The sequence below is a fragment of the Dioscorea cayenensis genome, chromosome 1, assembly GCF_009730915.1.
Source record: "Dioscorea cayenensis subsp. rotundata cultivar TDr96_F1 chromosome 1, TDr96_F1_v2_PseudoChromosome.rev07_lg8_w22 25.fasta, whole genome shotgun sequence".
Classification (NCBI taxonomy): domain Eukaryota; kingdom Viridiplantae; phylum Streptophyta; class Magnoliopsida; order Dioscoreales; family Dioscoreaceae; genus Dioscorea; species Dioscorea cayenensis.
The window spans coordinates 3,626,853-3,688,079 of record NC_052471.1 but is presented as its reverse complement, the minus strand read 5'-3'; the positions used below and the strand labels follow the sequence as shown (position 1 = coordinate 3,688,079).

The 61,227-nt window shown below is 32.6% G+C and overlaps 5 protein-coding genes and 1 non-coding gene across 7 annotated transcripts; 4 read left to right on the top strand and 2 right to left on the bottom strand.

Annotated features, from left to right (window-relative positions):
- The first annotated feature begins 10,118 nt into the window (after window positions 1-10,118).
- Window positions 10,119-12,094, top strand: LOC120263051 (putative pentatricopeptide repeat-containing protein At3g15130). The gene has a single exon (XM_039270975.1). The coding sequence runs from the start codon at window positions 10,119-10,121 to the stop codon at window positions 11,859-11,861; it is 1,743 nt and encodes a 580-aa protein (XP_039126909.1). The 3' UTR covers window positions 11,862-12,094.
- An 892-nt stretch (window positions 12,095-12,986) lies between these two features.
- LOC120261464 (E3 ubiquitin-protein ligase RING1) lies at window positions 12,987-22,091 on the top strand. 2 transcript variants are annotated; one of them, XR_005536608.1, is made up of 3 exons: window positions 12,987-14,171; window positions 21,746-21,810; window positions 21,895-22,091. XR_005536608.1 is itself a non-coding variant. In XM_039269370.1 (2 exons), exon 1 carries the CDS (start codon window positions 13,047-13,049, stop codon window positions 14,157-14,159), a length of 1,113 nt encoding a protein of 370 aa, XP_039125304.1. In that variant the 5' UTR covers window positions 12,987-13,046; the 3' UTR covers window positions 14,160-14,171; window positions 21,281-21,663. The 2 variants fall into 2 exon arrangements, 1 of the variants encoding a protein (XP_039125304.1); XM_039269370.1 differs by lacking the exons at window positions 21,746-21,810; window positions 21,895-22,091 and adding an exon at window positions 21,281-21,663.
- A 518-nt stretch (window positions 22,092-22,609) lies between these two features.
- On the top strand, window positions 22,610-22,682 carry TRNAF-GAA. Its single transcript has one exon. It is a non-coding gene; the product is annotated as a tRNA-Phe (tRNA).
- A 10,125-nt stretch (window positions 22,683-32,807) lies between these two features.
- On the top strand, window positions 32,808-39,820 carry LOC120263177 (dihydroorotate dehydrogenase (quinone), mitochondrial). The gene is made up of 11 exons (XM_039271069.1): window positions 32,808-33,100; window positions 34,248-34,330; window positions 35,170-35,493; window positions 35,652-35,907; window positions 36,605-36,685; window positions 36,783-36,890; window positions 36,979-37,008; window positions 37,349-37,486; window positions 37,566-37,603; window positions 37,686-37,785; window positions 39,339-39,820. Exons 1-11 carry the CDS (start codon window positions 32,921-32,923, stop codon window positions 39,411-39,413), a joined length of 1,413 nt encoding a protein of 470 aa, XP_039127003.1. The 5' UTR covers window positions 32,808-32,920; the 3' UTR covers window positions 39,414-39,820.
- Window positions 39,821-41,134: 1,314 nt separating this feature from the next.
- Window positions 41,135-42,060, bottom strand: LOC120262589 (GEM-like protein 4). The gene is made up of 3 exons (XM_039270660.1): window positions 41,875-42,060; window positions 41,562-41,773; window positions 41,135-41,445 (listed from the first exon to the last, which is right to left on the bottom strand). Exons 1-3 carry the CDS (start codon window positions 42,005-42,007, stop codon window positions 41,266-41,268), a joined length of 525 nt encoding a protein of 174 aa, XP_039126594.1. The 5' UTR covers window positions 42,008-42,060; the 3' UTR covers window positions 41,135-41,265.
- A 13,678-nt stretch (window positions 42,061-55,738) lies between these two features.
- On the bottom strand, window positions 55,739-57,001 carry LOC120265010 (transcription factor SRM1-like). The gene is made up of 2 exons (XM_039272949.1): window positions 56,670-57,001; window positions 55,739-56,033 (listed from the first exon to the last, which is right to left on the bottom strand). Exons 1-2 carry the CDS (start codon window positions 56,999-57,001, stop codon window positions 55,745-55,747), a joined length of 621 nt encoding a protein of 206 aa, XP_039128883.1. The 3' UTR covers window positions 55,739-55,744.
- Window positions 57,002-61,227: the final 4,226 nt, after the last annotated feature.

The following is a 61,227-nucleotide window of genomic DNA, read 5'->3' as shown; positions in this document are numbered from 1 at the left end:
GTAGCATCCTAAATAGCCCACTGCGAAGTCCATCGCTTGATAGATTTCTCTTTTTGAGGTAGCCTAGTCTTTGCTTTTTAACACTTACAGGGATTGGTTAAGACTCGTGTTGAAGACAAAAACTCTATATGGAGTACAATGCATGGAAACTCTCAATGAGAGTCTCATCATATCTCTTGATGATCATAGAAAGGGTATAAAAACATTGATTTTTATGGTCTTACATGCAACTAATCATGTTTTTATCATGTGGATGTATGCAACTCCATATAAAAAAAGAATCAAATTGGAGAACTCTATTAATACGGTGAAAAAAAGTTTAAAGTTTTTGGGATACTTTAAGAGAAAGGCTAGTGATCATGTGTCTGCATCTTCCTAATAACCTAGTTGATTTGTCATAAGTTCTATTAGATTTACATGGAAGAAGACCATGTCTTATTTCCTCATAGAAGAGCTTATCTTTGTTTTGCTCTTTCTTTTTGTCTATCTATATAACTTTGTTTTCCCCACTTTAGTGAAGTTGTCGTTGTATTTCTTCTCAAACTATTGTAGTCATTCTCTTATAGTCTTATTATATCCCCATACTTTTTATTATTATTTTATTATTATTCTTTCTTACAAATCTAAGTGGTTTATCCACTTTAAAAAAAAATTAAGATTAAAACTTTTTCAAATAAAGACATTCAAAATTTAATTATTTTATTTTATTTTATTTATCCCATTAACCATATTTTAAAAATTAATTATTTAAAAAGTATATTTATTAATTATCTGCTTTCTAAATATTGTGGATGTGTGTTATTAATTCTAAAATAAAATTTTAATTTAAATATTTAATTTTTACTAATAAAAATTGAATCAAAATGAAATAGTGTTGTTTGAATTCCTTGATTTATTTGGTATTTAAAAAAAATATGTTTTAAGTATATGAAAATTCCACCTAATTTTCTATTATTAATATTTTTTAAAACTGATATTGACAAAATTTGTTCGACCAGACTCATCTAGGTGACTTAAAACTCAAATGTGACTTTATAGCAACAGTAGTGTCTTGTTAGGAATAGGTAAGTTTGGTAACTGTTATGTTTACTACATGATAGTTTGGTAAGTGTCTTGTCATAAATAGTATGACTTAAGGGTTAAATCTTGGAGCCTATATAAGGCCCCTTAGTTTGTAAGATGAAAGCATCACTTCCCCCATCATAAGGGAAATCCCTCTCATCCCTCTTAATGCAATAAAAAAACCATTTTGTGAATACATCTCTCTCTTTCTTTTATCTATGCTCTCTACTCTCTAAACTCTTCAAGCAAGCTTGCGCCCTAATTGTTACTTCACTCAGAATGACCCCAGCATCCCGAGTAAGTTGAACGGCATCCCCAACGACCTCTCCATCGTCCCCGAGGCTGGCGTGACGAAGGCGCCTTGGAGGTTCTAGTGGTATCAGAGCTACAGTAACTTTTCTCAACAACAACCTCAAGGTAAATTTATCATGCAGGGGTAAAACCCTTAACAAGGTCTCCAACATGTAGATAGTAAGTTTTATCTTGGTAGTATGACTTTTATTAGATCCATGAACATTTAACTAAAAATCTAAAAAAGAAAATGACTTTTGTACAGATATTTTGAAAAAAAATATTTTGAGCTTAATTGGTAGTATGACTTTTATTTGATCCATGACGAACCTTTAACTAAAAATCTAAAAAAGAAAATGAGTTTTGTACAGATCTTTTGAAAAAATATTTTGAGCTTAAAAATGAATCTTTTATATGAAAAGAGTTAATCTAACTAATATGAGGAGTAAGACAAACTCGAGAACACAAAAAAATACTCGTCTAAAGGATAGGAGGTCCGTTTAGGGGAAACGAGTGTGGAGGTAAGTCTTAACTCTGAAAGTTGAAAAGGATGAACTCTCACATATTAAAAATAATTATAATACAAGTAATATGTATTACAATAATAATGTTTATCCTAATAAACAGCATAATAATATTAAGAAATTTTAATATCTTAAAATGAAAAACCAAATAAAAAATACTCATAAAGAAATAAAAATAATAACTAGAGTATTAACGGTATTAAAGATAGCAATACAAATCATTGAAGAAATAATAGAAGAAATAATATTACCAGAATCATAAAAATAAAAAATGGATGCAAAAATGGATTTAATTATTAAGAAATTAAATAATTTAGAAACACAATTATTAAAATTAGAAACTATCTTATCTAATCTAGACTATGTAAAAACAGTATAAAAGAAAAAGAAAATAGAAAAAATGAAATAGATGACTTATGTAATCAAGTAAAAAATATTCAATTAGGAACAAATCAAAATATTAGAAAACCAATAACGCCATTTAAAACCTGGACTAAAGATGAATTATTAAAACCACCAGAATATAGGTTAAAATTCTCAAGAAATGAAACATCTACTGGAAACAACAGAATACTATAAAATTGAATTAATAAAAATAAGATATTATCCTTTAGAAGAACTAAATCAAAATAACTTAAAAGATAAAATAAAATATCAAAAATATATATAGCTTAATAAAGTAGAAGAATATCTAGCAGAAAAATTAAGAATTACAAATGGATCAGAAGGAGAAAAAGAACAGTTAAAAAATTGGAAAACTAAATTATTACAAGAATTTGATAATATAGAAATTCAATATGTCTAGAGAAAATCAAGAAAATTCAAAAAACAAAACTATAGTAAAAAAACATAGATAACATTAGAAGATTTTCTATCTTAAATCATTTAAAATATACAAATCATATTAATAAACATCATAAAAGACAAGAAGTAACTTATACAATTGAAAAACAACAAAATAAAGCAAGAAATATGAATATAAAACTAATCCTAGGAGAAAAAATATATAAATTTGGAATATTTGAAACAAAAACAGAAATATATGAACATTATGATGAAATAGAAATATGTTGTACAAGTGATGATAAACAAATTATATTAGATTTAATAACAGAAGAATCATATAATAAACTTGTATCATCAGGCTATACATTAATCCATTTAGGCCTACTAATGTTAGGAGTAATAAGATTACACAGAAAAGGATTAGGCACAAAAATTTTATTAAACTTAGTAGATATAAGACAAATTAAAAATATGACAAAAGCAATTATAGAATCCATGGAATTAAATATGAATTGTGATCATCCAGAAATAATTTATATGACCCCAGACTTTTTAGTTCCACTTGAAACATTTTATAAATATATAAAATTAGTAATAAATTCAAAATGCTACACCATGATCTCAAATGCAGCAAATTTAATAATAATAAAAACATTCACAGGACAATTGACAAACAGTTGTAGAATTAACTATATTCTAACACCTAAAAAAGCAAAATCATTTTTAGAAAACCAATGACTAAAAAGAATAGAAGGAAAATTTTATCCATCAGAAGTATTAGAAGAAAGTGAATGGAACATCCAACCTATAGATATCCCAACAACATCAAATCAACCAAGTAATGCAGAATTCTATGAAAATATTAATGGTAGTACAAGCATAAGAATGATAAATTATAAAAATAAAGGCATAAAAATAGAAGAACTTCAAGAATAAAATGGATTTAATATATACGACAGAGCTAGAACTAATTGAAATACAATTAAAACCACTAAGAAAATATTTAGGAAATATAAATATAACTGTAACAGATCAAATAAAACAAAGAAGAGCAATTTGGTTAATATGTGTTAAAGATTATGTAACAATGAAACAATTTTATCAAACAAATTCAGAAATACTAATAGAAACCAAAACAGTAAAATATGATAATCAAGGAAATTGAATATGAAATATAAAATATATACCAAGAAAAGAATTATATCCATTAGAACATCAACAAAGAACAATCAGATTAAATAAATGGAAAAAATCCCTAAAAGAACAATTTTAATCTATTGAAAGTTGTTATACATGAAAGATTTAATAGATTCAACAGATATAACCTTAATAGATACTTTAATAAGTAACTCAATTAAATATACAATAAAAGATAATAGAAGTCTAAAAGAAGAAAAAAAAAAAGCAAGACAATGTATGTGGTTAAAAGGAGTTAAAAGATATATAACTTTAAGAGATCAAATTCATTATCAAGCAGAATCATTAATAGAAGTAAAGATTAAATCAAAAGAAAAAGATGAAAATGGTAAATCTATTTAGAAACCAACAAAAATAAAATATAAAGATTTTCATCAAGATGAATATATAAAAGATCAACATAGATTATGGAATTACATATTAAGATTGAAAAATGAATATGATTCCATAAATATTTGTTATGATTAAAAAATGAGTAAACAAACTTATAATCTAAATATAAATCCTAAATATCTATTAGAACAATATAACCAAGTTGAAAATTTTAAAAAATGTGAACATAAATTTCAACCATTTAAAATAAATTATAAAACAAGATGTGATAAATGCTATAAATTCCACATAACAAGACATAGAGTAACATGCATAAAATGTGAATTATCATTATGTAGAAAATGTGTATTAGACTTATGCAATTTTACTTTTGAAGAACAAAAAATAGAAAAGCCAAACCATAAATTCAGACAAGATAAAGAAATAATTGACCAATTATTAAAAAGAATCAAAACTCTTGAAGAAAAAGTCGATAATTTAAAAAAAAAATATTACAAAACAAGAAAGAACAAAGTAAAGGAAAAGGTATAATTATTCAAGAACAAGAAGAAGGAAATATTTTAGATAAATCATTAGAAATATATGATGACTAAAAAAAGGAAAATAGATAAAGAAAATATTATAGAATTAGAAAAAATGATTAAGGAATTGAAAGAATTTAAAGACAAGATAATATTGAAATATCACATAACCCATTCTAGAAGTAAAATTGTAGATTCATTACAAAATACTATAGATTTAATTACAAAAAGAAAAAGAAGACTTAATGGAGAAAATAATGAAATAAGAGAGAAAAAATTAACAATGCCACAAAAAATTACAAAAATGGAAAAAGAAATAAAAGAAATACAAGATAATATAAAACAATGGGAAACGAATAACTATCAAAAACAATAAGAAACAATAGACTTCCCATTCTTACAACAAGAATTTAATCTCTGTTCATCTCCCACTTTGAATTTAGGAATAGAAGTATCACAACAAACTGAATCTCTATTGTTTTTATCTCTTTGGGAAACATGTAACTGAAATATGTAATTTGAATATTACCCCATAGTTTGTCCATTCGCATTAGAGAAAACTGTGACTGCAAAACCAGCAGATTCATTTGCGTTTTCTTTAATTGTGGGAACTATATAACTAAGTCCCTAAAAAGAAATACAAACAGACAAAGGTTTGTTCATCTGAATAATAAGAGCTGTGGTTACAAAACCAGTAGGTCCATACGCGTCTCTTGTTATGGTGAAAACCTGGTTATCTTTAAACCTTAACGACATGCAAAGCATGTAAATTTATTTAAACTAATAAGATTATTTCTTCCAGAAATGGCATGTAAAAATTTCTATAATCAATCATCCTCCCTTGAACCTCAGTTAAATCTTCCTATATTCGCACCAAACTCCACTATAAAATTCAGAACACAAGCCAACCTAAACTTGTCACAACAAGTTATTCTTGACAATCTTTGGGCTAATAAACATGACCCAAAACCCCTTATCTCTCTATTCCACTCCTTAGCAAAATACTTTCATCAGACAAATGAAAAAAATAAAAAATCCATCTCATTTACCATTACCAGAAACACCCAGTATAAAATTCTCTTTGAAACCTCAAACACTTGACTACATGGTAGAACAAGAAAAGAAAATCAAATCATTGGAAGTTGAAATATCCAAAAGGAATGAAGAAGTCATTATGATCAAGGCTTAACTTCAACAAATTACAAAAGAAGCTAAAGAAATAAAGAAAATCATGATCGAAGAAAGAAAACAAAGAATGGAGAAATTTGAAGTATTTCCAGAACCAATAGAAGAAGTAAAACAGCTTATTTTCAAGAAAGTGATGGCAGCTCAATATGACCAGTTTATCTCTGAGCAAGAAATACTACGACAACTTACAAAAGAAGAAATTCTTCTAGCAGGATTTGCAATAGCCGGAAATGTTCTCAGAGAGTTAGCCCATAAAGATACTAGATGTCAATGTGAAGAAGGTTTTACTGTGGTAAAATGTTCCTTAGATATGGCACAATGGTATGACCAAGAAATCAATGGCGTCCAAATAAAAGTCATCAATCTTTTCAAACATGGATACCTGTCCAGAATTATGCTGACAAGTCCGGAGCAAGCAAATTTTTTAAATGACTATTGGAAGCTGATATATCTTCTACACAAATTCTTCAAAGCTCTTGGACCACAAATTGATGGGTATGTAAATCTAGAATTAAATTCAATCCCTCCTTGTTATGATGAAGGTTATCCCAATGAAGCAAGGCATCATATCAAGATCACTTTCTTTCGCCATCATAAGCCTGAATAAGAAAGGGTAACTCCTATCAGACTTGAAGATATGATCATTCCAGGAGATATTAAAAGACAAATGAAGTTATGGCGAGCATGTGCAATCTTCACTGATTGGAAAATAACTTGTCCTACAATTGCTAATAATCAAAGATGCCAAATGGTGCTAGAAACAAAAATAATGAAGGTATATGTTGACCAGTACATGTTCCCTATGTATTGTCCTTTCCAAATCTTATCTCACAAATGCCGGCCACTGAATTACACATGAAACAAGTATGCTCATGGGCAAGAGAATATCACTTTGGAGATTATTCAAGACTAAGTATCCCAGCAGATATACTGATGCTACCAACTCCAGACGTATCTCCAGAAGGCTTGGATGACATTGCTGAACAAAATCTTTATTTTTATTATGTAAAGGAATCAGTGTTTGTTTTTTTAGTGTGTAATAGGTTTACAATTGTAGCAACAGTAGTTTTACTGTTGAATGTGTCACGTCCCAGCCCTACCGCCGGGCCCGCAGACAGATTGGCCGCATCCAATGGGACTGGGCCCCATTGGGTGCAAGGTCTCAGATTTGACCTGGTCAGAGTCAACCCTAACAAGCAGAATATGAACAGTAATACAAAAGCACAAATAGAATAATGAAGACTGAAATAATACAAATATGGGCTTTAGCAGCCCTACATACAAACAGTCTAGGGACTCAGAATATGTCAACAGAATACAAATCTTACTCACACAAAGAGGATCACTACAAAGATGATATCAGAACAGGAAATATGACTCCAAGATACACCCCGATCCTAAACCTGATGTTCTCCTGCGAAAAAAGGGATTTCACAGAGTGTATGAGCCACAAGGGCCCAGTAGGGTCGTAGAAAAATCCAGATAATGCAGAATAATCATAATAATTTACATACAAATATAATAATCGCCCAGAATACAGAAATAACCAGAAATACGAAAAACACACAGAAAACATACACCTCCCTGGCTAATAACAGAAATCAACAGCACGAGGCTAGATCTTCGACTTTAAAGTCGGAACAGAACAGAACAGAATATCAACAGCCGTAGCCATATCTTCAACAACAGTCGGGGGGTAGTGCTACTACAGAAAACAGGTGCACATGGCTAGGACTTACTCCTCCTAGCTGGGCGAGACAGGAATGGAGATGTACTAAAATTGCAGAAATACGAAATATAGACAGAAAATGTTGAATAAATAATGCAATTAAATAATTAAATACATAAATAAATTTACAAAAATAATGAAATAACTTAAATACATAATAATTGTCAGAAATACGGAATTTGCGGGTGCGAGAGCCTACTTGGCTCCGATACTACGAAGTTGAATTAAACAGACGTCACGACTAGGGTTTGCTAACGGGATCTAACCAGTTAAAAGAAATTACATTTAGATTATACACTAATGACCCTGAAGAGGGTTAATCTAAGAAATTAACCACTCTAATACAAAAAGAGAACAAGCACTCTCTAAGACCAACTTTAACAATCCAGCACAATTGCAAGGCAAAAATGAATAAATGGTACATACTAGCAATTAAATGTTTTCAGGAGCATTAAAGAGTTAAGCTCTTAAAATTAAGCTATGCATATAAAAATTCTACAGGAAAGCTTTGAAATAAACACCAGCACAAATACTTTCCAAGATTAATAATCAACATTAACACGTGATTCAAAATATATAAATCTAAAATTCTAACTTGCCCCATAAGCATTTAAATAAACTCTATTATAAAGCAATACTAAAAATAAACTAAACATTAGCATGGACACCAGGATGTGGACGAATTTTCAATAAAAAATTTTTTCTAAAACATGTAATGCATGCACACACACACACACACACACACACACACACATATATTTATATATATATAACAACAAACCATCATGCATGACCATATGTTTTAAAAAAATATCAAGTAAATTATATCATGGCTACATACTCACAATATCAAGCTTACAAACATGTAAACCTATATCCAAATAATTTAAAACATGAGTGTTAGTTTACATGTCCAGACTTACAAAATGCATATACAAATATCATAATTAAACTATAGGCATCCTTTGGTAGTTGCATGCTTGCAAGGATACACAAGAATACAAGGTGAACAAAAATCAAACATGCTTTCAGGTTGCTATGCATGCTTGCAAAATCATGAGAGATAAATAAAATCATAACAAAAATAAGGTTGCAGGTTCCATCATTCTCAATGTTACAACATGCACACTTAGAGTTTAAACTTAAAATTACAAAGGCATGCTACACAATATAATTCAAAATGACAAAAACACTCCATGACATGAAAGACATGCTCAAATAAATACTCAGACTTAACATGCTAAAAAAGATATTTAAACAAAGCTTTATCAAGACAAGGATTAAGCTTAACACCAAGCTATAAAATATGAACAAACACAACCAAGATTTAAGAACCAAACAATACAAGAAAAGGCTCCAAACAAACATGAAGCATGGTATATCTCCATCAAAAACTCAACAACAAGCAAGAACCTAATAAACCAACAACAACAAAGATCACCTAACTCTACACTTGCCGAAGAGTTGCCGGAGAAAGTTGCTCTCAATCGACAGAACTCTCAACAATAAGTATGGCTTGATGCAGGAGAAGCAACAGAAGAATGAAGTTTTAAAGAGAAAAGCTTGCCTCACCAATCATTCACCTCCAATCATGCAACCAAGCATGATTAACTTTAATCATGCCCAAGAAATCAGGCAATAAAGCCAAGAGCATGTGGGGAAGCATGTCGGCAGTCAAACATTCAACCAACTTAGTCAAAGTTTTATGGTCAAAGTTGAAAACAAATTTTACAAACATTAAAGAATGACATGCTTGTAATAAGTGGGTTTGGTAAGTGTCTTGTTAGGAATAGGTAAATTTGGTAACCGTTATGTTTACTACATGGTAGTTTGATAAGTGTCTTGTCATAAATAATATGACTTAAAGGTTAAGTCTTGGAACCTATATAAGACCCCTTAGTTTGTAAGATGAGTGCATCACTTCCCATCATAAGGGAAATCCCTCTCATCCCTCTTAATGCAATAAAGAAACTCTTCAAGCAAGCTTCCGCCCTAACCGTTACTTCACCCAGGATGACCCCGGCATCCTGAATAAGTTAAACGACATCCCCAATGACCTCTCCATCGTCCCCGAGGCTGGCGTGACAAAGGCGCCTTGGAGGTTCTAGTTTATTGACCCAACGTTGAGTTAGTTGTGTCTGTCCAACTTACTATTTTAATCATTTAATTTTTATTTTTATTTTAGCTCCAAAACAATATTTTATTAGATATTATTTATAACCGTTCAACTTTCTTTTGACCATTGACCCATAACTCAATAGTCTTCTAGGGTCAGAGTTTCAAAAGATTGATTGATTATTAGTCCTTTTTACGGGATTATTAGTTATTTTGGACCTGAAAAATATTATTTTAAGATGCATTCATATATTTGGTAATTTTAAAAAATAAAAGGGTGTTTTGGGTATTTGAACGCTAAAAATTTCATGAAGGAATTTGCGGAAAAACCCCTTACTTTATCATAATCCAAGCTTTCTATTCTTCAAAGCAATGCGCCACCTCCGCCGTCTCCGCGCTCCGCCCACCCTCTCCGACCACGCCGACGCAGAGCACCACTACTCCCAAATCCTCCAGCGATGCGCCCACACCTCAAACCTCCTTCTTGGAAGCTCCATCCACGCCCACATCCTCAAGCTCCCCCTCCTCACCTCCTCCCTCTTCCTCCAAAACCACCTCCTCAACATGTACTTCAAGTCCTCCCCCTCTCCCTCCCTCCCTCTCCAACTGTTCGACGAAATGCCGCACCGAAACATCGTCTCCTGGTCCGCTTCCATCGCTGGCCTTGTTCAGCTCCACTACCCTGACCATGCTCTCCTCCTCTTCGCCCAAATGCGCCGCGCTGGCATCATTCCCAATGAGTTCACTCTCGTCAGTACACTCAACGCCAGCTCCCTCACTGACAACGCCGCCCAATCTTATCGGATATACGCCCATGTCATCAAGCTCGGCTTCCAATCCAATCTCTTCTTGCTCAACGCTTTCCTCACTGCTTTGATCCGGAGCGGAAGGTTTGATGAAGCCGTGGAGTTGTTCGAAAAGTCCAACGAAAAAGACGTGGTTTCTTGGAACTCCATAATCTCTGGGTTCTTGCAGGTTGAAAGCTCGGAACTTTGGGCGTTTTGGTGCAGAATGAATCAAGAGGAAGTGATTCCAGATGAGTTCTCGTTCAGTAGTATTCTCGCAGGATTGGCCAAAGTTTCGATTTTTATGGCGGGAATTCAAGTTCATGGTCAGCTTGTGAAGTCTGGATTTGGAGATGATGTATGTGTGGGCAATGCACTGGCAGACATGTACTTAAAGAATCAAGCACTTGTGGATGCTCTCAAGGTATTCGATGAAATGCCGCAAAGAGATGTAGTTTCTTGGACTGAGATGGCTTCCGGTTGTTTACTCTCCGGACAACCCTCAAAAGCTCTTGATCTTATTAGAAGGATGAAATCTGCAGGGATTATGCCGAACAAGTTCACTCTAGCAACAATGTTCAATGCATGTGCGAATCTGTCATCATTGGAAGAAGGGAAGAAGGGACATGGCTTTAGAATCAAACTCGGTGTCAATGTCGATGAATGTGTTGATAATGCGCTTGTTGATATGTATGCAAAGTGTGGATCAATGGATTGTGCATGGAGGGCATTCCAATTGATGAGAGACCGGTCGGTTATCTCTTGGACGACGATGATCATGGGGTTCGCATTGAATGGCCTTGCTTGTGAAGCTCTCAAGGCTTTCGATGAGATGATTTTGGAGCGCGTTAGGCCAAATCATATAACACTGACTTGTGTTTTATATGCTTGTTGTCAAGGAGGATACATCGATGAAGGATTGAAGTACTTTGAGGCAATGGAGTGCGAGCATTGCATTGCCCCCGGAGAAGATCATTATGTATGCATAGTAGATCTTCTATCGAGAGCAGGGCGAATAGCTGAGGCGGAAGCTTTCATTCGAAGTGCACCTTTCAAGCCTAGCGTTCGAGTGTGGCAAACTCTACTTGGTGCTTGTAGAGTTTACGGTGATATAGATACCGGTGAGCGGGCAGCAAAAGCAGCTCTCGCGCTTGATAAAAATGATCCTTCAACCTATCTTTTGTTGTCGAACATGTTCGCTAATTCGAGCAATTGGGATGGTGTGAGTAGAGTAAGAGAACTCATGGAGAATTGGCAAGTGAAGAAAATACCGGGTTGGAGCTGGATTGAGGTCGCAAAAGATGATAATCATCGTCTAAAGGTTATATAGCCAATTAAGGCAATGTTAATTAGTGTTGGTATTGAAACATCGACTAAGCTTTTAGGTTGAATTGAATCCATCATCTGAAACGAGAAGAAAGACCGGAGAGTTTGAAGATGCCGGGTTTACTTGGAAGAGTTGAATGAGAAGTTCTTCTCCAAATTTTCTACATATGAACTTAAAAATCAATGGGATGATGTCACATTTGTTATAGAAATTGGCTTTTGGATGCATACCTTTGAAACTCAAAAATTTTATAAGTATTGTACATTTCTTATCTCACTAAATGTTTTGTTGAAATACATTTGAATTGGAACACAAACCATTAATTGATCAGAGTTAATAAAATTGATCTCATTTTCAATCTCTTTTTCTTTCCAAGAGCAACTATTATTACAGTGCAACATTTTGTCAAGATGAGTAGGTGGAAAGTTAATTGAAATATGGAACAGAAAAAAAATTTGTTTAGAGAAATTAATATAATGCTTACATTTTTTTTGTGTTTTTAAATAATATGATATTTTTATTTTTATATAATACTCATTATTTATGTATATAAAAAAAATTATTTGGGAAGAGATTGTCCTCTTGTAGAGGGCTCCAGTACACATAAATAGTAACTATAATTAGATGCGTTTTAATTTTTATCTAAAAAGACGGATAATTTTTGTTCACATGTACTAACCACAAATCTCAAAATTATTTATTAGATTATAACAAAACACAAGAAGTAATCGTACAGTAGATTATGAGATAATTCTTTAATTACCAACCAGTTACATACATTATGATATAGTTTAAAAAATTATTTAATTACCACTCTCTGGTTCTAGGGTAATTATTTTTACCTCAAAATAAATAAATAAAAAAATCACACAACCAGCAATTCATTCATACATTCAACATTTAAATTAAAAAATAAATAAAAGCTAAGAAAATATAAAAAAACTATTTTATATCATAAAATATTTCAAAAACTATATATATCTCTATATATATATATATATTTTTAAAAAATCTAAAAAAAAACCAATATATATATATATATATATTTTTTTAAAAAAATCTAAAAAAAAACCAATATATATAAACCAATATATATATATATATATATATCATCAGTCCTAATAAAATCCCTTTCAATATCTCGTCATCGATCTCTCCATCCCTCGATCCATTCCTTCTCCTCCGTCAATGTCCTCCACCGGAGCTCCACCCTCCGCTGGCGCCGGCGCCGCCGCTCAGCAGCGCTATTTCTGCCACCAGTGCGACCGCACCGTCCTCATCACCCCCGACCCTGACACGGACCTCGTTTGCCCTCTCTGCCATGGCGGATTCATCGAAGAATTCGATCTCCCATCAAACCCTAACCCTAATTCGAACCCTAGCCGTTCCTCTACCCGTCCATCTCCATTCCTCGCTCTCTCCTCCGCGATGAGCCCCTTCTTCTCCGCATCCTCCTCCTCCTCCCTCCTCTTCCCTTCGGCTCCGACCGGCTTCGATGTCCACCAGGCTTCCGATCTCACTGATTTTCTCAATTCTGACCGCTTCCCTCCCATCCCCAGCCTCGACGGCACCGAGGCCTTCAATCCCTTGGCCTTCTTGGAGAACTACCTCAACTCCCTCACGGCTGGCGGCGCCAACATCCAGGTCGTCCTTGAGGGCGCCCCTCCTCTCCCCGCTGGCGCTAACCTTGGTGACTACTTCATTGGCCCTGGCCTCGAGCAACTCATTCAACAGCTCGCTGAGAATGATCCTAACCGCTATGGCACTCCGCCTGCTGCTAAGTCCGCTGTCTTGGGGCTTCCAGATATTTTGATCTCTGCGGAGCTCTTGGCATCTGATGATGCCCAGTGTGCTGTTTGCAGGGATACGTTTGAGATTGGGGCGGAGGCCAAGCAGATGCCTTGCAGACACATTTATCATAAGGACTGCATCATGCCATGGCTCGAGTTGCATAACTCCTGTCCGGTGTGCCGGTATGAATTGCCGACGGATGATCCGGATTATGAGCAACGGAGGGGAGTTCAGGCTCCTGCTGCTTTGGGGACTGGTGGTTCTGGCGCTTCTGGCGGTTCTGGCGGGCAGGGGGCTGCTTCTGGTGATGGAAACTCTCCGACCCAGAGGATGGTGGAACGGAGGTTTCGGATCTCGCTACCATGGCCGCTTAGGATGTTAGGATCGCAAGCTGAAGGGAGCAATGCTGGAGGTGGCCCAAACAGTGATGGGGGTGCTAGTGGAGGGAATGCAGGCTCTGGTGGCAGTGGAGATTCTAGGTCCGAGCCAAGGCATGAGGACATGGACTGAGAATATTTTGAGGTATATTTCTTGGCATTGCTTTCCATTTCCATTGCATTCCTTACGCTTCAATAAGAATATCTGGTTTGTATTGTATTTGCTTTTTATCTCGCACCTTGTTTGAATGTTGTTTACTTGTTCAAGAAAACAATGGTTCCTATTATTTCACCCTAATTGCACTGTTATTTCCGTATTCCATATCATCTTATTCCCTTATTCTGCTAATTCTTGAATTTTACTGTTTACTTTGCAAAATATAGCTTTCACGCTAAAATCATCACTTATTTGAATGCTATTTTTATCAACTTGCAATGTTGAAGTCTAGACCTAGAACATATTTAAGCTATTTGCTACCTTGAGGATTTTGATGCGTTATGGTCATGAGGTTCTTCCTTGTATTACCTTTTGGTCTCCAACTATGAAGTGTATTTTCAGGTTGTTTGCCCTAAGTGAGGCAAAACAATAGGTTATGAGCTACATGTGTGAATTAGTGCACATTCTAGCTGATCTTAAATTGTTATGGCTATCTTGGTTCATTCTAAAAACAAATGCTAAAAGTTACTTCTATCACATGTAATAAAAAAACTTTGATTCACTAAACATATTGAATCAAGTTAATTTGATGCAGTACCATATCAAGGAGATGCTGTCGGATAAGTATTTCCCTGGTATATCTCTAATGTAGTAATGGTTCTGAGCTATGCATAATTGCATATTACAAATTGTTTATTGCTTGCAGAAGTTAGCATTGGAAGGTATTTTATCTCCTTGTGATGTCTATTGTTGATTGTTGGTCAATTTGCAAATGATTTGGTTTGTCATCAAAATGTTTGTTGTTTGCAAAAATTAATGTGGGGATGTCTTGTATCTCCTTGAGATGTTTATTGCAGATTGTTGCTTAATTTATATATGATTAGTTTTTTTTTTTAAATCACAGAGTAGGCTAATTACTTTGTAATCTTGTAGGTAGTTTATACCTCTTATAGTTGTGAAGTCTGAAGTGCTTAATCCTGTTGAAGATTGTGAGCCATTAAGCTTAACCTTTTTGGTTTCACTCTTGAGTGCCAGAGTGCATTTGAAGGAGGGCCTGATGGGCATGGGTTAAAAATCTAAAAGAGGGCTTGTTACAAGGACTAGTGGTAGGAGCCCAAGAGTTAGGTGAGGTCTAAATATTGTGGTAATTATTAGGATGACTGAATAGGAAATATTAGGCAGGCTGAATATTGTAATTATAGGAGGATATCATGGTCGGTGTTCTGGCCTAATTGTATGAAATTTGCATGATCTATTGTAGCCTAATGCTAGAAGAGCTTTGCATGCCATGTTATAGCCTAATACAAGAGAATTGCATGCAGGTACTTGGCTATAAATGAAGGGTAGCCATAGGTTAGGGTTTTTTAGCACGAATATAGCTGTTGTAGTTTCATATTTCCTAAGAGCAATAGAGTAGTTAAATTGTTCCTGTTTTGCTGTACAAGTTGCTCTAGACTGAATAGCTTGGATCCTAAGCAATTAGGGATTTATTCCTAATCTTGGCAAGGGGTCTGAACACAATGTTAGTTGCATGAGTTTGTCACCATGGCCTGTATGTATGGACCTCTTGGTGTATGGTTATGTGTGGTCTTAGAATACTTTGGTTTTGAGGAGCCTGATTTCTTCAAGATATTTTCTATTTCATTATTTCATATAGATTGTTATATTCAATGTTGCATTTCTTTCACAATTCTCATCTTATTGGCCATTGCAACTTTTATATTACTATCTTTTTCTTCAACTAATAATAATGGGAAAAGTTTTCTTTTCTTCCAAGTTGCCACGCCTAAAGTTATACCCACTTACCTTATAGGTATGAAACATACATCATGAATGGTAGTAATCTTTTAGAATCATTCCGCGCCTCCTTTTGCTTACCTTATATTGTCCTGTGGTGAAACATAAAACTAAATCATATGATTTCTTGATAGAGCAAATACTTTTAGGATATAATAATGAATCAGTATATGGTCCTATTATAAGTTAGTTAAGCAAATTTCTTGAGCAATTTATGTTGGTTGTTGAAATAATCCTCAAGTCTTCACTCTTCATGTAGCTAGCCATAACTAATTCAATATAATAAGATATATTTTAGCTATTGAACTTTATGAATTTCTCTCCCTTGAAATCTTTTATGAAGCTCTCACTTCTAATGTCTAACATATCTAGAATGCGCATGTTGTGTCCCTTAGTTTTTTTATTGAATTGTTTAGTTTCCATAAAGATCAAATTTTGATATATCAACGCCATCATGAGTACATTTAATTCATCAATCTTTTCTTTTGAAAGTTTGAACCATGTGATATTATGGATTCAATGGAACTGCCTTAGAACTAGAAGAATTCCTATTATATTTCTCTAGCGAAGGTTATGACTAATGGTGAATCATCTCTCTTTTCAAGTGGTCAACTTCTATTAGAATTTAAATATACTTCTTGATTTAACTTTACCTTTTATGTTGTTGTAAACTCTCTTTGCTATGTTGGTGATTCATGATGAGAAAGACTTCATTAAATCCTGTATAATAAATGTTAAAATTTGTGGGCCATTCGCAAACGCTATCTAAAAGGGTACCTTGTCTGGTTAATTGACCAATACTTTGGGCTGCATCCAATTTAATATGTGTACAAGTATTGACAGTTTGAGGTTTATCCCTTGTTCAATTTCCAAAAAATAGCTTTATAAAACTTCTGTTCTTCTTTGCGTTACATACTATCCAGAATTAGCTTGATCCGAAGTGATCATTATAAGCTCCTTGAATATTCTGTACTTGGAATTAGTCTTGCTTCATTTCCTATGTGCTATGAACTCAAAATTCATCAACGATTTGTCAATCATCATATTAATCTTGGAAATATTCTTGCTTCATATTATTAATTGCATCCATTGAACATTAAAGTTTGTCAACCATTAAATGAAAGCGAAGATTTAATGCTGTGGCTAAAAGATCACATGAGTCAAACTACGTCTGTTAGTGCTTAATGCAGTCATTTTTCAAGGTGCATGGATGGGCATCTGACAAAAGTTGGTTGCATACTCTTATATATGGCCTTGGATGTGTTTATGGAGAAAATACATACTTTGGATGCGAAATGCTGTTTTGTCATTGCCTCTCTATCTTTGATTATGAGGAGTATATTTTACTCTGATGAGGCATTCTTTATGATGTGGCAATTAAAAAATACAATAATATTGGATCATTTCTTAATTTAGGAATGAGTTAAAAAATCTCCATTTAGAGGAAGGTCATGCTAGTTCTGTATGGTAATGTTGAAACCCCTTATGCCAATCAACCAAAACATTCTTAATTGCTTATGGCTTAAAGGTTCAAACTCTATATTACTACTTAGGCATATGAAGGTACACCAACAATGACATTGCTCACGAGACTGAATGAGAAAAAAAAAAGGGTTGGTTTTATTTTATAGCCAAAGACTTACATATAGACTTCATATATATAATATCACATGCATATCCTATGCGGTTCTCCTTGATATCTTCCTATAGTTAGAATATTCAACCAACATATTATTATTCCTTGTATGCTTAAATTCTTTGTTTTACCATGTTCAGTCAATCCCTCCTTCAAGTGCACTCTTATCCTCAATAGTGAGATCATGGATCAGGATCTCATTTTAAATTCTTACCATGATATGTTATACTCATGTCTTTCTCGATTTTGAGAGCACCATTGCGACCATTGGTGAGGTTTACGTTCAAGTAATTAGTGGCATATTGAACCTTGTTATGCCTTTGAATGCGACAAAATATGAAGCATTGGTGTGCGCCTCTACAGCCTATTCTCCATCTAGGTTTTTCCAACTCAAATGCAGGGGTTTAAGCTACAACTTTGTTCCGGGCTCTGTGCTAGAATTGGCCCTCAGTGAATTGGGATAGGATCTTAGTGGACTCAACACTCTACTAGAATTAGGCTCGGTAGCCTTACAACCCATGGATATTGTTGTCCATGGCTTCTTCCATCTTGTACTCTATATTCTCATTTAGAGTGCCTTCGGAGGCCATGAACACTTATTGACCTGTGAAGGGCTGTACTTGCAAGGCCTGGATGGCTTGTCTGAGGCAATGTGATTGCTTTTGCATGGCTTCTTGCACGGGTGTTTACATGACTACTTGCGTGGTTTTCATCATGGCTCCACTTCTTAAGTTGTTTCTCTATGGCTTGTACTTCAACTATCCCCAGTTCCTTAATAGAGGATATCTACCTGCCTCATGCCTTTAAGTTGCTGCTTGTTGATCTCGATGGCTATCAGGTGGAAGATCCGTGTAAAAAAGAATTCTGAAGTTGACACCTTTCAACAAAAACAACAATGTTGGAACCATTATTATAGACTGGCCAATCTCTAATAGCTTACCACCCCAAGGTATAAACTGTATACAAGCTTATACCATGAAACAAGATAACTACTTTATTATAGATCGGGAGAATAATCTCTAATTGTTTACATGACTGCTTGCATGGTTTTCATCATGGCTCTGCTTTTAAGTTGTTTCCGTATGACTTGTACTTCAAGCATCTCCAGTTCCTTAATAAAGGATATATGGCCACCTTGTGTCATTAAGTTGTTGTTTGTTGATGTCGATGACTATCAGGTGGAAAAAAAGAATTCCAAGGTTGACACCTTTCAACAAAAACACCAATATTGGAACCATTAATATAGACCGGCCCAATAATCTGCAATTGCTTACATTTCAAGGTGTAAAATCTATAAAAGCTTATACCGTGAAGCAAGATTACTTCTTTATTAGTACATAGAAATATGAAACTATACTAACAATAAGATTGCTCACAAGGCTAAGTTACAAATAACAGAGGACTGCCCTTCTTTTCTAGTCAAAGACTTGCATGTTGATCTCCTGTAATAGTTTGTAATATTGCATGCAAATCTCATGCAATTCTCTTTGATATCTTTCTATCATTTAAATATTCAGTCAACCTATTATTTTTTCTTGCCATACAAATATAGTATGGCAAAAAATAATAATATGCAAAGTGGCAATATAGCATTTTAATAATATCGCAGGACTGGCAATATGGCATCTAAATAAAATGCAAAGTTCATAAATAGAAGTCTAGTTTTCTACCAATTGAGTAGTATTAATCTGGGTAGATAAGATTAGAAGCATGTTGATTTTAGCTTTAGTTATCAACCATTGGATGTGGGTCCATAAGACTAGAAGCACTGTATACTCGTGGTCCAATACTGTTCATCAATACTATTTACAGTATTGGGTGTGGGTCCCATGTGGGAGAAACAGTGGTTTCACTCTTTCAAGATTGCAAAGTAGGGAATTTTCCTCTGTACATGTCTTTTTGACAATCCCTTAAATGGTCAGCATTTGTCGCCTATTAAAAAAAAAAACTTTAGCTTAGTTGAACATAGAGGTAATATTGCTTGCATAAACGAAACAAACAAGAACATTTATAATACTTTGGCCTTCTTGAATCTAAGGTAAATTATATGGAAGAATGACGAGCCTTGAAATGAGCATACATCTCAAAATATTGTGCTAGTAAAATGCCGTAGGAAATGTTGCCTGCCATCCTTGTGATGGTAAACTATATCTTTGTTTGTTACATGTTTACCAATACATGCAATATACAGAGAAATCTGGAAAATTTTGAGACAGTAATGCAAACTCTGAGATATACTATGTCTGCTTTTTTTTTTTGTATGGTTTGACAGATCTGATTTGGTTGTCCATGAAATGGTCGATATTTTGACATTATCTTTGAAAGGAGTAATGTGAAGGAGTTAGGACAGGCAATTCAAACTTCAGACATGGCAGTCCTTTTACTGAATCACTCTATTCAGTTGAAGGTTGCTGTGTGTAGATGCATTTGAATACTAGGGCATGCATATTTGCATCTATTGCGTAGAAGATCATATGTGATTGTTTAACAAACAATGGATCTAAGCATGTTGCTAAGTTTGCATTTGATTTTGATTGAACCGTTTTTTTTTTATGTAGCGTTATTAAGTTTTAACAACCTCATCAAGTTTTTCTTGTTTAGTAACAATGAGTATTTAAATGATGTTTTAGATCTTCTGATTATTTTCTAAAGGAGAGGGAACGCTTGTTTCCTAGAAGTAGAACTGCCAAAATTTGAAAGTAGATAACTTTTATGGACTTCAAGGCAGCTTCTGAAGTCTAAAGTGGGATTTCTTAAAGTTCCACTTCTTTGTTTTGACTTCCTTAAAATTTATGACAAAGTAAGACTTCAGTCAAATTTAATTAAACATGCTAAATTACCATTTTAGAACAAATTCATATGCTCCTTAAAATAGATCATTTGCATATATATAAATATATATACTGCTTACAAAAATTGAAAATTGCTTCATATGTACCCATATTGGTCTATATTTGTTTTAATGTGATTCAACTTGTATATAGATAGCTTTTTTTTTGTCCTTTTCTTCAATTGGCTGCTACCTTGTCAGTGATTCAGGTTGGATTGGGAAGAGATTCAAGAGTAGAGGAGCTGAAAAAAATAAATAAATAAAAGAAAACTTTAGATTTGATGGAAGTGAAACAAAGAAGAATGAGAATTGATGGATATTTTAGATATTTCAGTTGTAGATGCAAACAAAAATAATTTTGCTAATTAATGTACAAGCAAAAGCTTGAGATTTTGTGTATACACATAATTACATTATTTACTAGGTGTACATGTACATGCAACTTTTTATAAGTATATATATGTTTTTTCAATTTTCCCAAATATTTTACATAAATGTAAATCTCCGTTATCTACGTATTCTTTTCATAGATTTGATTTCTTCGTGGATTACTGAGTATTACTATTCACATTATCTGGGTGATCGACATTTTGCAGTTGGTTCTTCTGCTGGCCTTCTGGGAACTGTGATTTACTATGAATTTATTTGACATGTAAATTACTGGTTATGTAACCCCTATGCTTTTCTATTTGTTTTTTCATATTGATTTCTTATAGGCAAGCAAAAAGACACATGTCTTGGTTAAGTTTGGATGTGCTTGTTTGGCTGTTGATTCTGTAATTGTTATTTTTCTTTTTCTTCTTCTTCTGATTATCATTTTTCTCTTTTTTGTAGGGTGAGTTCTGAAGCTGCTTTTTCGACAAACAGTTCCACATTATCTGGTTCTCTGAGTTGCTTAAAATCTATACTTATGGTGAAATCAAGCCCAAAATAATGTCATAGATCATCCCATTATTCGTTTCGTTTTAGTGTCGTCGTTGTTTTGGTATTGTTGATAGTGGAATGAGATGCTAAATCTGTGACCATGATCTGGTCTTCATGCCAGAACCTCACAGAAGCACAATTCATGCAGGCAGTAATGTCTATTTTTGGGATCACTCCGAAGCAATTCCCTTTTCTCTATAGGTTACTTTATATAGTTCCTTTTATTTTGATTACAATGTAAAATGCACAACTCCCTTTTACTAATTGTCCGATCGAAGGGTACTGTTCTTGCATTTGTGTCTGTTTAATATGGCAGATCTTGTTTATGCACTCTTAACAATCCTTGCAATTGAATTGTCAAGAGATCATCTTGCAGGCTGTGTCAATGCAAGTGTTCTTATGAGCTCCAGGCTTCAACTCTATGTCCAGACTTCTCAAAGGTAAAAATATTCACTCTTTTCATCCATGTATTCCAATTTGTATCTTTGCTTGTTCTTGTTTTGATTTTTCATTTATTATAACAGGGAACTTTAAAGGCAGATGTGAGAGTTTGGCTAGATATTTTCTTATATTTAGGTATGCCAAGTATAAAAATCACTATTACAATGCTTAATAGGAAAATTATTCATTTTATGCAGAGGGTAAGTGCAAGCCAAGAAAAACCTTGCTGTGTGGGTTTTGTTTTAGGCTCAACATTTCATTTCTCTAATTTCAGGTTGCTTTTTATTTACATTACACTACATCTCCATTATTGTGTATTATTTTATTCTTTTTCCTCACTTTTCAGAAACTTCTATTTTTGAAGAAAATTTTGAAATATTATAAATTGAGAGAATTTTTTTTTGTGTACCCCTGCATTAAGTATCAAGGGAACACATGGAAGTGCATCTTGCATATATTCACAAAAAAAAATTTTAATTTAAAATAATAATAATAATAATAATAATAATAATAATAAACATGGATTCGTGTGTGTAAAAGGCCAATGCTTTCTCAATATGAGTTGAACATATTTTCACAATAATTTCTTTATTAAATGTATCACAGAAGAAAAATAAAATATGTACATATATGCCTGTAAACTTGCAAAAATTAATTCCGGATGAGATTGCCAATTTCTGTTTGAAGATTTCATTCTTAAATTTGAGGAAAAATTCATTTATAAGTTAGTTATGTGTTGGCGCGTGGAATCTAGTATGCATTAAACTTGAAAATAAGAAGAACTCCATTCTCAACGTTGCGGGGATAGCTCAGTTGGGAGAGCGTCAGACTGAAGATCTGAAGGCCGCGTGTTCGATCCACGCTCACCGCATTTTATTATTTTTCATATTCTGATTCTCATTATTTTTTTTCCAAGCCAGTAGAATTAAAGAGTTACTTTTTAATTAATGATTTCTTCTTAATAATTTTCTAACATCCATTATTTAATTATATTTATTTATTAGAATAATAATTATATTACTTATTTAGGTTTTTAGTTCACAAAGATATAGTTTTTAACTTGACATGAATCCGTATATTAGGGGGTGTTTGTTTGGTAGTATTTAAAACTCCTTGTAGTTGGAATTACAAAATTCCTTGAAGTAAGTTGTTTGGTTAGGTGGATTTAAAAAAGCAACTGGAGTTGCAAATCCTCTTTAGTTGGATTTTGGTGGATTTGGAACTACATCCAAATTGGATGTAGTTCCAAATCCAGTATTTGGATTTTCAATTAAAATTATTTTTTAAAAAACTAGAATTTAGTTAGAATATAAATAAATAAAATTATATAATTAATTAATTTGATAAATGATTTTTTTGGTGGTTATATATATTAATTTAATACACATTATATTAATAAATAATTAATATATGATATTTTATTATGATAAATTAAGTATATATTAATGATATTAATTACTCATAATATTAACTACACTATAATTATATTTTATAAAATATTAAATAAAATATAATTATAGTGTAATTAATATTAATTATTTTAATAAATAATTAATATATTATATTTTATTATAATAAATTAAGTATATATTAATTATATTAATTACTCATAATATTTGAAATTTGAATTCATATTTACATAAAATAAACTATATATTTTATAATTTATATTAATTATTACATCAAACCAGTTTTCCAAATTTCAAATTTACAAATCCCTCCAACCAAACACAAAATTCTGTGATCCACCATTATAAATACATCAAACCAAACACTGGATTTGACTCTCCTGAATTTTCAAATACAAGGATTTGTAAATACAAATCCACTGCATTTTCAACTACATCCAACCAAACGCCCCATTAGTTTGGTTGTGTTTTTAAAATATCAAAGACAATCACTTTGCTTGAATGAAATTATACATTACCACCAATGAACTCTTGGTGGTTGGTATATTGAAGTCGGGTTTTTTTATATGATATTTATGTTTTGTTAAGAAAATTGATTTAAATTTTAGCTCATACAAGATGATAGCACAAATGTATTGAGATAATAATTATATGGTTGTGTACACCCTAACATGTGGTTTGTTAAAATTTCGTCAAAAAAAAAATATACATTATTATCTTTACTACTTAGTTAGAATGCTTAATAAAAAAAATTATTATTTTTTAAATATTGTATTTGATGATATGATTATTGATTATTGTTAAGTATTTTATTGTTCACCTACTACTGTTTTTAAGTTTGTATAGTAAGGGGGGATTATTAGCTCGGTATAGTTCTTACAAATTTTATGGGCATGCATGTGACTGAGTTTTATTACCTTGTCTGGCGGCTAACCGAGTTAATAAGTCCCTCCTAGGGAGTTGATAAGTCGACATAACTGGTGCATTTTTATACTTGTTTGTTTTCTTAATAAACCCTTAGATGGGGGTACTTTGTCGACTGTTATTAAATAAATAAATAAATAATAATTCAAACCATAATCAAAGGAGAGACAAATGATGCATTTGGTCTATAAATTTTTTCTAACACCATGTAAAAAATGATTCATACAATACCTCTGTTTTGATGATGGGAGTGGTTCCATTTCCCATTCCCACCCTTTGTTGTATACCCTCGTTTGGTATGTAGTAAAGGGATGAACAATTTATTTTTTAGATGAGTGGTGTTGTACCATGTCCTGATTTTTTACCTCAGGGCTCTTTAGATTTTAAACATGTATTAGGGGTAGAATAGTCATTTAGCACTAGTGGCATCCTTGCATGTTTGTAGCTTTTGTGTGAAAATCAACCAAAACCGAGAACAATTCAGTTATTTTGACTTTTTTTCTTTTATTCTTTTAATAGGAGGACAAATTAGTCATTTCTCATTTAAAAAGAGAGAGAAGCTAAAAGTTTTACCTCTCTTCCCATCTCCTTCTTCTTTCTTTTCTTTATTCTTCCTTCGTTGGGCCGAACCTTGCTTTTCCCATAGGGTCCATTTGGTAGTTTGCAGAGAAAGATTTTGCATGCAATTACTTTCTCTGCAAAGTAACATTACAATGTTTGGTGTATGCAATGAAAATTGTAATTGAATTGCATCCAAACTTAATTCCTCTATTTGATATGAATGCATTTGCTATGTAAAGTTATATTTATTTTCAATATTAACCTTAGTTATTTTAGTTATAAAAGTAAATTTTTAATAAACTTTAATGATATACTAACTTAGTCCAAATAATAATTAACCTTTTCTTCATAAAGTATTTTTAGAATTTTTTTAAATGTAGTTTTATACTTTTTAATACATTAAAAATAATATATGGCTTTAAACCACCATGTGTTCCTCAACTTTTGTCCATTATACAATTTTGTTTATTTTAATATTGTCATGATTGATATTATCCAACATTGCGTTAGAGATTTTTTTTTTTTTTAAAAAAAAGAGACAAGGAAGAATTTTTATTTGATAAGAGAGTAGTATAGTAATTTAATAATTATCAAACTTTCCCACCCAATGTGGTAATCATTTTCACACCACCCCCATGTGAATCACTATATATGGTCAAAGGAAAGTGATTGCAAGGAGACCAACTATTTTTAAAAAGAGGACCAATCTTCTATGACGTCCATAGATAAAAAATCTATGGATGTCCATTATCAACCGTTGGATTTCGATCAAACGGCTAACATTGATAAACAGTAGTTACTAGAAGATGTAAATTCTTATCTATGGACGTTCATAGAAGATGTAAATTCTTTTAAAAAACCAAACAAGTGAAAATGATTCACTCGCTTTATTTGTAGGGAAAGTTGTTATTTTCACTCATGCTGAACCGGCCTTTAGAATTTTCTGGCAACCCTTTTCCGGCGAATCAAAGCATCCATTCTCTCCTGGCTTACTCTTGAATACGGTAGGAGCTTTGATCCAAGTTTTTATTTTGTATTTTATTCGTATTTCATCGTTTTTAATTTTTTTAAAAATCTATGTCTAACTCTTAGATTATATATGTTGCGTGAACGATTATAGACTCAAATTGAAGCCATTATTCTTGTTATTCATTTTTGTGGATGTTGTAAAGAAATTTCATGATTAGATGATGTAAATCGGGAATGCTACAGTAAAATTGAATAAAGAAAAATGGTTCAAACTATTGAATTGCTCCAATTTTAGATTGTTTTCACACAAAAGCCATTGTGCAAACATGAAAAGATGCCACTAGTGCTAAATGACTATTATACCCTTAATGCCTGTACAAAATCTAAAGAGGCCCGAGGTTAAAAATCATATCTGGGTACAACAAGTGGGACTTCTCTCACAAAAGTAATCCCACACCTCTCAAAATCGATGAGATCCAGCTATCCTTTAAAAAAAAAGACAAATTTACCCTTCAATTAAAACCATGTTTTCACTGCGCTAATGTCATATTTTCTTTGAGCTTAATTAAAAATTATTATCATTTATTTAAAAATAAAAATATGTAATTATACTTTTTAAATAGAAAAATTACTAAAATGAATTTTTTAATTTAAGTGTCTAATAACAAAAATTACTTATTAATAGTTTTTAACATTAAATTAATAAAAATTAACATGAATGATTTAATTTAAATATAACTTATCTTGATTGGAGTGAGTAGTGACTTACGTAAATTATATATGAAAAATATTTAAATATTTACATAATTATAAACATTAAATTATTCAAGTAATTATCTACATCAATATTTAATTATAAATAGTAGATAAAGTAAAAAATTTAATGTAAGTAATTAATTATAATATAATAATTATAATTAATAATTTATTTGAATGTTTAATTATGATAATTAGAGTAGAAGATAATTCACTATTTTATATATTAATTCAATTTATTTATATTAAAGGTATGAAAATTATTTTATCTTATTATTTTTTTACTTTTATAATTTCCAATGTTGATTCCCTCTATCCAAAACACTAATTTTATTCTATTCTTTTATTTTTATTTCTATCTCTGTGTCCTTCCTCATTATTTTTATTTCTATCCCCATGTCCTCCCTCATTTATTTTATTTTTATTTTTATTTCTATTTCGTGATTCAAATGGACTCTTATGTTTATATCTATACACATCCCCCATGAGATAAATCATTTTAAGATATATACATATGTGAGGTCAAGTAATCTAACAATGTTCGTAGATTTAAAATCCAAAAACATTAATATTGTGCTTATGAATAGTAACTGTAAAAAAAAGTAAATCTCAACCATTCAATCTTATTTTTACCAAACCAACAATACAAAAATTATAAATATCAACCTAATACTAATCAACCCTAATGAACCTATTAGGTTTAATTCCCTTTTTAGTCCCTGTACTTTCCAAATTGTGCCCTTTTGGTCCCTCTACTTTAATTTGTATCTTTTAAATCCCTCTGCTCTAAAAAATAAGCCAATGTAATCCTTCACATGACAATTGGGTCATTTGTCGTTTATTTTCTGATGATGTGGCATTTTAAAATAATTTATTGGATGAGGTGGCACAAAGATATATTAAACTAATAAAATGATTGAATAAAAATCAAAACAAATGATTTTTTAAAAATTTTATATGAATTCGGATCTTTCCAACTAGATCCGAATTCCAGAAACTAACTTTATCTTCTTCTCCAATCACCCCATGCTTCCTCCCTTTCATTGCTTTCCAGTGTTGTCTCTCTCCAACCGACCGGTGGCGATTGGGTACACGGTGATGCCATCGTTGGCCAAGAGAAGGCATAATATAGGGGTGTTGTTTTGGTGTGGAGTGGATGATAGGGAGGGGTTGGCTTGTTCTGTGAGCATGGCTTTGCAGGAGAAGGTAGAGGTGTCGGTGCTGAGGTTTGTGCTAACGGAGGAGAGTGAACGAGAGTGGAGTGAGGCCAATGTAGGATTGCCGGAGTGGTGTCATTTTAAGGAGCCAAGAATCATTGGAGATATGATGACTTTTGATTACAGATGTACATTCAATACATTAACTCCTATGAAATTGATCTTTTTGTTAATTTTATGGATTTAAGGTGTTGTCTCACATGTGCTGCTGGAATTCTTTTGTTAATTGTATGAAATTAATGTTGGCTCTATACTACAAAATTGACAATTGGTCCTGGTTCTGTATTACAAAATTTTGCAGTAATACAATACATCTTCTACACTGCAGAATTATAGCACTAAAACATAATATTTGAATAGAAGTTCTGTAGTGATGCAGTATTTCAATAAATTAGTGTAGTAAATTGTTGAACTAAAATGTAACATCTGGAGTAATGCAGTAATAATTCACTTTCAGTAAATCAATACAAGATTTGCAATATAAGAATTCCAACAGTAACACATTTCCAACTTCATTCAAATATAACATCTACATATTACAAAACCATTTCTTCATACATTGAAGTTTTGACCAACTTATACAAAAGCTTTGTTTTGAAACATACTTAATAACTAAAGTTTAATACAAAACCTGGCTATTTTCCATCTTGCAAAATCCAAAAAAAAAAATATTAAATATTAAATGAACATTGGGAAATTGTTTCAAATCTGAGGACTTGTTGCACTTGCAGCCCTTGTCATCTTTTGTTGAGTTAACAATTCTGGGCATTCAAAAGCTGCAGATGGTTGTTGGTTTTCAAGCTGACTATTTTGTGCTTTCTGCTCAGCAACCATTCTGTCCCTTTCTGCCTGGCAATAGAAAGTTACTAGAGAATATAAATTATTACACAGAACACTGATGTGGTAAAAATGGATTCAGTAATATTATTACTATTAGTGCACTGGCAGTGATGATTGAAGAGCCTTGCTCAGTCTCTCTTCCAACAATAACTCCACCATCCTGGTTAGACTACATCATAGAAGAAGCATAGTTCATGTCACTTCATCATTAACATACAATTATTTGCCCATGGAGAAAAATTGTAACTTACCCCTAGTCTATAAATTTTTACATTTGAAGCAACAACTCCAGCAGCAACTCCTATTTGGATCCCTCTTGGTGCAACAACCTCAGTGGAATTAACTTGGACCTGTAACAACATATCATACAAGCGATCATTTAATTTAATTAATACATGATTGAAGACTAAATAATCTAGTCAAATATTAAGATGTTACCTTTGGTAGCTTTTTTGGGTAGTTCACTCTGTTATGACCCTCAACATGGCAAATACCACACTTCATAACCCTGCCTACTCTGGAAATCTTGGTTGTGCTTCTACTTTTTCCTTCTAATGGTTCTCTCTCTCTCTTTCTTTTGCAGGCCTGCCAGACATCCTTTTAGATATTGGTGGTAGGAGTGGTCCTTTGTCACTTTTAGGCCAAAACATTCTTCCTCTTAAAGGGTTAACAGGATATTGGTATGCCCTTAAATATGTGTCCCTATTAAACCATTCAGACATGTAATTGATTGGGTCTGCTCCAGAGAATGCAATTGCAGCCATTGCATGTTGACATGGGATCCCACTTTTATCCCATTTCCCACAAGAACAACTGTGATTGGCTAATCTTACAACATACCCCTCTCTTACATGATTCACCAAATCATCCCAAAAGATCTCATGGCATGCACCCCCATTCCACTCCACCTGCCATTTTGCACTGTTATCCCTTTCTTTTTCAATCTTTTAACTATGTTAGGTCCACAGTCAACTTTCCATTTCAAAGCAAAATCTCGCTTGAGAAATATCCTACTCATCACATATTGTCTCATTTCTTCAAACATAGAAATAACAGGCTTACCTCTGGCTTCTAATAGCACCCCATTGAAAGTTTCACACATTTTATTATCAATATTCTCACATTTAACTGAATCAGTAAATTGAGCTTGACACCAACCTTTGATTGACCACTTGTCTAATAACTCCTCCACAGCAAGCTCCCCTCCCTTCAATTTTCTCATGATCTGTAGTTGCTTGAACACCTCGGGTTGGTTAGTTGCCCTAGCAGTCATCCAAAATTGCAACTGTAGCTCTTTACTTTGGTATTTTTTCCCCCACCTAGCATAGATGTGTCTTGCACACATCCTATGCTCAATTAATGGCAAGAGTGTATTCAATGCGTGGATTAGTCCCTATACAAAATTAGAATAGAAAGCCATGTATTAGAATAGAAAACAATTATGATAAACATGTAACCGAAGCAAAATTAGACTCAATTTATTACAAACCTTTTGCATATCAGACATCACAGCCCATCCAAGCCCATCTCCAATACATAGATCAGACTGTAGTTGTTCAATGAACCATGTCCTGCTTTCTGTTGTTTCTTTCTCTACAACAGCCCATGCTATAGGGAACATTTGATTGTTCCCATCTCTTCCAACTGCAACTAATAGAATTCCTTTCATTAACCCCTTCAGAAAACAACCATCTAACCCAATGAATCTCCTATATCCAGCAAGAAACCCATCTCTAGCAGCTGTAAGACATATATACATTTTTTGGAAAACGGGCATATCATTTGGATTCCTTCTTTGAGAGACCACAAGTACATTATTGGCAGGATCTGACACTTTCAACTCCTCTGCATAATTGTTTAATATCATGAAATCCTCCACAAATTGCTTCTTAATTTTTTTGAGCACAACCCCCTTAGCATTTCTGCATATTTTATTTGTCACAAACACACCTAACTCTCTCCTGATCATTGACCTGAGGTACCTTGGCCTAATAAAAGGCATGCCACTAATTACATCACCAAACCTTTTAGCAATAACCTGGGATGTCACCCTCTTGTTTCTAGTTGTGTTCAAAAGACATGAATGTTGACCCACATAATGTTTTACTACAAACAACTTTCTTCTACTGCACCAAGAGCATAAAATTAGCCATTTACATCCTTTAGCTGAACATTACTGCATCATTCTTTAAAAAAATGAACTCAAACCCTTTTCTAGTAGAAAAAGCAACAAGCTCATTTTTAAACTGTTTTAGGTCTCCAAATCTGAGGTCTAAGTAGAAATCATCCAGTGACATGTTAAAGTTAGGATCATAGTGACTGCTTTTGGAACTATGCCTTTTTGCATGATCAACATCAGAACCTTCACTTGTATCTTCATAGCTGCCAGGATCAGATGACTCAATATAATCACTTTGATAATGAGATGCCTTCCCGCCCTCAACTATAAATTTATTACTGTTTTCCATTTCTCCACATGCTTTACCAAAATTTGCCTCATCACTGTCCTTTCATCATCTTGCATTGACTTCTTGAACTTGATATATTTACTCATAATATCCCTACTTTGCTTTCTTTCTTCATCTATATCTGAGACATAATCTACAAAGGGGACATCCACCAATCTATCCTCCTCCTCCTCATAACCTGAGTCATGGTTGTTGCTGTCATCATGATCATTCTCATTTTCCATACTAGGATCCATTCCCATGGCAGCCTCCTCATTTTCCCTGTTAGGAACTAATTCCATTGCACACTCCTCATTTTCATCATCAAGATCCAAATCCACAATAGCATCATTCTTTCCATTGTTGCCACCAGAGTCCACAGTTGCATCATTATTTTCTCTGTCAGCACCCAACTCCACATATGCAATATCATTTTTCTTATTACCACCCAACTCCAGACCATGCTCAACATAAACATCTACAACACAATGCCTCCTTATATGATTACATAAAGCTATTGTGTCTTGATCATTACAAATATTATTTACTACTTTTCCATCATCCACAAAAACAGAAAAAAAAAATTTCTCAGGGATGTTGTACCCTAAGTCTTGCATATCTCCCAACATGTCCCAATAACATAATTTATCAGGGTCTACTGCAAAGTCAACCTCTGACCCATTTACATATTTTACTTCTCCTGCCCTCAATAATGTCCCTCCATGATGATATTTAATAATACATTCATCCATGATTATGTATATTATACAAATTTATTTAATTACTCTATATCATAAATTCAGTATAATTAAGAAGATAAACAAAGTGCCTAATATTTCATTAGTAACTTTACAAATAGGAATATAAATTCTTGATGCTTGATGCTTCATAGTATATAGGAACAAATACAAATAAAAATATAACAAATCAAGGTGAAGTACATTACATCAAATTTCTGTAAAATGAAAACAACTAGACAATGTAAAATAGAGAAATAGTAAATTAGGGCAAAAGAAAAAACAAAACCCACATGATCATTTTGTGCAAAGTGCTAAGTACTCCTGAACATAAGAAAACCAATAAAAGTACTCATAAGAGAAGAATTGAACACAATTGGAGCAAATAGACACAAACCCACATCATTAACTTTGGACACAAATTTAATAGTTGATTAAGGCATTCTAAGAAGATTAAACACGCATAACATGTTTAATATGCCAGATTATGCTTCATCCCGTAAGGTCTTTGAAAAGGTACCTGCTTGTTGGAAAATGGTGTTGATGACGGAGGTTGTGGGCAAGCTAATGGCCAGATCTTAGCCGATGTAGAGAATAGAGGTCGTAGTCACAACGCTTTGAGATGAAGTCCTCAAAATCACAATGCCGGTCGGTCGGAAAGAGACAGCTCTGAAGAGCAACGAAGGTCGCAGTCACAACGCTTTGAGAAGAAGGTAAAGTTAATTTCTAGAATTCGGATCTAGTTACTAGATCCGAATTCATATAAAATCTTTAAAAAAATCATTTGTTTTAATTTTTATTCAATCATTTTATTAGTTTAATATATTTTTGTGCCACCTCATCCAATAAATTATTTTAAAATGGCACATCATAAAAAAAGGCAAATGACCCGTAGTCACGTGAAAGATTACATTGGCTTATTTTTTAGAGCAGAGGGATTTAAAAGATACAAATTAAAGTAACAGGACCAAAATGGCACAATTTTAAAAGTACATGGACTAAAAAGAAATTAAACCAACCTATTAATAAGTCTATCTTTACAAAAATTCACTGTACTCAACTGTTCTACTAATATCTTTATTTCACGTTTTTCCTTTATAATCCTACATTTCTGGTTTTATATATAAATATATATAGACAAAATTATATTTATATAATGAGAATCTCGTCTTGTTCTCGGCGCTCATTGTGAGCTCTTGGCGGGAAAGGACGCCGCCGCCACGCGAGGGTTTTCTAGGGTTTGGCGTCGATGGCGGCCGGGGTTTGGCGGAGTTCCTTCAGAGATCGTTTGTGCAAGGGGATTGCATCGAGAGTGTCTAATGGACCTTGTAGGTATTCGAGCACTTCCACAGCTTCCGGAGCTGGAGCTGGAGCGGGAGCGGGAGCTGGGGCTGCGGCTAAGGCTAAGATCCCTCCGTCTGGAAAGAAGGTTTGAGCTTGCTCTTCCTCTCATTGGCATTTGATCGAACATTTGCCGTTCGTTCCTTGCCGTTCTGGTTAGTCGCGATTAGGATCGGTTCGTGTTTTTGTTATTTGATGGAAATTTTGTTTCTTTTATTTGAATTCAAGGTTTTTAGGTTGTTTGTGTTGATCTGGTGATTGGGGTTCGTGGATTTGGTGTAAAATAATGATTTTTATGTGGATTTTTTTATTTTTTTTTTTGGGTTGTCAATCTTGCAAATTATGAATCAATTGTCGATTAGAAGCTTGTGGTTCGAATTGCTATTTTAGTTTGGAATTGTAGGGTTTGGTTCTGTTGGCTTGGAGGCGTGGGGAGCACATTCATTGGTTTGTTAACTTGAGAAGAACAGGAAATTCTTGCTAGATTAAGTAAAAAAATTAGTTTTTTTCTTCATGAAAACTTTTTATAAAAACATGGGAACAGCATTTTTCAGCCATGCATCAGACCTGAAAGCAGGAAATATGTCCATTTTTGTAAAATCACACCTGCCTACAGTAGCAAGACAGCTGTAGACTTGTACATCCATTAAAGAAGGATTTGAGGTTATGGTAGACATACCTTTAAGAAGGATGAAATGTGAAAACCATGTCTGGTCATTTTCTGTTTTAGGACAATTATTGTGAACTGTTGTTTTGTGTTTTTTTTTTGTGGCTCAATTCTTAGTTTTTGAGCAATTTGGCTGCTGAAATTGAATCAATAGAATTATAAGTTTCTTTCTTTACACCATGTCATCTTTCTCTCTTTATCTCACTGGCAACATTTTTAACAACATTTATGTGGATGTGCTCCTCTATGTATCTATTTGACACAAACTATATTTGCACAATGAATGTGTTTAAACTGAAATTAGTGTAATAGCTGAAAGAATTGATCCTCCCTTTTCTATAATTGTTTGGTTTCAAATTTATTGCAAAAGATAATAATTTGGAGGAATGTTGTGCTATATTTGTGATGCATCTTTTGCTAAATAGAACTTTCTTGAATGTTTTCTGTCAAAGAAAGTGGTATTCTTTTGCTTGGATGACGTATCGCTTAATATTTATTGTGAGATTTATTCCATAATTATAGATATATTTTTTTGTAATTAGAAGGGATCTCCTAAATATGTTTGTAGGGAAGGTTGCTGACTGGCTCCATGATAGGCTTAGCTATTGCAGGAGGTGCTTATGTGAGCACTGTGGATGAAGGCACCTTTTGGTACACTGTTTTGACTGTTAAGCTTGTTTCTCTTGTTGTGATTTTAAGTGTATCAATCTTATTTTGGCAATTAACTATTACAATTTTGATGACTATTGTTGTGCATTATGGCAAATTTTTAGACTACAGCACTTGGAAGTGTGAAAACAATAGACAGGACTTTTGAAAATTTCTCTCTTGATGTGTGTTTTTCCACTAATAGTATTTGATTTTGCCACTCATATGTTTTATCTTTTAAAGTATACTTGCTTGTTAACTATTCAAATTTATGTTGATATTGGCGAGTTCAAACTAAGCCAGATCTGAAAAACCCTTCTGGATTTCCTTATTGCTTTGTAATATCTAGTGATACGTTGTAGGCTTGTAGCTGGATATGGATTGCTGCTCTGGTAGTAAAAAAATTTCATGCGAAATATGATTTCCCTGGAAGTTTTTATTTCCCCTGTATCATTTTGTGATCGCCAAAGCAATTCGTGAAAATTCATACTTGCTAAAGTTGATCAACTTTCTATTTCATGATTCAATAGAATTCAATTTGAGCTTGGTGCACATTCGAAAAACTTTTCTTATTTGTTCTATGCTAGAAAAGGTTATTAGTTTGAGAAGATGTACTTGTTTTCTTCTATTTTCTTCACACACAGACGCACACACCCGCACGCATGCGTGGCACGCACACGCACACCTTGAATGTTCTGTTAAATTGTTGTTGTATGTCTAGTGTTAACGATATTCTGTTCGAATTTGTGGAAGTTATTTTGGTAGTTCATTAGACATGCATATTCATGTGTCATTTTTCTTTTTGTTCACATTTAAAGTGTTTCTGCCTTTACTTTGGGCAGCGGGTGGTTGTTCAAGGCTACAAGATTAGTGAACCCATTCTTTGCACTACTAGATCCAGAGTTTGCTCATAACTTGGGTGTCTCAGCTGCAGCTCGCGGTTGGGTTCCAAGGGAGAAAAGGCCTGATCCAGCAATACTGGGTCTTGAAGTTTGGGGGAGAAAATTTTCAAATCCTATAGGTCTTGCTGCCGGTTTTGATAAAAATGCTGAGGCAGTTGAAGGCTTGTTAGGTTTAGGATTTGGTTTTGTAGAGGTTGGCTCAGTTACACCTATTCCACAGGAGGGCAATCCTAAACCACGCATCTTCAGATTACGAAATGAGGGGTAAGCTTGTATATTGCTTTCAATTTTTGGCTAGTTGAATTGCGACTTCTACAATTAATTTACAAGGAATAATTTGTATTTACATAAGTAAATAGGCGTAGTTCAAGTCCATCTGCTCATTTATTATTGATAAACAATTGGAATGCTTGGTCTTGCAGTGCTATAATTAATCGTTGTGGGTTCAATAGCGAAGGCATTGTGGTGGTTGCAAAACGTTTGGGTGCTCAACATGGTAAAAGAAAGATGGAAGAAACTTCAAGCTCTTCATCTTTGCCCAAGGATGGGACAAAACAAGGGGGAAAAGCAGGCCCTGGAATTCTTGGAGTCAATATTGGCAAGAACAAGACAAGTGAAGATGCAGCTGCTGATTATGTTCAAGGAGTTCATACTCTATCTCAATATGCAGATTACTTGGTAATTTCCCTCCACTTGGTACATGAATACTTGAATCCACATGCTCCCACACCAGAAAGATTTCTTTAATTAGTATTGTCATCTTTGTGACTGTAGCTTATACTTGTGTTAAGATTCTAGAATATAAGCAATCTAGAGAATACATTTGCTATAATGAGAGACACACCAAAGTTTGGAACAAGTTTAGGAAATGCATGTACTTTGATTAGCAAAAGCAATGGCAATGGATGCTGAGAAAGAACTGATGTGCAAGCCATGGCCATGAGTTAGACAAGCAAGTTGACTGAATGCCATTGTTGATGCTAATGGTTTTAACTTTTAAATACTTGCGCAAAACTCAGAAGCAATACTGGCTTTTTCTATGTTCTTTTGTTCAGCTTTTGCAGGAAAACTGTAAAGGGCAAGAAGCCTGTTATCTGGAAGCATAACTTTGATAAGAGCATTCAAGCTTGACTTGATCTACATTTTTGTGACTGTCACATTATGTAACGTAGCTTGCCTATCTAAAATTTTGCAGTTTGTATGAAAGATGTGAATGGAGGAAGTGAAATTGCTATTATCTTTCAACTTTTTTCTCCACTCCAATCAGACTGCATCGTCACTGTATTCTTGTGCTATCAATACTGTGCTTAAGCTGATAGTATTGTAGATGTCGAAGAACCTTATGTTGAATTTTGTAGTTCATATTATCTTGAAGGTTATCAATATCTCTTCCCCAAATACCCCTGGGCTTCGTAAACTTCAAGGTAGAAAACAATTGAAGGATCTTGTGAAGAAGGTAAGCACTTCAAGCCATTTTGTGGTTTTTTTAGAATATGGCATATGAACTAGTTGCTCACTTATGATGTTCTCTGGTCATTTTGCTTGACTTACAGGTTCAAGCTGCTCGTGATGAGATGCAATGGGCTGAGGAAGGACCACCACCATTGCTTGTAAAGATTGCTCCTGACTTGACAAAACAGGACCTTGAGGATATTGCAGCAGTATATACTTATTCCACTCATTCTCTCTCTCCACCTGCTTCTTACACCCGTAGAATGTCCTTATAATTTTCTTTATTGCTATCTCTAGGTTGCTCTTGCTCTTCGCCTGGATGGGCTGGTAAGTGTCTCTCTTCTTTAGAAGAAATTTGTAGTTTTTTAGGTTACTGAACTGTTGTATTTAAAAATTTTTTTTTTGTCTGTAGTCTTTTTATATCGAAATAAACTCTGTTAAGTAATTTTTGTTCTACAAGAATGATCAGAACTATTGATTTTGTTGGCATTTTCATATTCACTATGCAGTGTATTAAATATCTGGTTTGCATGTGTACTGTGGGAGTGTTTGTTTTAACACAATTTATTTCCTTTGTTATTTGTTGTGTTTTTTGTTGGTGATGTTCTAGATGAAAGTAGCAATAATGAGAATTAACTATGCGTTCTGGTAAAAAATTTGTTCACAGATAATTTCAAATACAACAGTTTCAAGACCAGATCCTGTAAGCAGGAACCCATTAGCTCAAGAAGCAGGTGGTTTAAGTGGAAAACCACTTTTTGATATGTCCACCAATGTTCTTAAGGAGATGTATATTCTCACGAGGGTATTTACTCATCCTGCATAACTGTTTACCTGTTTCTCTATCCTATATAATATTTGCAACCTTCTGCATTTTGATGCAGGGAAGGATCCCCCTTATTGGCTGTGGTGGTGTTAGTAGGTAATTTATCCAGCACTTTATGTACGTTCTTTTTTTGCTGGTACTTAGTAGCTGAAGCTTGCTAATGATATGTCGGGTTCAGTGGCGAAGATGCATACAATAAGATTAGAGCTGGAGCAACATTAGTTCAACTTTATACAGCCTTTGCCTATGGTGGACCAGCCCTTATACCTCAAATGAAGGTATGATCTTAATCAGCTGAATCCTTTTAGATGCTTAATGATAGTGCCGGATGTTCCCTGAATTTATCTCAATGACTCTCGGGAACTTCCTTTATCTCTAAGTGAAGAATAATGTTGTTAGCAGCATAGCATTCCGTGATCACAAACTCTTTGATAAAATGAGTCTCTGATTATAAGACCCTTTTACTTTTGATGTCCCGTTTTATTTGAGAAAATAGATGTTGGAAGGAGATGAGATAGAACTTATACAGAAATCATGTTTGTGGCATGGAAACTTAAAAATGTAGGCTACTATTTGTTTTGACTCCAGCTTACAACAGGCTCTGATTCTAAGCAATATAGTATCTACGCCGTATAAGTAATTGAGGATATTGCCAAAGCATACAATTATTTTTAAGTTACAGGGAAGTCATATGATAAACTTTGATTCCATATGACTACATGTTTTGATAACCATAAAAAATGCCGTTTATGGCTAGTCTTGTTATATTTTCTATCAAAACATCAAGATTAATGGATTGTGTAACCTTTCTTTTTGCCGCATTCTAATATTCCTTGCAAACCAAATGATTCTCAAGTTTTTTTTTTTCAATGTATGCATGTGGTGGGCCTATTAAGTCACCTATAACTACTTGCACAAACAACCAGACACATTTTATTTGTCTGATTGCATATTGAAGCATAAAAGGCGCAGTTCTTGCATGAACCATTCTTGATTCATGCCATATCATGGCTATTCATTTCTTGCTGGTAACTTTTAACTCTTTATGGTCCCCTTGCTTCCCACTTTTCAGCCTTATTAAATACTTGTCTAGTACTTCCTTCACAATCACTTCCACATGTTGCTCTTTATGCATTCACATTTGCTTTTTCCCCTGTACCTGGACCTAGTCATAAAGTCACAGTTTTCTTTAATGTCTAGGTTGTGCTTCTGATCTGTTGTTAGTTTTATATTCTTTGTGCTCCAACCTGAAAGTTTTGAAGCCTTCCTTGTGGTATGCATGTGCATTCATTGATTGATTAACACCCAACTTATTTTCCATGTAAGCTGTTAACCGCCACCATTCATCATAGTTTAGGTAGTAGAAGCCAAGAGCTCATAAATCTTGCTTTTTTGCTTTTTCTGAATGGAACATTGAACGGAGTATCTTGGTGGAAGCTTTAAGATTCTCAGTGCAATAAAATAATGATGCCTGCCACTTACTCTGCTAACTGTTTTCTTTGAAGTGATTGCATGTTGCAACATGTTGGTTAACTCTATCAACTGAATACTAAACCTGATTCTGATTCATGTGTAGATAGGTGGCCTATTTATTCTCATTTATTCTCATCTCACTTGTATTTTAATAACATATATTTGTGTAGTCTCATATGAGTTGTAAAGGTGCACTTTTGCAACCTGTTCTGATTGAGTGCATTCTGTATTTCAACCCTTTTAGCTTCTGCTTATTGTCCAAGCATTCATTAAGTCAACCTTTTACGTAATTTCTGAGTCCTGAAACCTGGAATTTACCAATTTAAAAAAAATGGTTTTCTTATAAATTTTTTCTCAGGCTGAACTGGCAGAATGTTTGGAAAAGGATGGTTTCGCTTCAGTTCAGGAAGCTATCGGCGCAGATTGTAGATAGCCAGCGGCAAATTACTCCAAGGTCATATATTACAAATCGACAAATTTGCCGCATATCTTTATTTATTATCGATCAACTCTCATAAGCATGACGACCATGCTCGGCTTTTCTTCTGATATGAAAGAAGAAGAATACATCAAATTCCTCAAGCACAGCAAGTTGAGCTGATTTCTTTCAAACTTTCTTCTCCATTTTTCTTCCCTCTTTAATGTTTTCACCTATAATACAAATTTTGCTATACTCACATGCTGCGAAATACACAATAAAAATCGTCGGTATCTATTTCGGAATCTTGTAAAATGCTTGAATCATTGTTAGGAGCTAGAGATTTCAGTTTATTTATTGCATATCTAAACTGATGTTGTTGTTTGTGCATCTTGTCTATGGCTGATGTGGATTTGGTAACATCTGGATGTGTAATTTCCATTTTTTGAATGGTTGGAAATGAGACACCTTTCTTGTTCCCCTGATTATTAACACTTATCTTGATTAAGTGATGACTTTGAAATTTTGGATCAGTGTTTGAATTTGTGATCTCATGTGATGTTCATCTTTCAATCTAGGCTTGAAAATTCAAGTGGTTTAGGTGGTTTTATTTGATTGAAGTGGATAACACATGGCAATTGATCTGTTGTTGTTTATTGATTCTTATGATTTTGGTGTGAGATTGGCCCCATTTGATGTATACTTTGACTAATCTTGAGGGTGTTAATGAGACACCTTATTTGACTCTTTTTCTCTCTAGGTTAATCTCAATTGTTTTTTATATATATAATTTTTTTTTTATAGGTGATGTGTCAATGACTCAATGATAATGGAATAATAATAAAAAAAAAATAGCAGTGTTAAATATTTGCATGATTTTATTGGTTTGAGAAAAAAGGAAATAAAAAACAAAATTCAATTATTAATAGCTAATTTAATTTTACTCCTTTTCTCTCTTAATTAATCTCAACCCTGATTTTTATATAATTTTGTTTTGTTAGGTGATGTGTCAATGGAAATGGAATGGAATAAATAATAATAATAAAGACATTGAAGTGTTGAATATTTGGCATGATTTTATGGTTTGAAAAAAAACGAAAAAAAAAAACAAAATTCAATCATTAATAGCTCATTTTATTTTACTATTTTTTTTCTCTTGATTAATCCCAACCTTTTTTTTATATAATTTTCTTTTGTTAGGTGATGTGTCAATGAACATGGAATGTAATGATACTAACAATATATAGAAAAAAAAATTAGTAGTGTTGAATATTTAGCATGATTTTATGGTTTAAAAAAAATCAATTATTAATAACTGATATTAATGTGAAACAGTTAGATGAGTCAGCATTTTAGTATGCAGATGTTGATTGGTATAATTTATGGTATGGGCAATGCACTAGTCCCTTTCTTTAATTTATTATTTCATTTTTGGAGTTGGTTTCCTTCCTCTTTTTAATAATTCCAACTTATATTTTTTCTAACCCTTTATTATTATAGAGAATAATAATTTGCCATTAATTATATAAAGAATATTTTCAGTATATTCCTCTTGTTAATATTACAAAAAAGAACAATCTTTTTTTATTAAATACAATTCAACTTAACCAAAAAAAAAAAAAAATGCAGACAAGAAAATCATAAATAAATAAATAATAAAAAAAACACAACATTTGTATTCTCATTAAAATGGAGTATAAAATTTACATCTCCAAACTTTCATACAATCAGAAAAATAAGAACAAGTATTGAACTTACTCTTCTTTAAAAATAGAGAGTAATTTCAATACAAATCACAAACAAAAAACAAGAACACCTTCATCAACAACAACAAACAAAAAAAAAACAACAACAACAAAAGAAAAAACTATAGACCAACAACAACATCTTGCACTCTCAAATTCTTGGTAGATTTCTGATAACTAACAAAACCCATAAACCAAAACTCAAAATCATCAACAGTTACTATCTGCACATACTTCTGCCCAGGTTTCTCTGAATTCTCACTTGGATTCACTCTCTTAATTCTATTCAATGGAATCAAAACCTGCAGCATTAAAAACCAAAACAAAGCCATTAAATTTCAGTAATTAATATCCTTCAAAAAAAAAAATTTAATTCTGTTAATCAATTAATTGATAGATTGATTGATCAATTAATTACTTTGTAGGGGACTTTAATCAGATTTCCAGTTGGAGAAGTGACAGTGATGGATCTCTCACTGTGAAATGCTATTTTATCAGTTGAGATAAAAAGCATCCCAGAAATTGGACCAGAAGTGGTTGATAAATAACACTGCATGGTCTTCACCAACTTCTCTCTTTTCCCTGTTGAAAAGCTCTTCCTGAATGCTCTTTCTACTTCTCCTACAGCCACTGCAAATTTCATCAACAAAATTAGTTTCAAACTTGACAACATTAAAAGATCATAAACATGAAAAATAAGCATGCACATATATACACACACACACACACACCATGATCTTTGATTGTTTTGCTGAACTTGTTCATCCAAGTAAAGAGTGAATCTTTTCTAGTTTTCTTGAGAAGAGAGGAAGAGGAGTAGGAGATTGGAATGCCAATAACTTGGCCATTGTTTGAGGTTTTCATGGTGTTGTTTAAGTGTGTATGTGTGTAGGTGTGTATTGAAGGGATTGGGGGAGTGTTTTAGGGTGGTGGGAGGGGATGTTTTATAATGGAGAAGGTGGTGGGTGGGAGTGATGTTGAATTCAAAGGAAGGCAAGTGGTTGACTCAGCACCACATCAGCACTAATAAAGACAGCTTTTATTAGCCTGCAAGTTAAGGAAATAAAAACTATATATATTGGATCAAGATAGAATGGTGGTGCCATTTGCTTTTTCTACTTTCTTTTATACTTTTTAGTGGAAATATTTTTTTTGAAGATATGGAATTGACAAGTGTTTCCACCTCTCTGCCATTGGAAATTTTTTTTTCTTTTCAAACATATGACTAAGCGCCACCCATTTAAAGAGTGTCGAGAGAATGTTAAAAAAAATAGATAAGTATAGAAATACATCAATTATAGAGTAAATATACGGAACAATAAAAATTTATTACATACATGCAATTTGATATATTAAAAATCATAATCCCATTATAATAAATTCTTTCTATCATGTAATTTACAGAACAATAAAAATTTGTCACATACGCGCAATATGATATATTAAAAATCATAATCTCATCATAGTAAATTCTTCCTATCATGTAATCTGGAGAGGGAGATAATACATCTCTTCCTCATGTGAGACATGGCATATCGAAACCCAATAGCAAATTAGAATAAATAGTACTTTAATAAACTGTGATTGAATAGTTTTTTTTTTTTTTTGATATATCTTTATAATTTGATGTTGAGCTCCTTCAATTGAGATAGACATATAAATAGCCCAGCATGATGAATCTAGAAAGAAAAAAATTTTGATCGGGAGAGCTTTTGGTAAAGGAATATATATATATATATATATATATATATATATATATTATAGATATTAATTTATAATTCATTTTTATGTAATATATATTTAATAATTTCAATGCAATGCAAAACGTTGATGAGTGTTCTATAAAAGTGATTTTTTTTTTTTTTGAAATAAGTTAGAAAGTATTCTTAGGAATAAGTTTTTTTTAGATTGTTTGAATTTTAATTTAGAGGTAAAGAAGTTATTTCACTCTTTTTTATTTCTTTTTGTCAATCTAAAACTTTTTATACATGTAATGAAAATTCAAATGAATAGCTAGTTAATAAATTGTAATGGATGAAATTGTAACTTATATCCTTAATAATACACGCGGATTCTGTTGAAATGGCTTAATATAATATAACCCATGATTAATCATACTCAAGAGTTAACTATATACATAATTACTTCTGTGAAAAACTCAATTATATATATATATAGTAAAAAACTTTATAGGTGGTATGTAGACATCATAAACTTTTATAGCATTAATAATAACTTTACTGTAATATATGGAGTTGAATTTTGATGTTCTATTTAAACTGGATAGTGGAAAGGTATTGGAGTGGAGAATTGAAGAATTTTTTATCAATATATTTTTATCCATTTTCTTGTCAATTTTATTTGACTAGAAAACATGAGGAAATATATATATATATATATATATATATATATATGAGTACCCATCATTTAAGGACATCTTTAAATTTAAAATTTAGGAACATTGACTGGAGCTATTGGATCATCATCTAACGGCTAAAATCCATTTATAAACAGTGCTAAATAGTGTTATATTATATTATACAATGATCATGAACAATAAATCTGTATAATATCTATATAAATAATAGCCGTTAGATCATCATTCAACGGATGTAAATAAACATCCTTAGTAAACAGTAATATGTGTACCTCTGTAGATGGCTTAAATCCTATATATATATATATATATATAGAGAGAGAGAGAGAGAGAGGACAAATAATATTCTACCAACAAATCACAATCGTCAAAAATTATTTCTACTAACCCCTACAGTGAAAATATAAAAATCTAAGCAACGCACCCAACGCCCGTTCCATCTCTAACTCTCTCTACCATTACTACTATGCCAATAGCGGATATTCTACGAATGTCTGCAGTTGATGTTTCGTCATAATATATATATATATATATAAGTTATATGGACAATTTATTGGTAAAATGTTGGTTGAGGAAGTGAGCAAATGTTTATCTTGGTGCCACCGAATTAATCATTAATTATGATAGAGATGTCATATGGTTGATTATGAAATGAATATGACACAATAAGGTGCCTAATATTTTAGATTTAAAATTATCTTAGTATTTTATAATTATCTTAGCTTTATTAGCTATTTTAGTTTTATTTAATTATCTAGTATTTTGTAATTTTTTTAATTATTTTAGTTTTATTTACTATTTGTGCTTAGTTCAGGCCTCTATAAATACTTGTTTTAGGGTTTGTAAAAAAAGATCAATGAGTTTAATTGAATTTTTTTATTTATTGTGAGTTCTTGTATTAGAACTGCAAATCCACTGCGTCAGGTGGTATCAAAGAGAGGACGTCAACTTGTGGCGATGGTGATGGTCTTCGTGAAGATGATCAGGAGGCTAGAGCCCCTCTGGGGGATGAAGTGTTGCAACGATTGGAGTGACATTTAGAGCAGCGGATGGATCTTAGAGTGTTTTGATGAGCGCCCATGGTGTTCCAATTGACAGACATTGTCATGTCTCAATTCATAGACAATATGTCTATGATGAAGATTCAGAGGAAGAAGACGATTTTGAACCAAATTGGTTCAGACATCATCAACCATATGAAGGCCAAAGAGCGAGAAATAATTATGGCCATGTTGAAAGGGATGGTGGAGATTTCCGGTTAAGGGTGGATATCCCGTCTTTCAACGGAAGCTTGGCCATAGAAGAATTTTTGAATTGGATTGCAGAAATTGATAGATTTTTTTACTACATAAAGATCCCTCAAGAGAAACGGGTGGTAGCATGCCATTTGAAAGGGGGAGCATCTGCATGGTGGGAACGGATTCAATTCAGGAGAGAAAGAGAAGGTAAAGGTCCTGTACGAACTTGGTACAAGATAAAGTATTTATTGAAGAGGGAGTTTTTACCCTAGATTTTGATTAGATCCTGTTTCAACAATACCAATGTTGTCAACAGGGCAGTCTGTCTGTCCATGAATACACTGCGGAATTCATGAGACTAGCTGAAAGAAACAATCTCCTGGAGTCAGAAGGGCAGCAAGTTGTGAGATATTTGGAAGGGTTGAGGCCATCACTCAGAGACAGAATCGGTGTACAAGTTATCCGAACCTTATTTGAGGTGAAAATATAGCCCTTAAGGCAGAGTTAATGCAGCAAGAGCGAAGTTGGAGGAACTATGAAGATTATAAAAAGCGAGGTTGGAGGAACTATGAAGATTATAAAGCTGAAGAGTCCACAAAAGAGTTTGAAGATCGTAGCAATAAAAACAACAACCAATACAGAAGTAACAAGACAACAGAGACTGTAGGTATAGATCAAGAAGGGGAAAGATAAAGAAATCAAGAAAGCAGAAAATCCCTATACGAAACCTACTGTAGGGAAGTGTTTTATGTGTAATAAACCTGAACACAAATCAAATGAATGTCCTTTAAGGAAGACCATGAATATTATAGAGAACAATAAAGAAATTATTTGTGAGCCAGATGGCGATGAGGAAGATGAATTTGAAGCAGATGAAAGACAAATTTATCTTATAAGGCGGATAATGTCAACTCCCAAACATGACGAACAGATTCAAAGCCATTAGTTGATTAACAATAAGGCGTTCAATACTATTATTGATGATGAAAAAGATGAAAAAGTTGATTGGAAAAATGTTGATGAAAGAAAGAATACAAATGAGAAGGATTTCTTGGAGCTTCTTAAAGAATTCAAGCTAAGGATATGGTTATTTTTGAAGAGGAAGGAAAGATTTCAAGGTCAAGAAATTGAAATTTTTGAATGGTGATAATTTGATGAAATATCCAATTACAAGCTTAATTGCCCAGTTTAAAACTCAAGGTTGAGTTTCTCGCGAGTGGGGGTGAATGACACAATATGGTGCCTAATATTTTAGAATTTAAAATTATCTTAATATTTTATAATTATGTTAGCTTTATTAGCTATTTTAGTTTTATTTAATTATCTAATATTTTGTAATTATTTTAATTATTTTAGTTTTATTTACTATTTTGTCCTTAGTTCAGGCATCTATAAATACTTGTTTTAGGGTTTGTAAAAGAGGATCGATGAATTGAATTGAATTTTCTTGTTATTGTGAGTTCTTGGATTATAACTGCATATCCATTGCGTCAGAATAAGTGAGAACTATTGATTTATTTCACTATCAAAACAAAAATAGAAAATAAGGTAACTTTTTTTGGAAATTTTTTTTAATTAAAGAATAACATACAAGTTATTTCCTATCACTTCCAAAACACTTCTCTAAATTATATATATATATATATGAGTTAGACAATCATCCACAGTCAAGTGAGGAATTATAAAATTTTCTCTGATTTCGATTGGTTGTGTTTATTTAGAGAGAAGCGAAAAAAAATGGAATTTCCATTATTTTTTAGACAAATTTTATATAAAATATACAAAAAATGATTTTAGTTTGAGAGACATTTTAATCCTATTTAAAATAAAATTTTATCTATAAAAAAATTTGTTTCATATAAACAAGTAGTGCTTAGAATTTCATATTTATTTGTGAGTATAAAGGCATTTTTTTTTTCAAATAAAGTTTGAAAGGCGATTGGAGAAAAAAGTTTATGTAAAATTAAAGAAGGTCATTACTAAAATAGATTTTGATTTTAAAAAAAATCTATAAAAGCAATTTGTTGAAAACGAAATACTTGACCATGTATGTACTTACAAAAATACTTTTGGTTAAAAAATATCTTAAATGGCAATTTTGTAAAAAAAAATATACATATTAAAACGTTTATTTTAGTCTCTCCAAAATCTAATTATTTTTTAATTATTTTAAGTTTAAGAAGCCAATACAAACAATAGTTTACTCCAAAAAGTATTTATATATGCCATAAAATAAAAATAAAATAGTAAATTGACAATTAACAATTTATATTAAATTAGTAATGAAAAATAAAAAAATAAATTTTCCAATACCATTTCAAAAATAAAGTTTATATTAAGAGTTAGTAAAAGAAAAAAAAAAGAAAAACATATTCTAGTACAATTTCAAATGTAAAATTTATTAAAAAAAAAATTGTTAAATTGTTAAATTTATTCCATTGCTTTCGAACAATGTTATACATTATTATACATTAATCATAAACAGTAAATCTGTACAGTATCTATATAAATAATAGCCGTTGAATCATCATCCATCAACTGTAAATAAACATCCTTACTAAATAGTAATATGTGTAGCTTTGTAGATAACTTAAACCATATATATATAGAAGATAAGTAGCCTATATAGAGAGAGAGAGAGGACAAGTAATATTCTACCAATAAATACCAATAAATCACAATCGTTGAAAATTATTTCTAATAGCACCTATTGTGAAAATATAAAAACCCAAACAACACACCCAACACCAGTTCCATCTCTAACTCTCTCTACCATTGCTACTGTGCTCGATCGCGGACAATCTACGAACATCCGTATATATATATATATATATATAGGGAAAACATCATCTAAGTAAGTCCCTAGATTTGAAATCTAGGGACGTTTTAAATCTAAGCCGTTGGATAATCATCCGATGGTTGATTGATTATATAAACACTGTACACCTTTTTACTGTTCATGATCACTGTACAACACTATAGAACGCGGTTTCTACTGTTTATAGTGATAAGAGCCGTCAGATTTTCATCCGATGGCTACTATGGACATCCCTAGATTTAAAATCTAGGGACGTCCCTAGATGATGGATTCTCATATATATATATATATATATATATATAAGTTAGATGGGCAATTTATTGGTAAAATGTTGGTTGAGGAAGTGAGCAAATATTTATCTTGGTGCCACCGAATTAATCATTAATTATGATAGAGATGTCATATGGTTGATTATGAAATGAATAAGTGAGAACTTTTGATTTATTTCACTATCAACATAAAAAAGAAAATAAGGTAACTTTTTTGAAATTATTATTTTTTATTTAAAGAATAACATACAAGTTATTTCCTATCACTGCCAAAACTCATCTCTAAATTATATATATGAGTCAGACAATCATCCACGGTCAAGTGAGGATTTATAAAATTTTCTCTAATTTCGATTGGTTGTGTTTATTTAGAGATAAGCGAAAAAATGGAATCTCCATTATTTTTTAGACAAATTTTATATAAAATATACAAAAAATGATTTTAGTTTGAGACATTTTAACCTATTAAAAATAAAATTTTATCTATAAAAAAAATTGTTTCATATTAACAAGCAGTGCTTAGAATTTCATATTTATATGTGAGTATAAAGGTATTTTTTGGTCGAATAAAGTTTGAAAGGCAATTGGAGAAAAAAGTTTATGTAAAAGACGGTCATTACTAAAACAGTTTTTGCTTTAAAAAAAATCTATAAAAGCAATTTGGTGAAAACGAAATACTTGACCAAGTATGTACTTACAAAAATACTTTAGGATAAAAAAATATCTTAAAAGGCAATTTTATGAAAAAAAATATACATATTAAAACGTTTATTTTAGTCTCTCCCAAAATATAATTATTTTTTAACTATGTCAATTTTAAGAAGCCAATACAAACAACAATTTACTCTAAAAAGTATTTATGTATGCCATAAATAAAAACAAAATAGTAAATTGACAATTAACAATTTATATTAAATTAGTAATGAAATATAAAAAAATGTTCAAATACCATTTCAAATGTAAAGTTTAGATTAAGTTAGTAATAAAAAATAAAAATAAAAACATATTCCACTACAATTTCAAATGTAAAATTTATTTTAAAAAAATGTTAAATTGTTTAATTTATTCCATTGCTTTAAAGTTCACAATCATTGACAAGTTGTTAATTTTAAAAAAAAAAATGAACAACTTGTCAAATATTGTGAACTTACTTAAGCAGTGATGTCAATTCAAGAAAGGGTCCCAAATAAGATTCATTCATGCATGAAATCAACAAAAATAATTAAAATTTCATTTATTTTAGTATGGTCCACCTAATCCTTCTCTAATCTTCTTCTATTAACTCAATATCTCTTCTTTTGCTGATCTGGATCTGTCCCCCATTTGAAGTGTGATGCACGTCAATTTGTTTTCTTTTTTTCTTTTTTTACAAAAGTGCTATATATGTCTGGAACAAATCACTGACAGTAAGTTGATCATTCAGTCCGAATAAATTCACTCAATGACATAGAGTTTGAACAGTAAGTCCGCACCCATAATCGGAGATCCGTTATCATCTCTGTGTTCAACAGGATTTAAAATCAGGATCTCTTAAATATCTAAGATTTGTTTTTTTTGTGGCTAATACCACTCCGCTATAATGCTTTTTTTTTTTCTCAATTTTTTTCTTTTCTTTTTATTTATTTATTTATTGTGGTGGTGTCATAAGAATTAATTCTAATTATTTGACAGGAAATGGCATGTCAATATGATCTCTTTAATTATTTAGAAATCAAAGCAAATCTAAAGGTTAATCCCACAAATCCATCAACTAACAGTGATTGCATCAAAATTTAATAAAATATGTTTTTTTAATTTCTAAAACTGGAATTTAATCCATATATGCAGAAAAATCACGTACATGCATTTTATTTTTTTCCTGTAAAATATGAAAACTTTAATTGGACCCCATTCTATTTATGCAAAAATCATCACATGTGTTGAAAGATCAATGTCATACATCTATGGAATTATAGAAATTAAGATGATAATGATACAGGGAAAGACCACTGGCTTTAAATCCATCATAAAATTTCAACTACCAATTTATTTTTTAAAAAAAAAAACCTTATGAATCTTTTTCTTAAATTTTTTTTTTAAAACCAAAATAATTATGATTCAAATATTTTTTAAACAATTCCTAAGATACTTTGTCGGCCAACGAATTAACGGTTCAGTTGACTGGTTTTAATATGTATAGAATAAGTGCTCAGGAATGCAAAAGATATTTATGATAGGCATATAAATTTTTGGGTAAATTGCTTTGTTGGCCACCAAAACTTTTGCCTTTTTTTTTTATTTTGGTTATTAAATTATAAAAAATTTAAATTGATTCACTAATAGTAGTATCCAATTGGATCACTCGTGCCAACGGCATTACCCTGATATTAATATGGACTACTACTTCATTTGCCACATGTCATCCTTTACTAATTTGGTAAAATCCTCTCACTCGTATTATTGATGTGGCATTCCACATCAACCACCCACTAGCTTTCACATGATTAATTTAACGTGAAAGGATTCTATGAAACCGAGATACTACATCACCTTATACCCCCATTCAATTAGTTTTTGCCATGTCATTTTTTTTAATAATTCATTCACTCTGTGCTCCGCATCATGACAAATTTTATATTTTTAATTGTTTTGTTTTAAATATCATAACTCTATCTTTAAGCAAAATAAAATTCCTAAATTTTTGACAGAACTCACTAGAGCATTTTTATGGACATCAATTCTCCAATGCTCATCATCTCTCCTCTATCTCTCGCTGCCATGCTCTCTATTGGACTTTTAGAATTTCAAATTTATGGGCACCTTAGGAATGTCAGTGGGGCGGGGTGGGGCGGGGATTCCCCGGTTAAAATTCCCCGCGGGGAAAAATCCCCCACCGCTCACTCCCCCGCGGGGATCCCCGCCCCACGGGGAATCCTCGCCCCGTCCAAAACATAACATGTGGGTTACAACATCGGGGTTATGTTAAAGATAAATAATTAGTTTTTATGAATATTAGAAATTTAAAAAATTAGAAGTTTGAATTTTAATTTTGTAAATATATTATATAATGATTTTATTAAAATAATTTAAGATTTTATTAAATAAATATGCTTTAATGAAATATATAAATTTAAATAGTTAATAAGTTGTATGAAATAATTGTGAGTTCCATAATAATAACTAAAAATATTAACAAATAAATATTTATTGATTATATATATATATATAATATTATGTTAATGTTGAAATAATCTTTAATAAATATATTAAAAATATATAATATATATTTTTGGGGAAATGCAGGGATTCCCCACGGGGTTCCCCGTGGGCGGGGAGACCATTCCCCGCCCCCGCCCCGCCCCGCTAGGCGGGGAGGAATGTTTCCCCGCTCCCCGCCCCGCGGTGGGGATGTTTCGGGGAATCCCCGCCCAGTTGGGGCGGGGCCCCTCGGGGAACAGGGATTCCCCACCCCACTGACATTCCTACTTTCTTATGTTGTTTGCCTCTCTAATGCCCTTCCCCAATGAGTTATTCGGCGTGCTATTTGTTGGAGCCTCCTGGAATCTCATGGCCTGTCACCTCTCTCCAACCCTTTTTCAAACTCCGTAAACATGATTCCATATCCCTAGAGATGCTTCTCATTGTACTCAAAGATGTAGCTCATAGCATAGTTGATAAGAGCAAGCCCTTTCTCCCAACAAACATCGGCTAGAGTCAGCGTGCTCACGACATTAGCAAGGATTGTCTCAACCCGATCGGTCTAGCATCAATTGACATTTGGCCGGCAAGTAACACCTACGGCGTTCAACCCGATGGGTCTTGTAGTCACAAATGTGATCACCGGAGAGTGGCGAGGTGTCGGGATCCAAAGAAGATAAGAACCCTAAAATTTGGGATTTTTATTTGGCTTAAAGATAAAGTTATGTATTTAAAGCATAAAAGAATTAAAAATATAAAATCTATGATGATGTCGAGCAAAGAGTGAATGAATTATTTTAAAAAAATTGGCATGGCAAAAACTAATTGGATGGGGTATAAGGTGACGTGGTATCCCGTTTTCATAGAATCCCTTCCCTTGATCTGACATGCCACATTAATTAGCGGTTGACGTGGAATGCCATGTCAACAACATGAGCGAGAAGGTCTTATCAAGTCAACAAATCAGCAAAATGTGTTAAATGACAAGTGAGTTGATAGTCCATACCAACATTAGGGTAATGCCGTTGATGCGAGGGACCCAATTAGAAAAAAGAAATACTAACATTAGTAAGCCAATTGATTTTTTTCGTAGTTTAGTAACCAAAATAGAAAAACATAAAAGTTTAGTAGCCAACTAAGTGGTTTTGTTATAGCCAACTTGATATTAAAGTTATAACCAGCCTGTTACTGTATCTTTTCAGCCCAGCACTATAGATTTTATTCGTTACCATAGCATCTAGTACTGTAGCAAACCGAGATTTGCCTTATTTTCTTCTTTCTTTTTCTTCTTCTCCATTTTTTTTCTTCTCATTTGGCCAAACTCTTCTTCTCCCTTAGAAATTTTCTGAAGACCCTTTTTCGACGGATCAAAGCATTAATTTTCTTCCTCATTTACTCTTGAATTCGGTAGGAGTTTTGATCCAAGTTTTTATTTCATATTTCTACTTGTATTTCATCGTATTTGATTTTTAAAACCTAAATATAACTATTAGATTATACATGATTTGTGGGTGATTATAGGCTTAGATTAAAACCATTGATCTTGTGATTCATTGTTGTTGAAGATTGTAAAAAAAAATTCCATGTTTAATGTTATAAATTTGAGAGGAAATCCTTTGTTAGGGTCGGATTTACTGTAGCAGGTCTTAATTACTGTATCACATGTGAACTTTAGTTGTTTCTTGACTTCTTTGGTTTAGAGTGAAGCTCAGACATTTAGGAATTCATTAGTAACCTGAAGACCCAGTTTTGAGCCAAACCTAGGGCCGATTTAGGGTTGCTTCTCGTTAGTGTGGCTTAGGGTTTTATTTGTTTAGTTTGCTTCATTTAATGCTTGTTTGTTGTTTGTGTTTGTGCTTTTGCTAGGCGGTGAGATCTCGACTCAAGGCAAGGAGCTGACGGAGGATTAGTGCGTCCGAGAATTTAATTGCCTAAATTGTGAGTGGGCTTTAAGATGCATAATTCTATTAGAATGATAGTTATATATTTTTATTGCTTTAGTTGAAGTTCTCCTTGGTTTTAAAACATTGAATCGATGCTTTGATCTGCTTGGAATGAACTTATTTATTTTAGAAGCATACTTAGAAAATCTTGATGTTCAATTGAAAATACCCAAGGTTATATTTATATTGTGAGTTGAATTGTTTTACGAAGCTTTTGTTATGTATATGTTTTTAGCATTTCTATGTGTGAAAATTACATATATTTTGGTTATTGAATGTTGTCCTGGCTATGAACTCTTTGTTGGGATATGAATGATTGCCTTATTTAGATGGTGATACCCTACTGCCATAGGTGGCCTTCGCAGCTAGTCTTTTGAGGTGGCGCGTATGACCGGCTGACCTTCTTCATCCAATTCAAGAGGAGGTGTAGAACCTTGATTGGATGGTCATCTGAGAGTCAAAGTCACCACACGGTGAATTGATGGGGTCAACGTCAAGGGCATGAGAACCTTGACGGCTTTGAACCTAGCTGTAGCCACAGCAAAAGTTTAGAGAGATTTCTAGACCACTACTTGTTAGGTTACAATGCAAACTTGGTATTGTAAAGAGTTTATGTTTTTCATGCAGATGAGGTTTTGAGAAGTAATCTTTTGCATATCTTTTGTATTGCTATTTTAGACTCTGATGAGGGGGTGAAGCCCGACTTTCGCTCTTAGGAGGGTAGTCTCTTACAAATTTGTTTTGACAACGAGTATTATGTTTTATGGATTTTGATACTCGTATTATATACGTTGTTATTATATATACTGAAATGATCTGATCTATATGTATTATTGTAAAATCTTGGCTTTGTTAATGTTATCAATTATTTTGTATATTCTATCTGGATTATGCTAACCCACTCACTGAGTGACTTAGGTTACTCACTCCTCCTCCTTCTTCCCAGGCTATAGCAGTCAGTAGGGTGACGGTGAAGTGGTGTGTTGGGGATTCGCTAGCTTTCCTTTTGCATCTATTTCCTGTACCTTGCATGTTTTGTTTAGCATGAGTACGTTGTATAAGAATATGGATCCACTAGTGTGTTCGAATGCTATTTGCTTGGATGTTTGTTTGGATACTTCTTAAACTCCTCTAGCTAAGTGTTGTTGTTATTGTTGTTGTTGTTGTTGTTGTTGCTTCCCCTACATATCTTGGAAGTTCCTTATACTGTACTTTTTGTTCAGTGTAGTTGATTCCAGATATTTTGTCAGCCTTCCTGCGACTCGAGTGTAGGGTGGCGGGATATCCCTCCTTGGGTTGTCGCAGCGGTTGTCATGTGCTTAGCCCGCGTGTTAGGGCGTGACAAATTTATTTTATATATATTTTATTTTTTACTTTTAACTTGTTCATAATTCAGAACTTTATTGCTAAAATTTTAGATGATTATAAAGAGATAGGCACAGCCAAAACTGCCTAAAGCAGTAAAAAAGCATGTAGACATGAGTGGGGAAGCTGAGAGCCGAACCCCTCGACCATTATACTGTAGCATCAATTTCTAATAATGTAGAAATATTGCACAATACTATTTGTTCATTGTTCTTTGAGTCTCATGTGGGAGGAGTCATATTTTTCACCCCTCTAAGATTGAAGGGTATGGGAGATTTACCATTGTGAGGTTATGATTGTTGATATATTATCTTGGGCGCATGTCATAGGCAATCATTGTCTTGTATGTTAGCCTACTGCATATTAGAATTTATTAAGGATTTGTTAAGCTACCAGAACTGGAACACTATCGTACATATTTGTCTCCATAATAACACTTTGGGGTATAACATTTGTCTCCTTTGTAAAAATAATAGATATAATGCATGAATGCAATTTATATCGATGCAATTTGGATAAATACATAACTAAAAAACAAAGTTCTAACGTGAGGTACCAAAACATAAACACCAACATGGAGTGTGGATTCAATAGCTAATTCCTCATTCAGTTAATAACAGTGTTTATTCAACTACTTGTGCATTAAGCCAAAATGTGGAGCTCGTGCAACACAAGTGAAAGATACACTTGTTGTTAATTTGGCCTTGAGATTTGTCCTTCATGAGCGAAGCATATCTCCACCGTCCAAGTGTGTGATGCCATGCCATGAATATTTGATCATCTTCAGCACTCCTTCATTAATTAGTTCCATCTGATAATTACTTATACCACTCTCCATGACAGATGGGTAGGGCCTTTGTTTTTGTACGGTGGACTTCACCGATCTAACTGTCATCGCCTTCTCTACTTTTAATTTACTTAGTCATGTCTTTTATTGTATTTTTGTTTTTATAGTTGCTTTGTTTTAGTTTAGTTGATCTTTATTTGTTGGTTTTGATTTTTTTTTTCTTACAAAATTAAAATTTTATTTATTTTTCTCAAAAAAATAAAATAGAATAAAATAAAATATTTATGTGCATGGTTTGCTATTTAAAATACACCAGATAAAAGTATTTATCAGTTGCAATTCACTTGTTCTAGGCAACAATCACAGTTTTGTAAAAAAAATTTTGCATACACCACATTGGATAATATAAAACCATTGAATATATATGTGCCCTGTAATACTAAAGATGGTATATCACTACACCAAATGCTTATATATACACACATGAACCCCACTTTTATTAAGAGATATAAAAATCAAATTAGAAAAATACATATTCATAATGCATGAACCCACTTTTATTAATGAAATTGAGTGGATTCAATAGCTTATTAATTCCTCATGTAGATAATAATACTATTCTTTCAACTACAATAAGCTAAAATGTGGACTACTTGATGCAACAAAAGCAAAAGGCACATCTGTTGTTGTTGTTTGGCTTGAGATTGTTCCTTGATAAGCCAACATATCTCCACCGTCCACGTGTGTGATATCATGAATACTCGATCGTCTTCGGTCCTTCTTCACTGAGTTTTGTCTAGTAAAATACTTTTGTGCATGGCTTGCTACTTGTGTTGGTGTTCTTGTTACCACACAGTTTCTTGAAATGCTACGCCAATCACCTTTTCCATATGCATGCAATCCGTAAAGAAATAACCTGTTTTATTATCCAAAATCAATCAAAATAAATAAATAAATAAACAAACAAAAATTTTATCCTTTACCCTCAATCAATCAAAAGTTTAACATAATAATTCTTTCATAAATAAATTATAGTGCACTATACATGACATCGTACTGTATATATATATATATATATATCACACATATCTGATGTACTTGTTATATACAAGAAATATACACATATCAATTCATATGCCGGTTGATGTATTTGTTATAGACAAGAATTACACATTTGTAAAAAAAATTTGTATAGGTGTAAATTTTTTTTTATATATATAAACTGAATACATGATGAATGCATTAAAAATGGAGAACACATAAACAATAAGATGTGGTTCACAAACCAAACAATCCAAAACCACATATAGAAAATTAAACACCAAAAACATAATAAAACCACATGCAATAGTGAAACACACAAGGGAGGACATACAGCAAACAGATGATGACTCGACCATCCCTAGGGGTAGGAAACCCCTTAACCTACTTCATAATGCATTATATCAAATCATTGGATATGTGTCATGTGGTATTTTTACTATAATGTGACAGATATTCATTGCTCAGTGTGTAAGCAAAAACTACTACTAAGTAAAGCAGAAAAACTCACATATGTTCCTGCCTGCTCCATAGCTTTCCTTTCCTTCTTTCTCTTTTCGGTTTCAATGTATTTGCTCCATCACTTGAAGAGGAAGAGGAAGAAGAAGAGGAAGAAGGAGAAGAGATGTAATTAGGGAAGGGAACAAGTCCAGATTCAATACTTTCAATGTCTTTGAATAATAAATTCAAGTGGCAACGAACATCTTCAATGGTTTTCCCAGGAATCTCAGCAGCAAGCTTTTCCCAGTTCTTATCATTTATGAAAGAAACTAAGGCTTTCTCAAATGCTTTGTTTTGTTCCCAAGTCCATTGGGAACTTGTGTTCTGATTCTCTGTTACCATTTAGTACTCAGAATTCAGAAAGTAAAGCAAAAATTGTGAAGGAGTTCTGGTTCTTTAATTTATTGTGTTTGTAAAGAAAACAGATGGAACTAATTAAGCATGAAATTAGGAAACAGAGATCTTGTTAGTTTTGATTGTGTGGAATTAAAAAGAGAAAAACAAAACCATTGGCTAGATTTCTGGTTATTTTATTTGTTTTTGTTCATTTGAGTTTTGGTTTATTTATTTATTTTTAAAATTATAGAAATTTGCTCAAGACACTCACAAGTCACAACTGTGTAATCTGTAATTTTGTTTTTATGTTTGGAAAAATATTAAAATAAATATTTTTTTTATCTATAATAATATTAATAATTTAATTAGTTGAGATCAAGAGTTGAATGGGTTAAAAGATTTTTTCCCTCACACTAATTAGAAACTGAATTGGGTAAGTTTATAATGTGTTTGTTTTGAAGAAGAGATTGGATATAATAATTTTTTAAAAATAATATAAAATTCTAAATTAAATAATTTTTTTTGGTTACTTATAGAAGCCACTGACTCTGATGAGGGGTAAGTTACTGAGAGTTATGTAACAACATTTCTCCCAAAACTTGAATTTACTTGAATTTGAAACCACTTAGTTAAGTATCACCTTTATCACTTAAATAATCTATTTATAAATATTTTTATAAATCGTTTTTATAATTATGTATAAAATTGAAAAGAAGTCACTGTATATTATTATTTTTTCACTAAAATAGTTTAACATCTTTGCTTATTTTCAATAAAAACCCATGAATTTTTTATTTACACTAATCATATATATTTAGTATTTGATGATGTGAATTATATAATCTAGAGGTTGATCCGTGTTGGCACTTTTGACACTTAAAAAAAATGGAAAAAAAATCATTAATTTATTTATTTATTTATTTTTAAAAATTACATAAATTTGCTCAGCTGTCTTGCAAAACATTCACAATTTTGTTATCTGTATTTTTGCTTATATATTTGGTACAAAAATCAAAATAAATAAATTCATACAATTTTTAGGGTTTATAATGCCAAAAAATTGTATATCTAGTAATAATTATTCTAATAATAATTTAATTAGTTGATATCAAGAGTTGAATGGGTAAAGAGTTTGGTATGCAAAATAAAGCAACTTTTAATTGATTATTTCTCATGTTAATTGGCTAGGGATTATAATGAGTTTTTTTTTTTAAATTGGTTTTAAAAAAAACTAAAATTTTAAATTAAATATATATATATATAAAATTTTTGAGCCATTTATTTCCTAAAAGCCATAAGCCAAACTGTTTGGTGAGATACTGAGAGCCTTTCTGTTCACATCTTGTATGTGCTAGTGAATTGATTTTTGACTTGTCCAAATAGTAGTAAGCCATGGGTTTTATTGTATTATGAGAGGAAATAAATCCCTAAAAAAGTGGCATTGACACAAGTCTTCACGTTATAACAAACGTCTCTTAGTAGAGAAGAACCAGTGATTTAACTTTAAAACCACTTAAAATGAGGACATATATACTTGATGAAATTATAGTTGCCTTCTATATCTGTGTGTATGTCCTGATTTCTATTTTGTTTATCTCCTATTTATTAAAAAAAAATAATATCATACTATAATTTTTAACGTATAATTAGATATTGGTCCGTTTGGTGGATGAACAATAAAATATCATATGATGTGCCCATAGGATATAATAGTGTTATCTTATTGACCCACTTTATCCTGTCAGCCACAATATGATAAGAAAATAAATTTAGTTTTTTTTCCCTTTATTTAGGGTTTCATTGTTTCTCTTCTCCTTATCATTTAAACTCCTTGGAAACAAAAAGCTTATCAACAACTAGATAGAACACTAATTTTACTATTTTAATAGGATTTTACTGGTTAAAAGGTTTCTCCATCGATGCTTGCTTGAGCAGAATATTTTTCATTTAAATCTTTTTTTTAATAATGTTTTATTTTTAGTTTCTCTAATCTAATGATTTTTTAAATTAATTTTGATGTGATTAATTTATTTTTCATTAATGAGTTTGTTACTCTAACGTTATCATATTGATGTCTTTGTATGATTTTCTCCAAGAAAATAGGTATTAATTTTGTGAACATTTATTTATTTATTTAAAAATTTAAAATATACCGATAACTATAAGTAAATCATTAAGAAAAAAATAAAAAAAGTCTATTTAAAAAAATATATAATTGGTAATTTTGTCTATTTACATACCATTCATATCATATCCTTATGATAGGAAATGAGCTTATTATGCCCATATCTTTTCCCACTCCTATCCAGTCCTCATATCATATCAGTCCATACGGACCCAATATTATTTATAAAATGTGGAAAGAAAGCTTTATTTATAATTAAGTTTATCACTAAAATAGTTTATATTTTTCTTTATTTTTAATAAAGCCTATTATTTTCTTTATCTAAGCTAATTGTATATATTTGATATTTAATGATTAAATTGGATGAGTTTTAGCACTTTATTTAGGGATGGGGCATGGGGCGGGGCGAGGACGGGGAGTATCTCCCCACTCACTCCCCCATCTCGGGGAGGAGGAAGCCTCACTCCCCGCCCCACGGGGATCCCTGCTCCGGCCACCCAATACAATTTTTTTAAATTCATGAACTTAGAATCTTAGATACCAATTAAGACCCATCTTTATTAATAACTGTTAAGTCTGATGATGTGGATTGACATTATATGACAAGCCAAGATGTGACATGGCATGAGAATGATGATGTGACTAGAAATGACTCATCAAAAGAAAAGGTGACTAGGATGATGATGTGGCAAAAGATGAGTTCATGACATGTGATGAAGATCTAAGTGGAGATTTTATGAAGATCAAGGTTGAAGATTTTATTTAGTAGATATTCCTCTCAATACAATATGATAAACTATATTTGGTAAGTGCATCAAAACTATAGGATCTCTTAAAGAAAGATAAGTTTTATCTTTGATAGAGCTCGTTTTTAGAAAGATCTATTTGAAGAGAGAGGAATATTCTATTATTGGCAAGAGTTCAAGATCATGAAGATTATATTAGAAGACACAAGTTAAACTTGGTATGAAGCTTTAGAAGCCACAAGGTTTAGTTTGGTGTGAAGCTATTTGAAGACACAAACTAAATAAGGTAAAGACATGCCAAGGATATTATCAAGACCATATTTAGCAACTCAATTTCAAGGAAGATCCAAGAGCTATCTATGGACGGAACTATTCATAGAGACTAATCATGTGTGGAGATTGATTGAAGATTGCATAAGATATGATTAAAGATTTAGAGATCCAAGCATGGATGATTGAAGATCATGCTTGAAGATATTGAAGGCTAAACTTAGATGAAGATGAGATCAAGTTTAGTAACAATATTTCATGTGCCAATAGAAGATCATTTGGAAGACCAAACTTGGGCCAAGTTTGGAAAGAAGATCGAGAGATCTTTGGTGGCTATCTTTGGTGAGATGGTCATGTGTGCTTTGGTGGGCACGTCCCTCGGGAGATGGAGACCTTCTGAAGTGACATGAGGAAGGAAGTAGCTGCAGGCAGGAGGAGCTCGGGTCGAGTCAACTGCTACGAGGCAGACTGAAGGAACCGGGAGGTTGAAAGTCATAGATTCGGGTGCATCTGGCTAGAACTCAGTCATGTTCAGTAAGGTGGGTCATGTTGCAACTGGGTGTTGCAACATCTAACTTTGGAAGGTGTCCAAGTTAGGAAGTCGCAGAGAATTCTAAAAGAGGTAACTTTATTAGACGTCGGTGCGTCTATATAAGAGATCTTGCTTGAAGATTTAGGACGAGCCAAACAGTGAGAGACTTTTTGGTGAGAGTTGAGAGTGTGGCCGTGGGACAATCTTGAGAGGATATTCTTTACATTGAGAGAGTGAGTGAGTGTTGTACTCCTTGTTCCTATACTTCTTTTAGTGGATTGTTTCTCCGGGCCTGGCCCCCCAGATGTAGGCAAGGTTGTGCCGAACTGGGTTATCAATTTACTTGTCTCCTTTATCTGTTTTGATTGTGTGTGAGTGTTTGATCTTTGAATGAGTTTTTGAGTGAACTTAACACATCACACCCCCACCGGAACCATCAATAACAAACATGATATTATATTATATATTTTTTTAATTTTTATTTTAACACATTTCTTACAAAAATCCAATAATCTAAGGTCATTTCCAACCCAAAACTCTATATTTGGCGCTTCAATAC

What these genes read in the sequence shown, in the direction of transcription:
- LOC120262589 (XM_039270660.1), bottom strand. Translation starts at nt 42,007, where the DNA reads ATGAAAACCTCAAACAATGGCCAAGTTATTGGCATTCCAATCTCCTAC. An exon ending in CAAAACAATCAAAGATCATG is followed by an intron (nt 41,774 to 41,874) that starts GTGTGTGTGTGT and finishes TGAAATTTGCAG; the next exon opens with TGGCTGTAGGAGAAGTAGAA. An exon ending in TGATTAAAGTCCCCTACAAA is followed by an intron (nt 41,446 to 41,561) that starts GTAATTAATTGA and finishes TTAATGCTGCAG; the next exon opens with GTTTTGATTCCATTGAATAG.
- LOC120265010 (XM_039272949.1), bottom strand. Translation starts at nt 57,001, where the DNA reads ATGGTAACAGAGAATCAGAACACAAGTTCCCAATGGACTTGGGAACAA. An exon ending in TGGAGCAGGCAGGAACATAT is followed by an intron (nt 56,034 to 56,669) that starts GTGAGTTTTTCT and finishes ATAATAAAACAG; the next exon opens with GTTATTTCTTTACGGATTGC.
- LOC120263177 (XM_039271069.1), top strand. Translation starts at nt 32,921, where the DNA reads ATGGCGGCCGGGGTTTGGCGGAGTTCCTTCAGAGATCGTTTGTGCAAG. An exon ending in TCCCTCCGTCTGGAAAGAAG is followed by an intron (nt 33,101 to 34,247) that starts GTTTGAGCTTGC and finishes ATATGTTTGTAG; the next exon opens with GGAAGGTTGCTGACTGGCTC. An exon ending in TGAAGGATCTTGTGAAGAAG is followed by an intron (nt 36,686 to 36,782) that starts GTAAGCACTTCA and finishes CTTGACTTACAG; the next exon opens with GTTCAAGCTGCTCGTGATGA.
- LOC120261464 (XM_039269370.1), top strand. Translation starts at nt 13,047, where the DNA reads ATGTCCTCCACCGGAGCTCCACCCTCCGCTGGCGCCGGCGCCGCCGCT.
- LOC120263051 (XM_039270975.1), top strand. Translation starts at nt 10,119, where the DNA reads ATGCGCCACCTCCGCCGTCTCCGCGCTCCGCCCACCCTCTCCGACCAC.